This window comes from Pseudophryne corroboree, chromosome 4 (assembly GCF_028390025.1).
Source record: "Pseudophryne corroboree isolate aPseCor3 chromosome 4, aPseCor3.hap2, whole genome shotgun sequence".
Lineage (NCBI taxonomy): Eukaryota > Metazoa > Chordata > Amphibia > Anura > Myobatrachidae > Pseudophryne > Pseudophryne corroboree.
In genome coordinates, this window is record NC_086447.1 from 679,081,393 (window position 1) to 679,153,481 (window position 72,089).

The following is a 72,089-nucleotide window of genomic DNA, read 5'->3' on the forward strand; positions in this document are numbered from 1 at the left end:
AGCATAAAAAGAAACCTTTATGTGAACATAGGGAATTATCTAAAGGTCAGTTCATTGTGTGTGACCATATATTGGTTATATATCCGGAGATAGAGGAAACACTTTGGAAACGGTGGACAAAGATACCTTTCAATGCATATAGGGCATTTATTGAAGGTCAGTGCTTGACAGGTTATCTCTGCCCCTGATCCTCTACTCCGTATGAAGCAATAGGAAAGGAGGAGGAGTGTGTGACAAACCTATAAAGAAACCTTTTGGTGCATATAGGGCACTATTTTAAGGTTAGTGCCTAAAAAGGTGCCTGTATCTCATCATATATTGGTGGGAAGGATTGTCCCCCACTAACCTCATATTTTCCTTTCTTTGGGCATAACTTCTCTATTGGTGGAGTGAAGACACCCTAGGGTTGTGTGATCCTGAACCGACTTTGAATAGTCGCCACAAACAAGAGGAAGTACAATCTATGCTGACGGCGCTGTGGTTTTGTATCTTTGTTGTTTTTATCAAATTACCTAACTCTATCATTTGAATATTTTCCAATCCAGTGAATTAAGCCTAGACAGATGGTGTAATAATTAGCATTACTGCCTCAAAGTACTGGGGTCATGGGTTCAATTCCTACCATGGTCATAACTGTGTGGAGTTTATATATTCTCCCTGTACTTGTGTGGGTTTCCTCCCACAATCCAAAAATACTGGTAGGTTAATTGGCTCCCAACACATTTAACCCTAGCATTAATGTGTCTATGAGTACATGTGGTAGGGAATATAGATTGAAAGATCCACTGGGGTAGGGACTGATGTGAATGGGCAAATATTATCTGGAAAGTGCTGCAGAATATGTGTGTGCTATATAAATAACTGGTAATAAAAAATAAACTAAACTGTTTTCTGGAGATCCAAATAAGACTACGGGGCCAATTCAGTACTGATTGTAGAGGTGCAGAAATCGCTACTTGGCAAATTCTGCACTTCTGTGCATGCACGCTACTGCTGCCACTGCGACCCAAAACATGGTGGCCAGACGACTGCCTTCGCAGCTAGGCTGTGAAGGCAGGGGGCTACGTTTAGGATGCAAGCACAGCAATGTTTAGCAAAGTGCTCGCATTTCAGGTGGGGTGGCGGTAAGTGGGGCTGCCTTGCCCTGTGCTGGGTGGCCATCTGCTGAAAAAAGATTTTTACATTCTCCTCATTAAAGATACATTTTAACAGTGATGGTTTTTACCTATGGGCTGCAGCCTCCCCCCCCCCCCAGGTAAAAGTCGCCACATCACTCAGTGTTAGTAAAGCCAGATGCAGTCCGCGATTGCAATGGCTTCACTCAGTGGCGCACGCAGGGGGGGTTTCCGAGTACCTGGAAACCCCCCTGATGAGCCAACATTTTATTTTTGAGACGGAGACAGCAGTGTCTCCGTCTCAGTAAAAGCCGCGATCACGTACGCGATCGCAACAGCGGAGCTGCTCCAGCAGAGAGCTGTGTAGCTCTCTGCATAGAGAGTGTCACGGGAGGGGTGAGGGGGGGGAGCTGCAGGCTGTGCATGGTCAGCCATAGCAGCTACCTCCGAGGTCCACACAGTGCAGCCTGTCAGAGTCACACAATCAGCGGCGGCCGGAGGCAGTCACTGTCTGCTGCAGAGATGCAGGAGTCAGCACATCAAAGCTCCCTGGAAACAGCGAACGGAGGCAGTCACCATCAGTGGAGGAGCTGCAGGACCTTGGCAATGGTGGCAGGAAGGCAGATGTGAGCATGTATCTTTTTTTACAGTTTGTGAATACAGCTATACTACGTCCCTGATATGTACGTGTATAAACCTGCGGATTACAGTATCAATTATTTGAAAAGTCCTGGTCTAACCCTCCCCTTACCCTACCTAACCCTCCCTTTTACGTGCCTAACCCTAACCCTCCCCCCCCCAGCCTAACCTTAACCCCGCCTTCCCCCGGGTGGCACATAAACCTAACTCGCCCTCCCCGCACACCCTAAACAGTCTCCCCCCGGAGCCTAACTAACCCCCCCCCCCCTCATGGTGGTGCCTAACCCTAACCCCCTCTCCCCAAACCCTAAACCAAACCCCCCCCCCCACCCCCCACACCCTAACTCTAAGTCCTCTGGGGGTCAACTAAACCTAAACCCCCCTCCATCCCCGGTGTAATACCTACCCACCCCACTGTGTCGACAGTCGAGATACAGCGTCATGTCCTGGCCCCTTTTGGGATTCCGGTGCGGCATTCCGTTGTGTGTTGGGATTCTGGCGCATCCCATATAATATATATATATATCTAACTATCATACTGTATCCGGAAACCCCCCTTTAGAAATCCTGCGTTTGCCCCTGGCTTCACTGTGACTGGCAGTGAGTTCCTATAGGAAATCCTTCCTATCTGTCACAAACACTGCAGGCAGTCCCATTGGGAGATGTATCCTCCCTCTGGGACTGTCAGACCTGACTAAGATAAGCAGAGAGACGGCATCCAATAGGGAGCCACTGCCTGCCTGATCATCAGCCCTATCTGGCTTCTATGGGCTTCAGCCTATGTAGTCCATAGAAGCCTGGTTTAGTCGCACCGCTGCATCTGTGCATGTGCCAGTCCCTGTGCCTGCTATATCCATTGCGCAGGTGCTGGGACCCAGAGGCTGGCTGTCTCCTCCCTGGGCACAGAGGTAGCGGCAGACCCCTTACTACAATTAGGTAGGTTCCGCCTCTGGATTTTAGTCATGCAGAGAGCAGATTACGTAGTGGTTTACTTTCAACATGCACTGGGTTGAATTCTAACCAAGGTCTTATCTGCGTGATGTTTGTGTGCTCTTCTCATGCGTATGTGAGTTTCCTCTGGGAATTCTGTTTACCACACACATTAAAAAAAATATACTGTACTAGTAGATTAATTGGCTTCTGACAAAATATAACCCTAGGGTGTATATGTAACCATCTGATAGTGAACACATATTGTAAGCTTGATTAGCGAAGGGATTGATGGGAATAACTGAATATTCTCTGTCAAATTCTGCATAATAAGTGTGTAAATGAATGTCTAACCAATTTGTGTAGAATGAACAAACACAGTTCTTAAATTGGCCCTAGAGAGGAAACTTCACACTGGACTTCAAGCATCTTGGATTGTGTGCCATGGGGGTCATTCTGAGTTGTTCGCTTGTTGCCGATTTTCACTATAATGCGATTAGTCGCTTACTGCGCATGCACAAGGTTCGCAGAGCGCATGCGCTTAGTTATTTTACACAAAAGTTAGGTATTTTACTCACGGCATAACAAAGCTTTTTCATCGCTGTGCTGATCGTAGTGTGATTGACAGGAAGAGGGTGTTTCTGGGCGGAAACTGGCCGTTTTATGGGAGTGTGCGGAAAAACGCATGCGTTCGAGTTGCAAAATGCAGGAGTGGCTGGAGAAACGGGGGAGTGGCTGGGCAAATGCTGGGTGTGTTTGTGACGTCAAACCAGGAACGAAAAGGACTGAGCTGGTCGCAATGGCTGAGTAAGTCTGGAGCTACTCAGAAACTGCGGGGTAATCATTACGAGAAAATTAGCGAAGCTTTCATTCGCAATTCTGCTATGCTAAGATACACTCCCAATAGGCGGCGGCTTAGCATGTGCAATGCTGCTAAAAGCAGCTTGCGAGCGAACAACTCGGAATCACCCCCCATGTCCATTCTTCCTCCATACTCTGGGACATTGGTTTCCAAAAGAGATGCAAAATGTGCTCTCATCAGAAAAGAGGACGTTGCACCACTGAGCAACAGACCAGTTCTTTTTTTCTTTAGCCAGGGTAAGTCACTTCTGACATTGTTTGTTGTTCAGAAGCAGCTTGACAAGAGGAATACGACATTTGAAGCCCATGTCCAGGATCCGTCTGGATCCCCCACACTTTTGAATGGCCTTTTCCTGACAATCCTCTCCAGGCTGCGGTCATCCCTGCTGCTTGTGCATCTTTTTCTTCCACACTTTTCCCTTCCACATATCTTTCTATGAATGTGCTTTGATACAGCACTTTGAGAACATCCAACTTCTTTTGCAATTTCCTTTTGAGGCTTTCCCTCCTTGTGGAGGGTGTCAATGATGGTTGTCTGCACAACTGTCAGGTCAGCAGTCTTCCCCATGATTGTGAATTGTACTGAACCAGACTGAGAGACCATTTCAATGCTCAGGAAACCTATGCAGGTGGTTTAGATTAATTAGCTGATTAAGGTGTGACACTTTGAGCCTACAATATTGAACTTTTCACAATATTCTAATTTTCTGAGATTTTAGATTTGGGGTTTTCTTAAGCTGTAAGACACAATCATCAAAATTATAACAAATAAAGGCTTGAAATATTTCACCTTGCATGTAATGAGTCTATATAATATATTCGTTTCACCTTTTAAGTTGAATTACTGAAATAAATTAACTTTTGCGCAATATTCTAATTTTCTGAGTATCACTTGTACAAAATGCCCACTGTAGTTGTATCACTAATACACATAGGGCCTAATTCAGAGTTAATCGCAGCAACAAATTTGTTAGCAGTGGTGCAAAACCATGGGGGTCATTCCGAGTTGTTCGCTCGTTATTTTTTTCTCGCAACGGAGCGATTAGTCGCTAATGTGCATGCGCAATGTCCGCAGTGCGACTGCGCCAAGTAAATTTGCTATGCAGTTAGGTATTTTACTCACAGCATTATGAGATTTTTTCTTCGTTCTGGTGTTCGTAATGTGATTGACAGGAAGTGGGTGTTTCTGGGCGGAAATTGGCCGTTTTATGGGAGTGTGTGAAAAAACGCTACAGTTTCTGGGAAAAACGCGGGAGTGGCTGGAGAAACGGAGGAGTGTCTGAGCGAACGCTGGGTGTGTTTGTGACGTCAAACCAGGAACGACAAGCACTGAACTGATCGCACTGGAAGAGTAAGTCTCGAGCTACTCAGAAACTGCACAGAGAAGTCTTCTCACAATTTTGCGAATCTTTCGTTCGCAATTTTGATAAGCTAAGATTCACTCCCAGTAGGCGGCGGCGTAGCGTGTGCAATGCTGCTAAAAGCAGCTTGCGAGCGAACAACTCGGAATGAGGGCCCATGTGCACTGCAGGGAGGGCAGATATAACATGCAGAGAGAATTAGATTTGGGTGGGGTGTGTTCAAACGGAAATCTAAATTGCAGTGTAAAAATAAAGCAGCCAGTATTTACCCTGCACAGAAACAAAATAACCCACCCAAATCTAACTCTCTCTGCAAATGTTATATCTGCCCCACCCCCTGCAGTGCACATGGTTTTGCCCATATGCTAACAAATTTGCTGCTGCAATCAAATCTGTATTACCCCCATAATGCCCACAGCAGTATAGCCCCTTATACAATGCCCACAGTGGTAATGCCCCTTATGTAATGCCCAAAGTGGTAATGCCCCTTATGCAGTACCCATAGTTGTGGTGCCCCTTATGCCCCCAGTAAGGATGCACCTTATACAGTGCCCCCATCAGTAATGCCCCCAGTAGTAATGCCTCCTGTAGTAGTGCCCCCAGTAGTAATGCCCCCTGTAGTAGTGCCCCCAGAAGTAATGCCCCATGTAGTAGTGCCCCTAATAATGCCCACTGTAGTATTGCCCCAGTATTAATGCCCCTTTGATAGTGCACCATACACACAAAAAAAACATAATACTTACCTTAAGCCCTGCACCTGTGTCCGAATGCTGCCATCCATCTGCTCTGGCTGGCTGCTTCTCGGGAATATGGGAGAGACGTCATGACGTCTCTCTCTCATAGTGCACACTACGGGACTCAGGAGCCGGAGCTCAGGAGTGAGCTCCTGCCTCTAGCTTCCACTGTGGGAAAGGAGCAGGGTGCTCGCTGGTAAAAAAAAAATCTCAGTGAGTGCCCAGCATCTCCCTGGGTGCCGGGCAGACATTCTGGGTTAGGTGGGGCAGAAGTAGCGAAACTGGTTCCTTCTCCAAATGGAACTGACAGAATGCAGTTCCACCTTGTTCTGGCTCACTTTAACACCTGAACAAATGTACCAACCCCACCACTTAAGAACAACCCTCACTCATATCAAACTTTAACCATTCATATTGCGATATTAGACATTATTCTGTTAGTATTAAAAAGGTTTTGTATGACACAAGATATTATAGTGAATCATACATTATATATCATACATTATATCTGACCGTGAGGATCAGGAGTGGATCTGCCAGAGACATCTGAGTCAGTGGCCGATGGGCTCCAGCCATGAGAAGGGGGAACCTTTACTGTCCCAACCAGCTTACAGCCCAGGTCATTGGCAGTGACGGTGCTATTACACTAAGTATCATTCATCTAATGCTCTTGACAGTTGCAGCGACAGCCAGTGCTATAGGAACAAACACTTCTCCCTTCTCACCTTGCAAGTTCTGACTGCCAGCCAGTGCAGCTCCACCTCCTTCTACTATTATTACCTCCCCTACAAGCAAGGCAGGCAGAAGTTCCACCTCCCAAACAAGGAAGGAACAGCTGCTTGCAGTGAGAATGGCTGCGTGCTCACAGCATGGGGGTGTCTGGGGGCATATCCTTACTTCAAGGTGCCATCCTTATGATCAGAAAAAAGTACAGGAGAAGAAGGCAGCAGTGTCCTTGCAGAGGGTGATGCCAAGCACCCAGTGCTTATTTCTGCAGTGTAACATGGCCCAGTGTTGGACAGAGGAGTGAAGGAGCTGCCACAGTCCTCATTCAGTGACAACTGTCATTATGTGTGTCTGTGTAACTAAGTATGTGTCTGTGTATATATGTCTCTGAGTAATTCTATATGTGTGTGTATGTGTGTGTGTGTGTGTGTGTGTGTGTGTGTAACTAAGTATGTGTCTGTGTATATATGTCTCTGAGTAATTGTGTGTGTGTGTGTGTGTGTGTGTGTGTGTGCGTGTAACTAAGTATGTGTCTGTGTATATATGTCTCTGAGTAATTCTACGTGTGTGTGTGTGTGTGTGTGTGTGTGTGTGTGTGTGTGCAACTATATGTGTCTGTGTTACTTAGATTTATGTGTCTGTAACTCTGTATACAAGCTTGTGTAACTACTGTATATTTATATGTGTCTGTGTAAATATATATGTATATCTGTTTAACTTTATATGTATGTGTCTGTAACTACAGGTGGAACTCCCAGACGTAGAGTGGGTGGGTGTGTGGGCATGTTGTTCTGGCAGGCAATCCTCTCTGTATAATATGGAGGTCACTGAGATGCTCACTGCACTATATGGCAGTCACTGCAACACTCTGCATTACATAGGGGACACTGCGACACTCTCTGCGTTATATGGTAGGCACTGCAATTTTCTGCATTATAGAAACATAGAAACATAGAAACATAGAAACATAGAATTTGTCGGCAGATAAGAACCACTTGGCCCATCTAGTCTGCCCCCTTTTTTTTTTTTTTTTACATTATTTTTATCTCTAACCTTATTTGATCGTTATTTCTTTGTAAGGATATCCTTATGTCTATCCCATGCATGTTTAAATTGCTCTACTGTCTTAGCCTCTACCACCTCTGATGGGAGGCTATTCCACTTGTCCACTACCCTTTCTGTGAAATAATTTTTCCGCAAATTTCCCCTGAACCTCCCCCCCTCCAGCCTCAGTGGATGTCCTCGTGTCCTATTGCTTCTCTTCATTTGGAGAATGTTTCCTACCTGGACTTTGTTAAAACCCTTGATATATTTGAAAGTTTCTATCATGTCCCCCCTTTCCCTTCTCTGCTCCAAACTATACATATTGAGATTTCTTAGTCTTTCTGGGTATGTTTTATGATGTAGGCCATGCACCATTTTAGTTGCCCTCCTTTGTACAGTTTCTAATGTATTAATATACTTTTGAAGATATGGCCTCCAGAACTGAATACAGTATTCTAGATGAGGCCGTACCAATGACCTATACAGTGGCATTATTACTTCTTTCTTTCTGCTGTTGATTCCTCTCCCAATGCAGCCAAGCATCTGACTAGCCTTCCTCATTGCCTTGTTACATTGCTTACCTGCCTTTAAGTCATCTGAAATAGTGACTCCTAGATCCCTTTCCTCCTCAGTAGTTTCCAGTATAGTGTCATTAATACTATATTTAGCTTTAGGATTTTTGAGACCCAAGTGCATAATTTTGCATTTTTTGGCATTAAACTGTAATTGCCAGACTCTTGACCATTCCTCTAGTCTACCTAGATCCTCAATCATTTGTTTTACCCCACCTGGTGTGTCTACCCTGTTGCATACCTTTGTGTCATCTGCAAAAAGGCATGCTTTCCCTTTAATGCCATTTGCAATGTCACCAATAAACATATTAAAAAGCACTGGTCCAAGTACAGATCCCTGGGGTACTCCACTGGTAACATTTCCCTCCTGTGAATGCACTCCATTTACCACAACTCTCTGTTTTCTATCCTTCAACCAACATCTTATCCATTCAATAATCCTAATATCCAATCCCAAACTTTCAAGATTATTTAGCAGTCTGCGATGTGGAACAGTGTCAAAAGCCTTACTAAAGTCTAGATAAGCTATATCCATGGCTCCACCTTTATCCATCACTTTAGTCACACAATCAAAAAAGTCAATAAGATTTGTTTGACATGATCTCCCCCCAGTGAATCCATGCTGTTTGGGATCCTGTAAATTGCCGGATTTGAGATAATCTACAACTCTTTCTTTTAGGAGTGTTTCCATCAATTTCCCTACTACTGATGTAAGACTCACTGGTCTGTAGTTGTTTGCCTCTTCCTTGCTTCCACTTTTGTGCAGTGGGACTACGTTTGCTCTTTTCCAGTCCTCTGGAATTAGTCCTGTAGCTAATGACTGGTTGAATAATTCTGTCAATGGTGCTACCAGCACCTCTTAAAGTTCTTTTAGTATCCTTGGATGTATCCCATCTGGCCCCATAGATTTGTCCACTTTCAGCTTTGAGAGTTCTGTTAGGACCTTCTCCTCTGTAAATGTACTTGTTTCATTTTCCTGAATATCCCTGCAACTTAACTGTGGCCCCTTCCCCTCTCTTTCAGTAGTAAATACTGAGCAAAAATAATCATTAAGATGATCTGCTATTAAATTGTCTCCTTCAACAAAACTCCCAGTGTCCGTCTTTAGTTTATTAATTCCGCCTTTTGTTTTTCTCCTTTCGCTTATATACCTATAAAAAGTTTTGCCTCCTTTACCCACTGACTGGGCCATTTTCTCCTCAGCTTGTGCCTTTGCACATCTGATTACCTTCTTAGTCTCCTTCTGTCTAACTAGATATATCTCTTTGTCTTTATTATTTTGTGTCCGCTTATATTTCCTAAAAGCCATCTTTTTTGCTCTCACAATATTTGCTACTTCTTTTGCAAACCACACTGGCTTCCTTTTCCTTGTGTTTTTCCTAACAGTTTTGATACAAAGGTCTGTTGCCTTCAATATTGCACATTTTAATGTTTCCCACCTCTCCTGCACTGCTTCCAAGTTCCTCCACTCTGCCAAAGAATCGCTTACACATTTTCCCATCCCTACAAAATCAGCCTTCCTAAAATCCAACACCTTTGTTTTTGTATGGGACGAGTCAGTCTCTGTCTTAATGCTGAACCATACTGCTTGCTGATCACTGGATCCCAGGTTTTCACCCACTTTTACGTCCGATAATCTGTCTCCATTTGTAAGTATTAAGTCTAATATTGCGTCTTTCCGAGTGGGCTCCCTCAACAATTGGTGGAGGGATGCTCCCTGAAGGGAATTTAAAATGTTCCTACTTCTAGTGGAATTAGCAACAGACACCTCCCAGTTTACATCAGGAAGATTAAAGTCTCCCATGATTATTACCTCTCCTTTTAATGCCATTTTAGTTATGTCCTGCAATAGGTTCTTGTCGAGTTCCTCTTCCTGACCTAGTGGCCTGTATATGACGCCAATACTAATAATCAACTTTTCCCCTGTTTCTATGGTCACCCAAAGGGCCTCAGTTTTTTCTTCAATACTTTGTATTAATGTAGTATTTATGGTATTTTTTACATACATTGCTACCCCTCCTCCGATTTTTCCAATTCTGTCCTTCCTAAATAAAGTATATCCCGGTATAGCTATGTCCCAGTCATGATTTTCATTGTACCATGACTCTGTAATTGCCACAATGTCTAGATCATCCCTTGTCATTATTGCAGTTAGTTCTGGGATTTTATTTCCTAAGCTCCTAGCATTTCGGTGCTGCTCTGCCAAGCAGCCTTAGTTTTTAGTCTTAAATGTATAATATGTCTACTGTACAGTTGCATATGTGCAGTATGAACTCATATGTGTAATGTTTGTAATGTATGCAACGTTTTTCCTCCTTCATGTTGCTGCTTGGCGATGCATTGTACCACAAAGAATTCCTAGTGTACGTGAGTACACCTGGCCAATAAAGCTGATTCTGATTCTGATTCTGATTTGCACACATAGCTTTTAGAGTTTTGTTTATATGGTTTAGTATTATATGGTGGGCACTGATGGTCTCTGTATTATATGACACAAAAATGCTCTCCATATTGTCTGGTAGTTACAAGAATGCTTTAAGTGGTGTATGGCAGTCACAAATATTATTATTATTATTGGTTGGTGGTCATTAAATTGCTATCAGTGCTGCCTGGCGGTAACAAAATTGCAGTTAATATTGTCTGGTAGTCACTAAAATCCTCTCTGTAATCTCTGGTGGTCGCTAAAATGCCCTAATATCTGTCGGTCACAAAGATTACAGGTGGAATAAGTGATTTATACATTACTGTGCATTCGTCACTGTCTATTTTGTTCTGCACAATCGTCAGATTAACAGTCCAAATTCACATGGATCTGTACCCATGGCCGAACATGATACAAATAATTTTCATAGGACAGGGTCGTATCATTTGTTTTATGAGTTGGCATGGGGGAGGCAAAAACTATCTTGCTTCCGGGGCAAGTGGTATGAAATTATACCTCTGGTGAGGCTTAAATATTTCTGAAAAGTTTGGTGGGAATGGCAATCACTTTGGCCTTTCTGGGACAATATTGTGGCTACTTCTAGTGGGTGAAGAGGTTCCCTCCTCCCCCTCTTTCTGGCTCATAAAAAAGATCCTTAAAAAAGTTCCTCAATAGTGCCACGAAAGCTGGTGGTCCGCTACCCCGCCTACTATGAAGGAATGGTTCAATAGAATTGACATGTATATGTCTATGGGACATCTCAGGGTGACACTGGAGAGGTACCAGGAGTTTACCGCAATATGGTACCCTTGGTTGGATTTTAAGTCCTCACAATCATATTCACTGAATACAGCTTGAATTTGGGCCCGTATTCATATTCTTTACAGGTTGAACCCCTCTAGTTGCCTTTCAGGAAAGTGGGCAACTCTCCACAATTTTCTTTATTGGCACACCCATCTCTATTTATCCCACCCCTCCCCCCCATTTTCCTTAGTCTTCCTCCCCCCTGTTTTGTTTCTTCTCTTTTATGTAGATGGGTCCATGTTTATCTTGACCTTTAACAGGATTAACTGAGACTGGGCAGTCGGATTTAATCCCCTGCTGTAATGAATGAATCCCCTGGTGTATTGTTCTCTGTATTGTATTACAGCTGAGAACAATAGATAAAGGGTTTATGTTAATAGACCATGTTGTGCCTAGGCGCAGCAAACTAGCCAAGATAACTGTGGACCCATTTGTATGTTATTGTGTGCTATTGTTCTGGCAGATTCATCCATTTGGTTCTGCATTGTACTTGAACTATACTGGGTGATACTCATTGCACCAATTGCGTATGCATGATATAAATTTTTCTGCTCAGTATTAGTGGATTATGAACTTACTCCATATTAAGTTGTACTGCCAGCATTTTTTGTATGTCAAAAATCAATAAACATATATAAAAAAATATATATTTCTGAAAAGTCAAGACTGTACACTACTAGAAAGTGGACTATGTAAAATTATACTTGACACCTACCAAGTATCCGGCAAACTCAGACCCTATTACATACAGTATGCCCACATTTGTCAGACTTAGGAGTTAATTTTGCCTGGTAACAAAAATTGCAACTGAGCAAACCATGTTGTACATGTTGAGATTTTGTACCCAGTACCTAGATTTGATCCTTAGTCTAAATCAGCCCCTATATGTTATAAGGATAAAATAATAGCTAGTATATAAATTCTGTCTTGCAAATGTGAATTTAACCCCTATACAACAGTATTCTAGACAATAAGCATATTGTATTATATATAAAGTGCGGTTGTCGGGACAGAAACAATTAGAGCTATAATCATGGTCTCATATTGTAAGAACCTAGAATGACACAAATCAAAGCAAAGCCATCCCAGTTTGCAGCGATGATAAAATCTCTTTATTATCTGCATATTTCCTAAGATACATTCATTTTGAAAAAATATTATAATTTCCCAGTATCCACTTTATATATAAGTAATGCTGTCATCAGCAAAGATATACACAATTAAATTTTGGAATATTTATGCTGTAGATAAATTTTTACATTAAATAAATCTCTGCTTCCTATCTTCCTCTGGGCATATCTGAACCTTTTAAGATCCTCAGCTTTTTAAATTATAACATTAAAATGACAGATACATTCAGCCTCTTTATATATTATCAAAATATTTTTAAAACAAAATAAGGATTACATACAATTCATGAAAAGGTGCATTATTTATACTGGCCAGGTTCAACTATATAGGTTCCAAAGCTGACACATGTTTCATTATCTTTAAAGTGTAAGAATTATTTTGTAATCAAAATCCAATTTGATTCTATATAGGAGAATAGGAAAGCCACCCCATGGCACGATGGATCTCTCTAGGTAAGCATAATGTAAATTCAAGTGTCTTCAAATGGCTACAATGGGTGTTGCTGACCCTATTCTTTATTGGGTTTAATCCAATACACATATTTCTGGTTCCTCTTAACTTTTTCAGCCTACAAAGTGTAACACTGTCCTTTATCCATGTTCATCTTTCAAATGCGTTTATTGAAATAAAGTATTTGAAGCATATGAAATCACAGGCTTTCCATAAGGTTTTGCATATCTATGTACAGCTGTAGGTAGAGATCTCTAAAGTAATATTTACAGTGTAAACATCAACTGTTAAATATAAGAAACATATTTGTCACAATTTTCACCTCACAACAAATTTGTTTTGGTTTGAATACAGAATCTTTTTGAAATACTATGTCAAACTGAAAAATATAGTAAACTTGTTCTTTTCATTAAACAACCGAAAAATCTTCTTCAAAGGTTCTGCAAGAAAGAAAAAAAAGTTTGTTTTCAAACATGCATGTCCTAAAAATTTTTTAAAAAGATGAATTTCTATTCAGTTTTATCTATAATGCTTTAATTTGGAAGCATGTACAGACAACTAATCCCTCTATATAGAAAAACAATAATATCTCCGCTCTCTACCGACACTTGCAACTTACAGACATAGCAGTTTCTTGGCAAGCTGCAGGCCAATCAGAGCACCTATATTAAGAGCCCTGCCCTCACATTTAAATGTGAGTGGGTGCAGTGAAATCCAAGTTAACTTACACATACACCAAAAGCTGTTATATGCTGACCAATCAATCTATTGCAGAGAAAGAAACTTTACACACCAGTATTTGAGTAACAGTCTGTAATGGAATTGAAGGAAGGGGAAACATGGCCGCAGGATTCAGGTTCTCAGGGAGGGAGAGGTTAAGGTTATTCACTATGGGGAATGATAGAGAATGATAGCGGTTAGGTTTAGGCAGGGGTGGGCAATAAAGTGGCCCTTCAGCTGCTGTGGGACTAAAAATCAGGAAATGTGTCACAGCATGCTGTGATGTGTAGTTCAACATCAGTTGAAGCACTGCTTGTTGCCCATCCCTGGGTTAGGGGTTAGCAATAGTCACCACTGGATCTAACACAGTAACAGCCAGAAGTCTCCATCAGCTGACTGCTAGACCTGGAAGACACAGCTGGAGCTGGCGGACCTGCCAACCAGGTATGCCAACACTGACCACCAGCAATGTTTTGTCGAAATTCTTATCATGATGACATTTTATCAGTGTCAACATGAAGACTGTTTACGTGGTCAATGTTGACACTGCATGTTGATACTATGATTATGCCGACATTCTCAAGATGACATTATGAGTGTTGATAAAATATACTGAAACCTAATTAAGACTAACTTGACACTACTAACACTATCGGTAGGATGTAATGGAGTCCATGCCTTATTAGTGATTGCCCCTTTAAAAAAAGTCTGAGATCAGCTGGCAACCCGCACCTCCAGTGATCTCGGACTCCATTACATCCCACCTTATACATCTTTTTTGATCAGATAAAATATTTATGTGAGTGTATTAGTGACTGCAAATCCTTTCAATTGTGGGTGAATACAGCAGCCTTCCATGCTAATCATTTATATCACAGGATTTCAAATCCAAGTGAAAATAAAAATGTAAGATACATATATGCAGAGTGCTCTTATTTCAAATTAGATCTTTCAAAAATTTGATTCTACCACCTTGTGTAGACATTGTAGGAAGATATAACACTTGGAGGGTATTCAATTGCCAGCTAAAATCCCCACAACACGGAAAAGTCTATTCAATTACATAGCCTTTTTCCCATACTGAAAATCAGTATTCAGGTACAGAAACCACTGATTCCGCATAAACTGCAGAATCAAGGGTTTTTTCCTGCATGCAATGCCCTGATTTTGCCATGATCTGGAAGGTTCTGTCGAACAACAGACATTCATGTGTGAGGCTAATTGGATTGCTCCGGCATGGCAATTAGCTGCACGATAAACTCCACGGTTAATTTAATAACCTCTTAGATAGTATTTTTTACAGAGACTGCACCTGTAAAACTAAATTTGCTAGGTAGGTATTTCCATCGGACGAATATATGTTAAGGTCATTTGCTTATTAGACCTATTTGTAACTTAAAAAAATTTTTTTTTTTTTACTTTAATAGCATATACCAAACAAGTAGTTCTGCAGTAACCTAGTATACTGTTAAAACTGCTGCAGAGCCAGTAAGTGCATAAAATAAGTAAGCTGATCAAAACAGCATCCACTAAACTAAAGTACACTGCGAACAAGAAAAAAAAGAGATAAGCTGTAATTTTGAGGAAATGTCTGCAATAGCTAATAACATTTTCTATTTCACTGCATAGTAAATGAGTAGTAAGTATATAATATGAAAAATCTAGTTATCAGAACTATTAGATGTTTGTGAATCTAATGACCCAAGCATCGGGAGGCAGGTGTCTACCAACACCTTTACAGGGACAGCAAAATTAATGATATTTTTTAATAAAGACACATTTCTTAATAGAAATTACTGATATTCATAATATTGGTAGATCTTAAAATTATTGTTAAAATTAATGTTTGTATTTTAAAATCGACACAAGTTTATATATGGATTTATGGTTTATGGCAGTCTGTATTATAGGTGTCACTTTCAAGTAGCAGAATTGCTTTACACCTACTTTTACATACAGTATATATTTTCTTAGAATGTTGAAACATGCTTTTAAACTTTATTAGATTTAAGTTAATTATCTTTTAGACTAAAAATGTAGTTTCATTTGTTATATGCAATTCATTTTATGTACTATATTTGTTGGAATTCTGTTATTTGATTATTAATTCTATTCATTATCTCCACTAATATTAACAATTTAATTTACTTAAAAACTTTCATGCTTTTGTTAGTGCTTGGTTCTAATGTTCCTCTTATCTAATTTGTTTACAAATATTATTATTTTATTTGCAGCATTAACATATGTAGCATTTTAAAAAATGTTAACAAACACGCTAAATATAATCAAAATTCTGCATGACTTAGTTAAGCAAATACAGAATTCAACAGTATTTATATTATACATTTTAATATTAACGAACATGTGTAATTGTACAGTATAATTCCTTGAATTTGAAAATTTAAAATTTTTAAGAGAATTCTTTACTATCCGCAAGAAGCAAGAGGTTGAGCTGCTTCCAAATACTGTTTTAAATTGTACTATTTATATTGTTTTGTGAACATTAAAATTTTTTTAGTTTTATTTATTTTTTTATTACCATTGGCTTAGCATATTCCCTGACTAAGTTTCAGTAATCACCTCTATATCACCTAGGACACAGGTTGGTTATCAAACTCAGCCCTAAGGACCCCAAACAGTTCATGTTTTCCAGGTCTCCTCACAAAATCACAAGTGAAATACTGTAATTAACTCCACGTGTGGATCTTTTAAAATGTGTCAGTAACTAATGAATACACCTGTACACCTGCTTGGTGACCTTGAAAACATGATCTGTTTGAGGTCCCTGAGGACCAAGATTGAGAGCCACTGATCTAGAAGTGTGTTGTAAACAGGAGCAACAACAATAAACAGATTATTAAAAAAATATTATTTTGAGAAAGATAAAAGAATGTAATCAGTAAAAGTTGCCGTTAAATTATGTAAAAGTAATTTAATTAAAGTAGCCTGATGGTAGAAAATTATTTTCAATAGTAAGTGAATTTCAATCAAATAAATTCCATTCAGTGCATGAATGACATAAATGCAATATGCGTTATGTAAAACTATAAAACTGTAACCGTGAAATGTGGGTTCTAACAGGCATATCTAATATAAACAAAGATAATTTTACATTAAAAATCTGAAGATTACAGAAATCTGATTTGCAATGACTGACATACAGTACCAATGGTAGGTGGTTCAGCAACTCATCAATGGTGGCATCATCATAGTTTTCAGAAAATGGTGCTTGACTTAGATCAGCATCTTCTCGGAGGCTTGCAGGATTGATATCCTCTTGACTATAAAACATGAGTTGTTATTTCATCTCCATTGTCTTCTTTTTATACAAAAACAGCCAAGTTCTCATAATCAATGATGAAAGTGTACAAATAAATATTACAGTGGCTCCGCCAACTCATGTGCCTCTTTGTGTGAGCTGGAGACAGGAACATCAATCTGCAAGCTATAGTAGGTTATGTATCGCACAAATTAGCTAAAAGAACTTTACTTCCTTTAAACTTCTGTCTCACACATTTGTACATGAACAGATCACTCAATAGATAATGGATTTTAATAAAAGTGTGCCTGACATGTAAAGTTGAAATTTGCATGTTTTTTTTTTCCATTTCCCATATTTTGTAATTTGTGCTCTATGGATGGATACATGATGATTATAGTCTTTAGCTCTGAAAACAGGATAAAGTTAACAATTCTAAAATCCAGCTCATTATATCAGATTAAACTGAACATTTAAATGTTCAATTAATACTTTACTAATACTACTACTACTACTACCAGTGGCGACACAAGCCAGGTGCGGGGGGGTGCAGCCTGCACCCGGGTGTGACGCCTAGAAGGGATGACACCAATCTGTGGGCTCTTCCACAATGACAGGAGCCAGGTGCTGCAGTGTGAAATTCTGCTGCAGTACCCAGTTCTTGTCATAGAAGAGGAGCCGACAGCACTGCAAACAGTCTCTGGGGGAAGCCCAGTAAAGCCCTGCATCTCCGGAGATGCTGGCCACGCCCCCGGAGTGATGAACCATGTGGCCACTCCCTTTTTCTCTTGTGACCATGCCCCCTTTTGCTGCGAGCGTGCCTCCGGCACACTGCCATATTAAGGGTGCGCACCGGGTGTCACTACACCCGGTGACGCCTCTGACTACTACTACTACTAAAACTACTACAGTATGAACAACATGTTAGCATTTGTATGCCAAACTTATACATGGATCATTTAATTTATGGACTGTAGTGGAATCTAGTCCTATTTATTATTCACAAATTTATTTGGCTGATACAAGTTCTGTTTGGAACAGCTACAGGGAATATGTTCGATCTTATAATGTATGACTATGCATGTATTAGCTACAGTAGATCTTTTGAGCTATGTTTTTTGTTAAAACAGGTTAGAGGCATGAAGAGCCTATTAGGCTTTTTACATTTGTAGAATCTTAAATGTTATATGTATTTTTTCTTTATTTTTATATACAGGTATACCTACTGTATGCATATTTTTTTTACATAAGTATAGTATGCATATTTTCCCACAATTGAAATGATATTTTCATAAGTTATTTGAGAATTTATAGACAGTGATCGCTGATCTAAAATACTCAGCTAAAGGATAAAACAATGGACACTCACCACAAACAATATATCAACTCCAGGTGCAGAATAAATAGGTAATATAATAAAAAAAATAAACAGCACTCCAGGAGGTTGCAATAAAATTAGTTTATTTAGTTGCAAAAGCAACTAGTATGATTCTTTCTCATGTTATACATGACTCACTCAGCTAATAAATTTGCTGCGGAGACCGCAAATGTTGGTCTTGCAAGTGATTCACCAGTGCTTTGATACAGCCTCAAAATTGCCGAAATTGGGTTAACATAATGTATTGGTCATTAAACCTTTTAATCATTGAATCTATGACCACCATTTACTAAATGAGTGGCACTGGAGATTATTGTCATACACACTTGGTGTGTATTTTGCCAATTATGGTTATACACGTTGTAACATTTTGGCAAATATAAAATTTTTAGGCAATAATTGAGGTCACAGAGTGAATTTCAGAAAATGGACTATGTGTTGCTGAATTCCCTATTAGTTTGTTTCCATGACATCTTAAATCTAGGTGCTGAGGGGTATATTTTGCATTATTAATAATCTATTCTTCTCATAAACCATAGTTACAATATGTAAGAAAAATATGGCTGAGCAAGGAAAATAATAATTTTCTCCTGACAGACTGGCAGAAGCGCATTAAGGCCCAGGACAACAACACACCCTGCCCCTTCCATATAGTGGACCCACCCTACCTTCTGCCGGCAGTAGTATTTTCACTACCAAGATGGTACATGTGTAAAAGATTGCAAAGACTCTGGCACAGTGACAGAGACTCTACTAATACTGTACCTGCACCCAAAATATCATGATCCAGGAGCTCATATGCCCTGCACACCCTGTCCTTATTATAGATATGCCACTGCAGAGATGTACTATACTTTAAGTGTGTTTCTTAGGTTGCAATTTAGTAGTGTGTGTGTATGTCACCTTAAGGATGAAACAAATAAGATCAAAGTGGTTAGCTTAGGAATGCCTATACAAGGAATTGAGCCACTTATCACATGATATATGTATCACATGATACAGACCAATTCCTATATACAATATGAATGTATTTGTACTATTAAATAAACTATTGTATTATCTCATGGGCTATTGATATGGATAGCTGATGCATAATGTTGGTCATCCTATTAAGGATTGTAGAGGCTAAGACAATAGAGCAATTTAAACATGCTTGGGATAGGCATATGAATATCCTTACAAATAACTAAGGATCAAATAGGGTTGAGGTTACCAAAAGGTAAAAAAAAACAACAACTGCAGAATAGACGGGCCAAGTGGTTCTTATCTGCCGTCAAATTCTATGTTTCTATGTTTCCAAAGTTTATATGTTGATACTAAGCAATAAATCTGACCATTAGCAGACCTTGTATTACCACATTATAAGTGGCATTACACTTCACAAGTACAGTAGTTTTGATCACATGGGACACTTCAGGAAAAGGATAAGTATAATTTTTAATAATAATATACAAAAAGGTTTCCCTGGTTATTGTACAAATGTATTAAAATGGTGTAGAAGAAAATTATTGCACAGAACAATAGACAATTTATGTATAATGTGACTGTGATATTAGTATCCCACACTATGATTTTATTGACACAATTTTAATCTCTCTTTTTTAACACATTTCTTATGTTATTTTTATAATAGTAATGTTATAAAGATTCCAAATTTTAAACGAGATAAATAAAGTTTAAGAGTCGTGTAATTAGTAAAGGAATTGAGTGCTTCTTACAAGAGACAGTACTGTACTTACTTATGCATGTTTTCATTCTAGTTATCTTAATATCAGGTTTCTAGGAGTGCACACATCATAATACATTTGGAGCAGAATTTGTATTAGGACATTTATGTTCTTCTTAAGAAGTGAAGACTAATAGATCAAATTAGATTTGCATTTGAGTAATAAATATTTATAGTTATTCCATTGCAGACAAAATTTGGTTGTTGTATTCAGTTTATCAATAGAATTGGTTTAATGTATATTGACATCACAACATCTTGTGATGAGGTTGTATAACTGCGAAGTGTAAACATTGTCTACATACATTGGAAGTTGCCATTGTCTAAAACAAAATTCAGCCAAAAAGTTTACTAGGTACAAGTGACATCACAGTTGCTTAAAGCTAGTTATGTTTACACTATGTAAGGCTACACCCTTACTTCAGTGTTTCCATGACAGAATTGGTTAAAAAAAAGCTTCATGTAACAACTTCAATTTATAAATCTGGAAGCATTGTAGATTTATTGATATATGCTGGCAATACATGGTTGGTATTGAGTTGTTTTCAAAGCTTCTTATCATTAATCAATAATCATATATATTTTATGTACTACAATTAAGTATAATTGGTTATTCCCTGAAAATATGGTGTGTGAATAACTACAGTGCAGGAAATTCTCAATTATGCCTCATTCGGGACAACAACTGCTTCCAGATGCTCATCTTATCACTCACAAGTTTAGTAGTCAAGTAATGTACTACAATAGTGAGACTGAGAAACTGGGTGTGCATGGTGCTACAGATTCTTTTAAGATTAGCAGAATTAGCTACGTAAAACTCTGTCTTTTTAACTGTATTTATTAAGTAGCGACAGTTTCTGCAAGAAAATAGGTGTGTCCCTTTTTGACTGAACTAACATCTTTTTTAATAGATAATGGCCTTAAACCTAACAAGACAGAACGCAAAAAGAACACTTTAAACTTGCTGCAAATACAAAAAGTGGAGGAAAAATTATTCTCACAGCAGTCAATCCTGTTAACATATTTCTGATTTTATACTTAGAAGCAAATAAAGCTAAAACAGTTACAAACTTGAAGCAAAAAACACAAGTTGATAAAGGTAGTTTACATATGGAAATCCTCTACTAGAATATGTTTGTTATTGCGCATTCCAAAATATTTTTGTTGCAGTACAAAAATTAAAATCTCAAGTTTTTGTAAAGGATTTCATTTTAAGATTTATTTCATTAGATACAATATACAGCAATCATTTCACTTCTCTTAAAAGTATTCAAATTAATCCCAGATGATAATGACAATCATGATCAAGTAGCTGCACTTCTCCCTTTCCAATTTTCAGAGTTAGTGCCATTTTAATTAAAGTAATTCTGCTAGAGCATCAATACCTTCTCTTTCCAGGCATAACTGAGTTTAAGTACTTCTTTACTGCCATCTGCTTCCGATAACGACTGTAGTTATCAGTGAATACAGCATCAGAGTGACGTTTTACAGGGACTGGGTCTTCCACAACATTATTACTGATATAGAAAATAGAAAAATATTAAGAAGATAGTAAGTTTAGCATATAGATATATTTTGAAATGTGATGCAATAATTAAACACAGTAAAAGGCCAAAAATAGTCATAAAATGGAAATGGTAGAAGTCTATCACTTGCACTTAAATCTCCACATTGTGTACCCCATTGCTTTGCTCCCTAAGGTTTCTCTCCTTGTTCTACCATTTTCATTTAGAAAATAAGTTCTTGTGAGCAGGGCTCTCTCTCTCTCTTAATATTTTTTTTATAATAATAATAATAATAATAATAATAATTAATATTAGTATTATTAATAATAATAATAATACATTGAATAAAGCAAATATTATTATTATTATTATTATTATTAATAATAATAATAATAATAATACATTGAAGAATAAAGCAAATATTATTATTATTATTATTATTATTATTATCTATTACATGTTGTAAAACTGATAGTATATTGAAGTGACCAGCAAAACACTTTTTTGACTAGTCCTCTCAAAATAAGTGAGTGCTCAAACAAATGACAAAACAATTTTGATAAACAGCAACAAAGTTTATCACTAGTTATTCTACAAATGTTTAAACAAGAATTTTATGGTTGACTTACATCTGTTATCTTTATTTTGCAATTGTTAAGCATAAAATTGGTAAAATTATAGCCACACATATTTTTCTTAAAAAAAGTTTAAAAATACATTCCTATCTGATATAATTGTTTAAAATACGTAGTTTTAAAACTTATAATAAAAAACAGTGCTAAAAAGAATAAAAACAAACTCAACAAAGAAAATATTCCATCCTAATTTCAATCTCAAAAACTGAAATATTTGTGTGTGATTTTTTTATTTTATTTTTTGGTGGGGAGCCTAAATTTGATGTGATTTATGTTAGATCTAAATACTACTGTAGCTATTTTTTAATTAAAACTCTCATCATGCTCTGCCACCACCTTGCAGTTCATAAACACTTTTTTGTAATATTTTTCCCAGCCCTGGACTACATACTGTAGCGTATTGTTTACTGTCCCTTAATATTTTATCACTTATAATTTAAAATAGTCTATTATTCCAAACACATGCAATGATTGATGCTATCATCAAACATATGCTTACACCGAACATGTCATAACATTTGTTAATTACACAATTTAGTAAACACTGAAAATAACTAACAATGCCCATAATAATGACCATAACACCTTTAGAGACTTATCAAAAATTATCCAACTAAAACAATTGAATAATTTCCAGTGTGATAGGTCTCAATATGAACATGAACACTGTAACTATATTTGGCTAACCTAATCCTTTTGGAAGTACAGTAAATACATTATGTGGCTAAACTGGAATTTGATTCTGTTGTTTTGTGTTTGGACCTAGCTGAAGGAAAAGCACATGTGTGGCTTGCTTCACTTTAAATATTGTATGCAAATCCCATCTCACCTGACTCTTTTGCCAATTAAAGATTCTAAATATCTTCTTGCAGAAAGTTGACCCAGTAGCTTGCTGTATCCACTAGTGAAGAGACCATCGGCATGCCGAGTTGTTCTAGCATATAGAAAAACAAAATAAAAAGATATTACAATTACAATATGTTATTATTGAAATTATGAAAATAATACAGTACATGTTAAGATGATAGTGCCATTTTTCATCAGATTAATTGATCAGCATGTTTAGGAGTCATGTATTCTGCCCTAGCAACACTCTCCTGTTTAAATAGATTAGGAGTACACATCCCAGTGACTGTAGAACGATATAGTTGGTGATCACATCTAGTAAAGTAAAATAACAATAATTTAATTGTTTTCCTTATGGTTTTTTCCCCCAAAAGTTTTTAAACATGGGTTTCTGGATAATACATGCTACTCCAGTGGCGGATTGGCCAGAGGAGTCAACAGAATATTCCTGGTAGGCCGACATGTCTGTGGGGCCTGCTTTGGGTGCTGTCATGTGCCCTGCCCCTCCCCCCCACCACACACATATATGAAAGGCAGCCAACAGCTTTCAGTACACTGTCTGTTATTCCATCTCTGCAGTACAGCAACTCTGCCATCCAGTGATGCTGCCATGGCTACATGGTATGTTATACTTCTTGGGCTGCCCATGTCGGACACTTATACAAAATTCTACAGGGCCACTTTTAGATGCCAATCCGCCCATGGTCTGCAGCAAAAAACATAAGGAAAGCTGCAATTGTGTACAATCAGGCCCTATGAAGAGGGATTCACATCCTCTCAGTTGAGCCCACCCTCTCATCAGACTGCTTCCAGAAATATCCCTGGCTGGTTTTTCATCCTAAGCCACCCCTATACTATACCTATAGGTATATGCAGCACAATCACATAATGTAATACATGCATTTTATGGAACGTACAGTAGTCATGTGTGTTTAAAATGTGTGGCTTATTTCCTGTTTAATTACAACATGTTTCTTATTTACTACTAGTAAATAACTACTAGTAAATTACTGAATTATGAAATTAACACAGTGATATAATATTCTTCAACGTGAATGCAATACAGGGCAGGAATCCAAACATGTTTTTCTCAAAATGTTGATGATAAACAGCAAATAAAAATGAAGTACAATAAATATTAATGTAATTCCCAGGTGGGTTTATGCAGATGCAATGAATGTGAGCTCAGTGCCAGGTCTTCAGTATTAGTCTCCCTGATCACTGGTGATGCACTGGGGCTTCTGGAATGCTTACAGGACTTAAATGCCTGATCTGTTAGCATATTTACAAAGATACTGCCCAGTAAGATTCCATCACATTTGATGAATCTACCCTTTTTAGTATTATGGGATGTTGGATAAGCTATCTCCAGGGGCCCAGTTTAAGTGTTTGTAAACCTGGATGCCATTGCAATAGGTAAATACTCATGGAACTCAGGGACTAAATCATTAGCAGGAAACACATCATCTATTTCAGTTGCCCTCTTGCAATAAACTCTCTTGGTTGAATCCAAACTGGTAAAATATAAAGCAGATAGCAGCTAATATGGACAGCACTTAATTATGTTTCATTATGTATATCATATTGACTTTTTTTCTACTACTCACACATGTTTCTATTTCCTTTATTCCCTTTCTACAACCAAAACCAGGCTTCTAGATATTGAGTTCCAGTGATCATTTTATCATAATTAGCAGTAACCCCCAATTTTGCATTTACAGACTTGATAGACCCATATACAGTATGTTTACTTCCTATGTATTCCCCAGATTTGAATGTGCCCTACCATATCCTCCCCTATTTCTCACATCTCTAATTAATGCAATGTATTAATGTAAGTATAGGTAATGTTTATTATATGCTATTTATAACTATCAAGGCTACCTTCCGGGGTTTCTCCACTATAAATTTAGAACAAGTATATACTGTAATATTCAGTCCGTTATAAATTATAATAATAAATTAATGAAAACTTTTGTTCTTAATTTTCTTTTAACAAAACCAATATCATGTCGAAATATTCCTACTTTCCAGATCATGGCACATGTATTCCTATTTTTTATCCACATATTTATGAAATATTCTGTAATAATTATTTGTGCTCACATTTGAAGGAAACACTCATGCATCATGTATACTATTGTGGATCACAACAGATGGTAATATCCTTTTGGAGGCCACATGGAAAAATAAATAAAAAAACAGGTATGCTCCTTTTGCTGTGAATTCAGCTCAAGATAGCATTCATATCAAGTCCTGTCCTGTGTATTGATTCAAATTGCAATAAAATTAGTGGATTATTTTTCCTCAATGATCCAGGAAATACCATGAGGACTGTACCTAAGGGATGACTGAATTATCAAAGTCTTATGCATAAATGTAGCCCTTTTTGTATTCCTAATTATCTCTCTCACACAGGGTGGGATGTTACGAACTCTGAGTCCAGCGGCTGTGCTGGATACTGGCCAAACTCATGGTTTAGCCTTGTACGTGATTGCCCCTTTAAAAAAATGTCCGCTTTCAGCTGGCATCCCGCACAGCTGCCGGACTTGGAGTTCTTTACCTCCCACCCAATATTGCATATTACATGTGTGAGTTTCTAATTGGAGAACTTATTTAAAGTTTTTTACATCTATATATTTTTTTAAAATATTTTATTGTTTGCAATGCACTTTCAAATTTATTTGAACTTGGGACTAGAACAAATAAGGAAATAAGATAACTACAATCAAAGACACCCTCAAAAATTGTTTGTTGATAAATTATTAAGACAAAGTAAGACTCATGTTACTGTTAAATTTGTACATCACACTTAAATGGTGCTGTGGATAAGAACTGAATATTATAAACTGGTATGTATCCGCATATATAATCAATCCAGAATAAGATCAGGCTTTTAACATGCATAAACTTGGATACTCACAGAGTTCAATAGGTTTTAAATATACAGTTCACTTTATCCACACACTGCACCTTCTAAAGCAGCTACAGTACAGGCATAAGGCAATATTTACAGTCTGCACTTCTCTTTAGAAAGTAATGCCATATAAAGCATTGGGTGCTTATGAGCCAATGGGGTTCATTCCGAGTTGATCGCTAGCTACTTTTTGCAGCGCTGCGATCAGATAGTCACCGCCTATAGGGTAGAGTATTTTCGCTTTGAAAGTGTGCGAACGCCTGTGCAGCTGAGCTCTGCAAAAACATTTTGTGCAGTTTCTGAGTAGTTCTGAACTTTCTCAGCCCTTGCGATCACTTCAGCATGTCTGGTACCGGAATTGACGTCAGACACCGCCCTGCAAACGCTTGGACACGCTTGCATTTTCTCAAACACGCCCAGAAAATGGTCAGTTGAAACCCATAAACGCCTTTTTCCTGTCAATCTCCTTGCGATCGGCTGTGCGAGTGGATTCTTCGTTAAACTCATTGCTCAGCAATGATCCGCTTTGTACCCGTACAACGCGTCTGCGCATTGCGGTGCATGTGCAGTAGCGACCTGATTGCCGCGCTACAAAAAACGGCAGCGTGCGAACAGGTCGGAATGAACCACAATGATCCTTTATTAGAAATGTTTTTTTATGCTTTGATCATTCACTTTACGTCCCTGAACAATCATGTGATGACTTTTCTGTTAATTATTCCAAAATGAGATATATACTACTTAATACATTAGAACAATCATTCTTTATTGCTAATTAATATGAAAATAAAAATGTTGACATTCAGTTTTCCCACCTGATACGCAGTGGTTAAAGTGGGACAGAACGGGGCGGAACTGCGTTCTGTCACCTCTAATTGCAGTCTGCCCAGCACACTAAGCATCAGGTACCAGCAGCATTGTAAAGATGGCAGCGGCCGCCAGCCAATCCCAGCTCATGGACCAGCTGCATTGCTAGCAAAAAGAAGGGGCAGCTATTTCAAAATGTGACATGAGCCAATCACGGCTCGCGGACCACCAACCAATGAGAAGCTGCCAAGTGGCAGCTTCTCATTAGTTGGCAGTTCACAAACCGTGATTTGTGCGCAGTCGGTGCCAGTTTCAAAGTGCGGCCCCTTCTTTTGAATAACAGCTGGTTCGTGAGTCCTTTCTGGCACCTGCTGCCAGCTTTACTACGCTGCAGCCATGACCCGATGCTCCAGGACACAGGGGGTGAGATGGGGGGAGGGGGGTTGTAAAAGAAGCAGGGGGTGAGATGGGGATGAGAGAAGCAGGTGGTGAGATGAGCAGAGGGTGAGATGGAGTGAGAGAAGCAGGGGGTGAGATGGGGAGGGGGTAAAAGAAGCAGGGGTGAGATGGGCGAGTGAGATGAGCAGGGGGTGAGATGAGCAGAGGGTGAAAGGAGCAGGGAGTGAGATAAGCAGAGGGTGAGATGGAGTGAGAGGACCAGGGGGTAAGATGGGGAGGGGGTGAAAAAAGCAGGGAGTGAGAAGGGGGAGTGAGAGGAGCAGGGAGTGAGATAGGGGAGTGAGTGAGAGGTGCACGGTGTGAGATGGAAGAGTTGGGGGTGCAGGGGGTGAGATGGGAGAGTGAGAGGTGCAGGGGGTGAGATGAGGGAGTGAGAGGAACAGGCGGTGTTATGGGAGAGTAAGAGGTGCCAGGGTGAGATGGGGGAGTGAGAGGAACAGGGGGTGAGATGGGAAGGGAGTGAGAAGAGCAAGGAGTGAGATGGGGGAGTGAGAGGTGCAGGGGGTGAGATGGGGGAGTGAGAGGCGCCAGGGTGAGATGGGGGAGTGAGAGGAACAGGGGATGAGATGGGTAAGTAAGAGGCGCCAGGGTGAGATGGGGGAGTGAGAGGAACAGGGGGTGAGATGAGGCAGAACTAACAGGTGCAGTGGGTGAGATGGGGGAGTGAGGCACAGGGAGTGAGAGGTGTACCATGTAGGGGGTAAGTAAAGAAGATAAAGGTTCAGATGATCAGACACAAAGGAGATCATATAGGGAGTAAGGGATACCTAGGATGAATATATGGACACATGAGGAGAGTGACATACAAAGGAAACAAGAAAGCAGAAAGGACACATAGAAGACATAAGAGAGGTGAGCAAAGGTTTCAACATATACTGCTATATTGTGAATCAAATCTAAAATTAGGAGGGGGCACTGCTTTGGGCATTGTGTTTGTAAGTGGCTCTCCTATTGTGGGCATTGTGTGTGTAAAGGGCACTAGTATGTGGGGCAGGCAATGTGAATAAGATTGTGCTACTGTGAGGCATTATTTTGAATTGGGGGCACTTTTGTGTGACCACGCCCTTCCTTGTGAGTCCACACCCCTTTTGCAGTGAACGGCGCTAAGCGGGAGGGGTCGTGGGGGAGATGAGTTCCCCCACCTCTCCATGACCACTTTAAGCCCTGCGCAAGAGGCATGCATAAATTAATATATATACTGTATAATTTATGCCATGTGAGGATTATTACTGCTTCAGAAATAAAGCATGAGTATTAGATGAGATAAAACCTAAACTCACCCTAGAAGCACAAATGAAAAGAATGCACCTTTCCTACTTTCGACACATTATGTAGAGGATCCCTAGAGAAAGACATTATGCTTAGAAAAATTGAAGGCCAATGAAAAAGGGAAAGACCAGCAGTGAGATGGTTTGATCAAAATTTGTTCATGGCAACTAAACATAGGCTCACTACAAGTTAGCAAGGACTTGATGGCACTTAACTACACACATATATATGTATGTGTGTATACAGTATATATATATATATATATATATATAGTGAACTATGATATACCGGCGCTCGGGATCCCGGTTGCCAGAATGCCGGCCGCAGGGCTAGCACAAAAGAGCCCCTTGCCTCTCCAAGAGGGAGAATAGTTGTCGGTATCCCGGCGGTCGGTATCCCGGCGGTCGGTATCCCGGCGATCGGTATCCCAGCGGTCGGTATCCCTGCGGTCAGGATCCCGGCGCCGTTATACAGAGCGTCGGTATGCCGACAGCCGTATATATCGACTGCCTCATATATATATATATATATTAGTGCAACGAAGTGCCGCGCCACTTATGATACTATTACTCTAATTGCAAACTGAATAACACTCCCAATTATCTGGGCGTCAGCTGTCCCCTAAATAAACAGCAATGGTGTATTACTGCAGAGAAACAATTGGGAATACCGAATAGGGGTTCAAGCGACCAACGGGGTTGTATTTCTAGGTTTATCAATTCTATCACCACACTATATATATAATAAAAATATTTTATTTTTACAACACTATAAAAATAACAAGAATAGTTAAAAAATGAATATAAATATAGACATAAAAACCAATGTACACTATAGGGGAATGTGTTTAAAGTACAAATTGCAAAGTGCATAGATAGCTCCAATTAAGTAATTAAAGCTTAGGAATCTTAACTGGTTTAGTAGGAGGTCTTTAGGGAAAGGCCCAATATATATAAGATCTGTGCCATTTTTGCAGTGGTGCGGAAAAATGACAAAGTTTGGGCTGTGGAGGCGGGAGTTATTTCTTTAGATATGGTATTATAACAGTCTATCATATAATATGTAAAACTATTCATATTGAGAAATATAGGAAAGAAAAGTGCAGTACTTTATATTTAACTCCATATCTTAACCATATCTTCATTATAATCTACCTGCCTTGTTCTGTTTGCTGTTACATACACACACACAACCAGAAAAGAAGGATCTATACTAAATATATTGATAAAGCCATATCTATATACAGTATAATGCTTTGAAAGAAGCAAACCAACAAGAAAAGCCAGAACCTTGCTAAATATATTGAAAGGTTACATTTTTATGGCTGCCTGACTGTAATTAAAGGTACCAATTGAGTGAGTCTGGCAGAGGGGAGAATTGATATACAAACAGAATTTTACTGACTCATACCCTTTTCATACTGAGCTGAGAACCTGGGTTATTTGCTGATGCAAGCCGGCGCTACCTGGTTCCCAGCTCTGTGTGAAAAGGGCAATCTGGATCATGCTGCACGATTTGTGCGTCCGTGTCTGCTACACGGGTCACTACCTGAAAGGCACAGGTCCAATCCGGGTTGGCTGCAGTATGTCAGGCATGACCTAGATGATTTGACACGGGTCATGCCTAAAAGGCTGCTTATTGGCGCATTCAGGAGAATTTGGAGACATTATCTCCAAATGTGTTGTGTGAGCGCCAATAACCAAGGAATAACATGGGTTCCAGCACTGGTGTTAAAGGGTAAGTACATCCAAAGCCCCAGCTCCAACCCATGTTCAGTATCCTGAGTCAGACATGTGTCGAAGCAGGGGCTTCTGTCTGAAAGGAGTATTAGGAGCAGATTCGTCAAAGTTTGGAGAGAGATAAAGTGAGTAGAGATAAAGTACCAACCAATCAGTTCCTAAGTGTCATTTTACAGGCTGTGGGCCAGATGTACTAAGCCTTGAAAAGTGATAAATATCACGGTGATAAAGTACCAGCCAATCGGCTCCTAACTGTCATTTTTCAAACACAGCCAGTGACATGGTAGTTAGGAGCTGATTGGCTGGCAGTTTATCACTGTGAAATGTATCACTTTTCAGGCTTAGTACATCTCCCCCTGTGTATGAAAAATGACAGTTAGGAGCTGATTGGGTACTCCTTTGTCTCCCTCCTCTTTATCTCTCTCCAAGCTTTGATAAATCTGCTCCTTGGGAATTTGAAAAAGTGACCTTGCCAAAAACATATTATATTTTATTTTATTATACTTTTATTTTGGGTAGCCTCGTACAGTCAGTAGCAGCCAGAGTAATAACTGCTGGCTACTTACAGTAGGTTCTTTTTTAATTAGCTTTGCAGCTTTTTTCTACTCGCTTCTTCTTTAAAATGATGTCCCAGACAAACTAACCAGGATCAATTCTCCATCTCCTCATTAGAGATGTGTGGTTCGGTTCTCTAGAAATCAGAACCCATCTGAATTTTGTGCATCCAAACTGAACCAAAACCTGGTTATCTCTCTCCCGATAGATCCAATCTGAAGAAAGTACCATGGTTCAGAATTTGGATTTTAAATGCGAATTTCAGATTTTGGATTGCAAAAATGACATGATTTTAGTTGCTTTAGACCAGTGATTTTCAACCTTTTTTTACATGCAGCACACCGATCAATCTTTTAAAATTTCCAAGACACACCACCAGATCCCCACAGAAAAACAAACAAAAACACACATACATTGGCCTACACAGAAAAAACAATAACATTGCTCCCCACATAAATCATGTTGCTCCCCACATGAATTATTCACATTGTTACCCCCATAAATCCATAAATCTTTATTCTCCTCACATAAATCCTATTGTTCCCCACAGGAGAAATAAAATAACAAATATTAGCCCCTACCGGTCAGCTCTCCTCCTCCCTGTTCCTCAGTGGCGGGAGTTGTTCATAGTGGAGTGCTGCGAATACTGAGCAGCGGTCGGTCGGGTAGGTGTGGTTGTGGGTGGGCAAGGAAAGCTGTGTATGCATACGGGAGTTGGAAGATCTGTATGCAGGCGGGTGGGCTGGCTAGGTGGTGAGACACGGCGGCCGTGACCTATGATATCACACCGCCGTGTCTTCAAGGCATAGGTCACGGCCAGAGCACGACTGATCCTCTAAGAAGAGCCCAGGCCAACAGTTCACTCTGAAGGTGCAGGAAGCTGCTCTGGCTCCGCGGCACACCTTGCAACTGGTCGCGGCACACTAGTGTGCCACGGCACACTGGTTGACAAAGCCTGCTTTAGACGGTTCCAGAATGCCATTCCAGATGACGTTATTTCTGAGTATTCTGGCTGAGTTTTGGTTTTGCCAAAAATGCCATCGTGTTGTGGTTTTCGATCAATTTTTTGGGGTTTCAAAAAAGTATGAAAACAGATAAAATCACATAATTTGGTTCCCGCAGTATTATTAACCTCAAGAACATTAATGTCCAGTAATTTCCAGTCAGTTTTGACCAGCTAACATAGGCCAAAGGCTAGCTGGCTGAATGAATGAAGCAACAGGGCAGTGACACAAATACACATCAGTTATATCTGTTTCAAAGTTTAGCGAAATAGCAATGTATTAGCAATAACCAATTGAACCAACTTGTAAGTACTTTCAATAGAAAACACTCCAACACAGAAATTTACTTAGAATCATATGTGGCATATCATTGCTCAAAAGTAGTAGTAGTTTACAAACAGAAAAAATAAATAAAGCAAATGTAAAATAGCAACAGCAGACGTGGATGACCCCAAGTGCACATGCCTAATCTCAGTGCTTAATCCCCCTTGGGGGCCCTGGGCTACTGATGACTGACACTCTGTGCCCATGTAATCCCAATCAATCAGCCTTTTTACTGAGCGGCTCACCAAACTTTCTCCAACCATAAAACAGCATATAGTGCCTGTGGGATACAGTACAGCGTACAGAGTGAAATACTTTGGGATACCCAGTGAAATAATGAGCAGGTAACAGTGCTGGATACACAGTGCGGGTTGGATACAGTGCGGGTCAATACAGTGCGGATCGGATACAGTGCAAGTTACAATGCATGTTGGATACACTGCTGGTTACATTGCAGGTCGGCTACAGTGCGGGTTGGATACAGTGTAGGTTGGATACAGTGCAGGTTGAGCAGGTTGGCTATAGTGCAGGTTACAGTGTGAGTCGGATACAGTGCATGTCAGATACAGTGTGGGTTATAGTGTGGGTCAGATTCAGTGCAGGTCAGATACAGTGCAGGTTACAGTGTGAGTCGGATACAGTGCAGGTCAGATACAGTGCGAGTTACAGTGTGAGTTGGATACAGTGCAGGTCAGATACAGTGTGGGTTACAGTGTGGGTCGGATTCACTGCGGGCGGATACAATGCAGTTTACAGTGTGGGTTGGATACAGTTTGTGTTGGGTCAGATACAATTCAGATTACAGTGCGGGTTGGATACAGTGTGGGTCAGATAAGTGCAGGTTTCAGTGCAGGTGAGATATAGTGCAGGTCAGACACAGTGCATATTGGAAACAGGTCTGAGACACACCAGACTACTTAATACAGTATGCAGCTGAACACAGGTGTATTACCAACTGTCACAATTTAAAGATCCACACATGACTTGGAAATCATGAACTCTCTGGGGTACTGAAGACCAAGTTTGAGAATCACTGCATTAATGAGATTATGTTACATTAGAATCTGTTCTCAACCTTCAGTTCATTTACAGTAATTGAAATACATTCTACAGAAATGCACTCTCAAGTACATTTGGGGTCATTCTGAGTTGATCGTATCTGTGCTAAATTTAGCACAGCTACGATCTGGCACTCAGACATGTGGGGGACGCCCAACACAGGTCTAGTCCGCCCCGCATGTCAGTGCCTGCACCCCCCCACCCCCCCGCAGAAGTGCAAAAGCATCGCACAGCAGCAATGCTTTTGCATTTCAGGAGTACCTGCCGGCCAGCGCAGCTCTTGCGGCTGACCGGGAGAACCTCTTCGCTGCCTGGGTCATGCGCAGTACTGACCCGATCGCACCGCTGCGATAAACTGAAGCGTGCAATCAGGTCAGAGGGACCCCCATTGTCTGGCCAAAATATTAGGGTGGCTGAAACTGAGGAATATGTGCTGTTGTAAGGAGTATGGTGTAGTAGACAGTCTAAGTAAGAGAAGGAAAGCAAAGGACTGAAGAAACAAACAACAAGGGTGACACAATTGTGGTAGATAGTGAGCATGGCTTAAGATGAGAGATGGCTGGATTTGATGAAGAGTGGGTCTTAAGAGCCTGTTTGAAGTTTTGTAGAGAGGTGGAAAGTCTGATGGGGAGATGTAGAGCATTCAAGAGATAGGGAGCAGTACATACAACATTTTGGAGGCAAGAATGGTAGGAAGTAATCAGTTGAGAAGAGAGGTGGCATGCATTTGTGGAGCAAAGAGGATGGGTAGGAATGTCAAGAGAGATAAGGTCAGAGATGTAAATGGTAGAGGAATGGGTGAGTGCCTTACAAGTGAGTGTGAAAAATTTTAACTGGTTTCTGAAAGGGATGGGGAGCCAGAGTAGCCTTTTAGAGTGGGGAGGCGGAAGTAGCATGTGTGGAGAGGAAGATGAGCCAGGAAGCAGCACTGAGGATAAATTGGAGTGGAGAAAGGCATCTGTGAGGGAGGCCAGATACAGTAGGAGGAGATTACAGTAGTCCAATCTGGAGATGACCAGTGAGTATATGAGGGTCTTAGAAGCATCCATAGTGAGAAAGTGTCTGATCCTGATAATATTATTGAGTTGGAAATATCAGTACACATTGCTTTACATTGGTATTATTCACCAAATATCAAATATCAATATGTGTTCAACTTTGCTTAGAAAAACTAAAATTTCAAGTGTGACCAAGTCACAGATTTTAACATTAACCAAATTTGTTTTACTTTTACATATAAATTGTAGCCAAAACTTTGCTTGAAAAAATATAATAAAAATAAGTGTGCTCTTTTAGATAAAATATTTTAGCATTTTTTTTAAATAAATCATGTACTGTATCAGTGAAAGTAGGTTATTGTAAGATGGTAATATACAAAAATACCATTTACAATTACAGTAGTTAAAAACTATCACCTATTAAGGCAACTGCAAATACTGCAGAACTGCTTGTTAACTAATACTTTTACAAGTGAACTAAAGTACTGTATCATGTGATGTATTTGTAGATGTTTATACCATCAGATATGCATCTTTAAATATATGAATATCAGTAAATGAAATATACATTTCAGGTTGCTAGCTTACCTGCCAACACCTCGGGTCATGTCCAGAAAAAACTTGTCATTCTCTGGTAATGTGTTCTGCAAAATATCTGTGTCTTGTTTTAATGATCCCTGTGTTTGATCTGGTTCATTTGCTCCCTCAAATGGCAATCTGCTTCCTAGCCTAGGAAGAAACAAAAAATGTAACCTGAATTTCTTTAACAACTTCTAATTCAAAGCTAACAAAAATGCAGTGTGTCTGCAGTTTAATGACCTTAGTAAATAATCTGTACAAATATGATCTGTAGTGTAAAATTTGGATTTTATATCACCCCATTAATAATGACATCTTATACCAGTTTCCACCTGTGTTTCAATCGAGCAGCATAATAAAGTAGAATCAGCATACAGAAAATTATTTTTGCATAAACAATCAAATGTTACATTCGCAAACATTCTATCTGTGATATACAACAAACTTCCTAGTATTTTTCTATAATTAATGATTTCAGCGTCTACTTTGACACATGCAATACATTATAATATTTGCTGGCTGTTAAAGGTACTCACTGGTGCTAATGCATCATTCAATTTAAATATACTACTATTGTTTTTACTACGAACTGTTCTTTGGTTCTTTCTCAAGGCTAATCATAATACATTTATGAGACAATATCATAGCCATTCTAATAAATCTGATGTATAACAAATGTACAGCTCTAGCTACTGTTATGCTGCCATTGAGAATAAACAGAACTTATTCACTGTGGGCTTTCATTTTGAAGAAACAAAGTTAAAAGTTATATTTTTGGTGGTTGGTGGGAATTGGATTACATTGTGAGTGTTCTGCTTAACGTGATAGTCTTGTAGACTTCTATTTGGGCTTCCTGATTCCAGACTCTTAATAACTGCATAAATAATAACATTTCCACATGTATACAGTAAGCAGAAACTTCCAAACTATTTATACCAAAACAGGCTTGCACATAATCAATATTTTAACAACATATTTTGGATGCTAATTGTCTTCAACATTGGTGATTAACGAATCACCAATATTAAGTCATGCAATGAGATCCCCTAATACAATTCGATAAAATAACTAATAAGTTACCAAAATTAAATGGTTATTGATTGTCATGCAAAACTGATTAAACACCATAAACCAGAGGTTCTCAAACAGGGTCCTCAAGGCACCCCAATGGTCCAGGTTCTAAGATTATCCATGCTTGACCACAGGTGACTTAATTAGCACCTCAGTCATTTTGAATTAACCATCTGTGCTGAGTGGGAATAGTCCCTTCTAGTCGGCATGCCGACTGTGGGTATTTTCATTGTTCGGGATGCAGGGGGGAGGTTATGTGACTGTTAGTTATGTGACCATCGGTCACATAACCACATCCCGTGCTGACCCATGGATATACCTAAAACTTGGACCATTGGGGTGCCTCGAGGACTGTGTTTTAGAAACTCTGCCATAAACTCATGTAAATTTAAAATGGAAACAAAAAAGCACAACAGAAATATTAAATGTAAATGAATAGGCTAACATTTATATAGTGATATAATGTGTACTATTTCAAAGTCTTAGAGTTGTGGATCAAGGTTAAACTGGATTATATTTTGTGAAATATTTCTCAGAAAAAACATTCCTCTTTATTGTATTTGCTTAATGCATAGGTAGTAGTGCGCTTGGCAGAACATTTCTATCTCTTCACTGAAGCATATGCCATGAAACCAGGAAATAGGGATATAAAGATTTTTTTTTTTTTAACAGGGCCGTAACTAGGGTAGTACAGAGGGTGCTTGGCCTAAAGCACATTTGCCCTGTGGGCCCACACGTTCGCATCCACCATCAATCACCCTAGCATGCGCCACTGTTACTGAGTACCTGGTGAAACCCAGAATGGGAAAAAAAGAGAAAGCACACCCCCTTTTACACGTCAGAGCAGTGGCAGGAGCAGTGCCCTATTAGAAATCTCTCTTCTCGTAACCAGTGGAGAGCTGCATAATGTCTCTATACCATCCTAGCATTCATCGGGACTGACCAAGCTGGGGAAGTGACTGAGGGGTCTACCTACTAAACCTTGACTGGAGATAAAGTGGACTGACATAAAGTACCAATCAACCAGCTCCCGTCATTTTTTAAACCCAGCCTGTTATTTGGCAATTAGATGCTGATTGGCTGGTACTTTATCTCCGTCCAAAGCATAGAAAATTTACCCCTGACAAAGCAGCAGGAGCACTGGTAAGACAGCCGTACGAACCTGCTACACTAAGTACAGATACCTGACATTGGGCTATAAACTGCTACACTAAGTACAGAAACCTGACATTGGGCTATAAATAGCGCTGCCTGCAGACACCCCCCCCCCCTATTCTATTGAAAGAAAATGTTATCCCTGCACTGATCAGTGACCACAGCACACAGTGAAGTAATGAAAAGAGTTAGAACTACGTTTTACAAAACTGCAACTTAGTATCTAGTATTGTTACACACTACAAGCAGTCTGAAGACTCACAAGCAAGCACCTAAATAAGCGGTGTGGTCTAAAAATTAACACTGCTAATAATAATAATAATAATAATAATAATTATTATTATTATTATTATTAACAATTTCTTATATAGTGCAGCAAATTCCATTGTGCTTTACAACTGGACACAATGATAAGACAAAACTGGGTAATAACAAACAGTCATAGAGGTAGGAGGGCCCTGCTCGCAAGCTTACAATCTATGGGGAAATGGGCATTGATTCACAAGGATAGGTGCTATCTATTGTATAATTGTCCACCAGATTGTAAAGGTTCTTGGTGGGCTGCATGATGTCACATCACAGGAGTGATGAACCAGGGTCAGGAGGAAGGGAGAGTGAAGAAAGAAAATACAGTATGTGGCAGATATGTGTGGACTGTACAGTGGTGATATAATTGGAGAAGAAAGCTTATAAAGGTAATGTGAGTGGTTCTGGAAGTTGATAGGATTGTCTGAATAGGTGAGTTTCAGGGAATGCTTGAAGGTTTGGAGACTAGAGGAGAGACTTATTGTACGTAGTAGAGCATTCCATAGAGTGGGTGCAGCCCGAAGAAAGTCCTGCAATCGTGCATGGGAGCAAGTAATGAGTGTGGATGAGAGACCAGAGGCGTAACTATGGTAGGGCGAATGGGGCACGTGCCCTGGGCGCCTTGGCAGGCCCAGGAGAGGGGGGTGCCGCCAGCAGCCAGGGCATCATGCCCCACTCGCCCCCGTCATGCCGAAATGTGAGGGGAGGAGAGTGCAGCGTCTCTCCCTCCCCTCACCGCCGCTGCCAGCACTAGCAGTGCTGCCAGCAGGGCTGCGTGTGTCTGGTCTCCGGCGGCATTAGCCAATCAGAGCTTGCGGACCGGCTCCTGATTGGCTGCCGGTCCACGAGCTCTGATTGGCTAGCGGACCGGTGCCACATAGCCACCGCCGGAGACCTGGAGCGGTGAGGGGCAGGAGAGGCGCTGCGCTCTCCTCCCCTTACATAGCAGAGTGAAAGCGCCGCAGCGGTGAGTGACTGACGGGGGGGAGAGAGAGAGGAGAGTCTTGTGTAACTGGCACTGTGGGGCATGTATCTGGCACTATGGGGCATGTATCTGGCACTGTGGGGCATGTATCTGTCACTGTGGGGCAATGTAACTGGTACTGTGGGGCAATGTAACTGGCACTGTGGGGCATGTATCCGGCACTGTGGGGCATTGTAACTGCCACTGTGGGGCATGTATCTGGAACAGTGGGGCATTGTATCTGGCACTGTGGGGCATGTAACTGGCACTGTGGGGCATGTATATGGCACTGTGGGGCATGTAACTGGCACTGTGGGGCATGTATCTGGCACTGTGGGGCAATGTAACTGGCACTGTGGGTCAATGTAACTGGCACTGTGGGGCATGTATCCGGCACTGTGGGGCAATGTAACTGGCACTGTGGGGCAATTTAACTGGCACTGTGGGGCATGTATCCGGCACTGTTGGGCATGTATCTGGCACTGTGGGGCATGTATCTGCCACTGTGGGGCATTGTATCTGGCACTGTGGGGCATGTAACTGGCACTGTGGGACAATGTAACTGGCACTGTGGGCCATTTTCAGTGGCCACACTCCTTCTGGGCGTGGCCATGCCCATTTTTTCACCGCACGCGCATTCGGCGCACGCACATGCTTCTTTTGGTGTGTGTTTTTTTGGGGGGCCGCCATTTTCCATCTTGCCCTGGGCTCCAAAAACCCTAGTTACACCTCTGTGAGAGACGTAGATCTTTTGAAGAGCGATGGGGCTGGGTTGGGAGATATTTTGAGAGAAGCGAAGAGATGTACAGTATGTTGGTGTAGTATGGTTAATAGCCTTGTGTGTGAATAAAAGTATAGAAGAGCATATAATTAGAGCATACTGTTAAAAGTGTATAATGAAACACCTTATACTGAGATTTGATCAGCTGATTTTTTTAATGTACCATAACTCTACACTACATACGCGCCAGGGTCACAATTATACATATAGCTGCTGTGTACTGCCTGCTGCAATGTATAATAGTAGCGATATACCCGGTTCCTTTTCTGCCAGGCACACGTCTACCATTACATATTGCAGCAGGCAATACTGCAGCTGCTTGCCCGTGTGCCCTGTCTGCAATGTGGAGGAATGAGGAGGGGCTTTACTGTAATGTTTATTAGGGGATCTACTGTTGTGCAAAGTGTATATGGGGCTCTGCTATCTGGTGTGCGATGTATTGTGAACAATAGACACCACTGTGCGGTATAATGTGAATTGGTGCTATTCTGTGGCCACACCCATTTCCTAAGAAGTCACAACTGTTGTGAATATTGGGTGGGCGGGTACCAATTATCTTTCTGGCACAGGGCACCAAAATGTCTACTTATGGCACTATATTCCATATACGGTAAGTACCTTTGATTATTTGGGTACAGTGGGGGTAATTCCAAGTTGATCGCAGCAGGCTTTTTGATAGCAATTGGGCAAAACCATGTGCACTGCAGGGGAGGCAAATATAACATGTGCAGAAAGAGTTAGATTTGGGTGGGGTGTGTTCAATCTGCAATCTAATTTGCAGTGTAAAAATAAAGCAGCCAGTATTTACCCTGCACAGAAACAAAATATCCCACCCAAATCTAACTCTTTCTGCACATGTTATATCTGCCTCCCCTGCAGTGCACATGGTTTTGCCCAACTGCTATCAAAAATCCTGCTGCGATCAACTTGGAATTACCCCCAGTGTTGTAAAAAAAACTCCAATTTATCAGTCTGCATCAATATATTCTTTATGAATTGTGAACCATTATTTTTCATTAATGTTTGTTTACATGTAAGTATCCTTAATGCACTGTGGAGGTCTGAAGGTGTAGAACAGTTTTTAAATGAATATATTATATTCAGGTACACATGCATTAAATCTTTAAGAGTGATAAAGTGGAGAGAGATCAAGTACCAACCATTCAGCATCTAATTGTCATTTTTTGAAATGCAGACTATATGGCAGTTAGAAGCTGATTTGTTGGTAATTTATCTTTCTCCAGTTTATCTCTCTCCCAGGTTTGACTATATTTTATTGGGCACCAACCTTACCGCTTGATTTACATAAACTCACTTCTGCAACATACAGGTTTTTATTCACTGGTGTATCAACACTGCACATGAGTAGGCCTGGTCTTACCTCAAGTTTATTTAAGCTCATTACTGTAGTTGTGCAGTACCCCTGCAACACATTTGCATCATGGACTTATTATTCTATTAGTAATGTTTTCCAGCATAAGTCTTGGACTTAATTTGCAATTAAAAGTGTGTCCCCATATTAGAATTTAATTCTTTAAGCGTTTTAATTTAATAATCCCCATTTGAATTCAACAAAATCTGTGATGTACATGTTAAGCTCATGCTTGTGCCCTGTAAGATTTTTGCACCATATTTACAGTACAGTATATCCTACAGTATATCTGAACCTTCTCAAAGTGAAACCTCCACAACAACAAAAATTTGAATTGAATAATAGAATAAATATGCACAATAAAATGAAATGTAAATCTTTAGTATGATATAATCACTCTACGTATGTAGCCAATTATTCTGCAAACCTTACATATGGATTGGCTGCACTACTTGTTTTACAGTGACATAAAATAGGTTTTCCCAAATTTCTTTCTCTTCATTTATAGCTAATACTGTACCACCAAATGCTCTCTGAGGGGGAAATTTACTAAGCTCCCGATTTTGACCGAGATGCCGTTTTTTCATCAAAGTGTCATCTCGGTAATTTACTAAACACTAATCACGGCAGAGATGAGGGCATTCGTAATTTTTTGCAAGTCCAAGTAAAAAATTACGAATGAATACACCATCGGTCAAAACGCGGCTGTTTAAGTATGAATCTCGGTCATTTACTAAGAAGTGCAAAGCAAAAAACAAACAAACACTGCCGTGAAAAATTACAACTCGTAAAAAAGTGCTAAAAAAAAACAGACCTTTTTTTTTTATTCGTGATTGGATAGGCATGCACGGATCCATGAGATCCGTGCATGTATATCAGTGGGAAGGGGTGGGAAAGTGCTTATTTTTAAAAAAAAAATTGCGTGGGGTCCCCCCTCCTAAGCATAACCAGCCTCGGGCTCTTTGAGCCGATCCTGGTTGCAGAAATATGGGAAAAAAAATGACAGGGGTTCCCCCATATTTAAGCAACCAGCATCGGGCTCTGCGCCTGGTCCTGGTCCCAAAAATACGGGGGACAAAAAGAGTAGGGGTCCCCCGTATTTTTAAAACCAGCACCGGGCTCCTCTAGCTGGACAGATAATGCCACAGCCGGGGGTCACTTTTATATAGTGCCCTGCGGCCGTGGCATCAAAAATCCAACTAGTCACTCCTGGCCGGAGTACCCTGGGGGAGTGGGGACCCCTTCAATCAAGGGGTCCCCCCCCCAGCCACCCAAGGGCCAGGGGTGAAGCCCGAGGCTGTCCCCCCCCATCCAATGGGCTGCGGATGGGGAGGCTGATAGCCTTTGTTGTAAAAGAAAAGATATTGTTTTTAGTAGCAGTACTACAAGGCCCAGCAAGCCTCCCCCGCATGCTGGTACTTGGAGAACCACAAGTATCAGCATGCGACGGAAAAACGGGCCCGCTGGTACCTGTAGTACTACTACTAAAAAAATACCCAAAAAAAGACAAGACACACACACCGTGAAAGTATAATTTTATTACATACATACACACATACATACATACTTACCTTATGTTCCCACGCAGGTCGGTCCTCTTCTCCAGTAGAATCCAAGGGGTACCTGTTGAAGAAATTATACTCACGAGATCCAGGGGTCCAGGCTCCTCGGGAAATCCAGGGGTAATCCACGTACTTGAAAAAAATAACAAAACGGTGTCCCGACCACGAACTGAAAGGGGACCCATGTTTGCACATGGGTCACCTTTCCACGAATGCCAGAAACCCACTTTGACTTCTGTCTAAGTGGGTTTCTTCAGCCAATCAGGGAGCGCCACGTTGTAGCACTCTCCTGATCAGCTGTGTGCTCCTGTCCTCACTGACAGGCAGCACACGGCAGTGTTACAATGTAGCGCCTATGCGCTACATTGTAACCAATGCTGGGAACTTTCTGCCCTGCGGTTGACCTAAAGTGACGTCACAGCTGAGCAAGAAAGTTCCCAGCATTGGTTACAATGGAGCGCATAGGCGCTACATTGTAACACTGCCGTGTGCCGCCTGTCAGTTAGGACAGGAGCACACAGCCGATCAGGAGAGTGCTACAACGTGGCACTCCCTGATTGGCTGAAGAAACCCACTTAGACATCAGTCAGAGTGGGTTTCTGGCAGTCGGGAAAAGGGGATCCATGTGCAAACATGGGTCCCCTTTTAGTGCGTGGCTCGAGTGTCCGTTTTGTTATTTTTTTTCAAGTACGTGGATTACACCTGGATTCCCCGAGGACCCTGGACCCCTGGATCTCGTGAGTATAATTTCTTCAACAGGTACCCCTTGGATTCTACTGGAGAAGAGGACCGACCTGCGTGGGAACATAAGGTAAGTATGTATGTATGTGTGTATGTATGTAATAAAATTATACTTTCACGGTGTGTGTGTCTTGTGTTTTTTTGGGTATTTTTTTAGTAGTAGTACTACAGGTACCAGCGGGCCCGTTTTTCCGCCGCATGCTGGTACTTGTGGTTCTCCAAGTACCAGCATGCGGGGGAGGCTTGCTGGGACTTGTAGTACTGCTACTAAAAACAATATCTTTTCTTTTACAACAAAGGCTATCAGCCCCCCCATCCGCAGCCCATTGGATGGGGGGGGACAGCCTCGGGCTTCACCCCTGGCCCTTGGGTGGCTGGGGGGGGGGACCCCTTGATTGAAGGGGTCCCCACTCCCCCAGGGTACCCCGGCCAGGGGTGACTAGTTGGATTTTTGATGCCACGGCCGCAGGGCACTATATAAAAGTGACCCCCGGCTGTGGCATTATCTGTCCAGCTAGTGGAGCCCGGTGCTGGTTTTAAAAATACGGGGGACCCCTACTCTTTTTGTCCCCCGTATTTTTGGAACCAGGACCAGGCGCAGAGCCCGATGCTGGTTGCTTAAATATGGGGGAACCCCTGTCAATTTTTTTCCCATATTTCGGCAACCAGGATCGGCTCAAAGAGCCCGAGGCTGGTTATGCTTAGGAGGGGGGACCCCACGCAATTTTTTTTTTAAATTTTACAGTGTTTAATTTAAAAAAAAAAAAAATAGAACCCCAGCACGGATCACACAGATCCGGCCGAGATTAATTGTAAAAAAGTGGGCAGTGTTTTGCTAATCACTGCCGTAAAAAACACAAAAAAACACGAATGACATCGACATCGGAAGAAAAGAAAAACCCGAATACGACAGCTTAGTAAATCCATCGTAACAAATTCAAAAAGTTGCAGTTTTACACTTTCGATGTCATTCGTGATTGAACTTTGACCTGAAACGGGAAAATACGAATCTTAGTAAATTTACCCCTGAGTGTCTGGTTTTACTTTTACTAGCATTAAATTACTTTTTTTTTTATCTTCAAAGACGCTAAAGAATAAGAATATTAATCTAATGCAGACATATATTTGATCTATTATATCTTAATGTTTCCCACAAATCTTTTATTGCATAAATATTTATACATGACAAAAAACTACTGTATGTACAGATGCAGCGCGTTCATCGTTACTACATCTGCGCTAAACGTGCACTTCAGCGGCTAGGCACGTCTGCGCCTAGCCATGCTGAGCGACAACAATTGCCGCTCCCAATCACGCAAATGGGGCACGTGTGCGTCTAAGACATGCGTGTGCCCCAGATGTGCATGTGGTCGCACTTAACAAGGCGCGATTGTGGCTGACTGCGCCGCATGTGTCCCACTGACGGTGCCGCCTCAGTCCCGCTGACGGCGCTGCCTGTGTCCCACTGAAGGCACTGCCTGAGTCCCGCTGGTGGCGCCACCTGTCTCCCATCACCCACCGCTGCCGCTGCTGCTGTGAAGGACCCAGGAGCTAGCCTGACGGCAACGCTGTAATAACTGTCTGCATCTGCTAATTGGCCCAGTCCTGAACTCCGGCTCAGCCCCCCTGCAATTCAGGAGAGACGTGATGGAGTCAGATGTCTCTCCCGCCTCACACAGAGACTCTCCCACACTGCCCTGTGCCCTGCCCTACCGCTGCACAACGAGCGAGGAGCTGATAGTTGAAGGAGGAGGATATCCTCATTTTCCTCCTTCTGTTTAGTAAATTACGAAATTATGTTTTCTAAAGAGAAAAAATACATCCATTTGAATGGGGACTCTATCTGCCATAATGTGTAAAATATGGATGCTGTCTGCCATAATGTGTAAAAAGGGGACGCTGTCTGCCGTAATGTGTAAAAAGGGGATGCTGTCTGCTGTCATGTGTAAAAAGGGGACGCTGTCTATTGTAATGTGTAAAAAGGTAGACTCTGTCTGCCGTAATGTGTAAAATATGGACGCTGTCTGCCGTAATGTGTAAAAAGGGGGACTCTGTCTGCCGTAATATGTAAAATATGGACGCTGCCTGCCATAATATGTAAAAAGGGGACTCGGTCTACTGTAATGTGTAAAAAGGTGGACTGTCTGCCATAATGTGTAAAAAGGGGACTCTGTCTGCCGTAATGTGTAAAAAGGTAGACTCTGTCTGCCATAATGTGTATAATATGGATGCTGTCTGCCGTAATGTGTAAAAAGGAGGACTCTCTCTGCCGTAATATGTAAAATATGGACGCTGTCTGCTGTCATGTGTAAAAAGGGAACGCTGTCTGCCATAATGTGTAAAAAGGGGACTCTGCCGTAATGTGTAAAAAGGGGGACTGTCTACTATGTGTAAAAAGGGGACTCTGTCTGCCATAATGTGTAAAAAGGGGACGCTGTCTATCGTAATGTGTAAAAAGGTAGACTCTGTCTGCCGTAATGTGTAAAATATGGACGCTGTCTGCCGTAATGTGTAAAAGGGGACTCTGTCTGTCTGGGGGTCATTACGACCTGATTGCATGCTAGGTTTTTTCGCTTCGCTTGTGATCAGGTCAGAACTGCACATGTGTATGCACCGCAATGTGCAGGCATGTCGTATGGGTACAAAGCGGGTCATTGCTGTGCGATAGATTTATTGAAGAATCCATTTGCAAAGCTGATCGCAAGGAGATTGACAGGAAGAGGGCGTTTATGGCTGACAACTGACCGTTTTCTGGGAGTGTTTGGAAAAACGCAGGCATGTCCATGCGTTCGCTGGGAGGGTTCCTGACGTCAATTCTGGTCATGGACAGGCTGAAGTGATCGCAGTGGCTGAGTAAGTTCTGGGCTACTCAGAAACTGCAGAAATCTTTTTTTACCGCTCGGCTGCACATGCAAATACACTCCCCTATAGGCGGCGACTATCTGATCGCAGCGCTGCAAAAAATAGCTAGCGTGCGATCAGGTCGGAATGACCCCCTCTGTCTGCCATAATGTGTAAAAAGGGGGACTGTCTGCCGTAACGTGTAAAAAAGGGAACTCTGTCTGCCATGATGTGTAAATAGGGGGACTGTCTGCCGTAATGTGTAAAAAGGGGGACTCTGCCGTAATCTGTAAAAAGGGGGACTGTCTGTTGTAATGTGTAAAAAGGGGACGCTATCTGCCGTAATGTGTAAAAAGGGGACACTGTCTGCCATAATGTGTAAAAAGTGGACGCTGTCTGCCTTAATGTGTAAAAAGGGGATGCTGTCTGCCGTAATGTGTAAAAAGGTAGATTCTGTCTGCCGTAATGTGTAAAAGGGGCTCTACCTGGTGTAGTGGCGCTACTGTATGGCGTAATTTGAATAATGGAGACTGCTGTGCACCGTTATATGAAATGGTATAATTTTGTGGCCACACCCCTTCCCCATGAAGCTACATCCCTATATTTTGGACGCCCGCCTACGGCATGCACTGCCCCTGTTTTACATAGGGGGGGGCGCCAATGCCGTTTCTTGCACACATCGCTAAAATGTCTAGTTACGGCACTGGTTTCTCTGAACACTAGAAAAAACTTGAGCTTACTGCTCTCAACAGCACCAATACCCACTTCCCAACTCCTCAGGAAGGAAGAGTCTTATAAGTTACGGCACTGGTTTCTCGGAACCCTAGTAAAAACTTGAGCTTACTGCTCTCAACACCACCAATACCCACTTCCCAACTCCTCAGGGAGGAAGAGTCTTATAAGTTTCACAGCCGCAGTTACATTAAGTACAACTGTGTGACTCAGCAGTGCACCCCAGATCCCAGCATCCTAGGCAGTTAATTAAAGCTGCCTAATGGTAGAGCTGGCCCTGATCCTATACTTGAAACAGAACCCTGTAATTGGTAACATCTGATCTTCACATGATATATGCCATACCTGCTTTAACTACAAATTACTCGGTACTATCTATTCTCTTCTAACATTTCAGCAGAGCACAGGATACAGTATATAACCATGGAATATATCCCTTAAATTAGTATCTGATCAATGGGACTTTAATCAGTAATTACTATATATACTCTATATAACTGATATATTATAGCATAATGAAAATAAATAATATCTGCATGGTAAAAAAAAGCAAAAAAAAAACAATTTAAGTTTTCTATAGACCTTGATTTACTTTTAAAGCCTACAATTGCTAAATTAATTTCAAATTAAAAAATAAAAATATGTTTTTGTGGTATACCACGGCATAAACATTGTCCCAGTAAATTAATGGTTATGTGTAATATAGATTGATAGGACATAGATAGATAGATAGATAGATAGATAGATAGATAGATAGATAGATAGATAGATAGATAGATAGATAGATAGATCCAAATAAATATAATAAAATAAGTTTTCAACTGGAAAGCCATAAACTGTAATAATGCTCTACGATATGATACTTATTGTGCTTGAGCACACTAAAATATTTTTATACTTTTTTTTTCTCTTTCCTAGTGTAACCAATGAGAATCTGTAAATTTAATAGCATAAATTGGATAATAAAGGCAATAATGCCTAAAAATTACATAAATGTGCTAATCCTCACTAATCCCTTTCCTGTGCAACAGACCCCTACCATGAACTGTTCAGTACTCATCCTTATTGTACTTCTCCTCCTCCACCAAGCAGCTTCAGGGTTCCTTTGTAATCCTGCCCACTGACAATAAAAGGGCTGACGAACAACAGGTAGCGCTATAGAATGTTGCATTCTACCCGATGAAACTGCAGTAATAACCATTGGGCATTATCTCTCCAACAAATACAGTAGGTCCATAACGTTCTACCATGGGGATCAGGAAAGAGCACTGTTATGACTATATTTGGATTCTATGTAAGGATTCAAGAAAACAAAGGGATGAAGTCCCAGAGCTTTACTATCTCATTATTAAATCATCTGTACAGACATTATCATTAAAGTAATAACATGCATTTTTTTTTTATTAGAGAACACTGTTTTTGCAAACATATCACTTATTGATGTGTAATGTTTTAATACAGTAAAAGAAAAAGTTCTCTTTACCTACACATTGCAGTATGTTTGCAAACAGTAATCAATAATTGCTCTACTTTCATACAGTACTGTATATCACTGGAATGGTAGATGAAACAATCCTTATGACAGTAAATGTAGCATGCAAACAGTATAACAGTAAGCTGTCACCAACAAGCTCGTAAAAGAATTTGGCTAAGAATATAAAAAAAGACTCCTTACCTACTGTTAGAATAAGTCCCTAAAGGAGGTAACGCCTGTGCTCGGAGGTAGAAAACACTGAATAAGGTAAAAGACACCATAAGGTGAAAGATGCTTCTATGTTCCATAACGTCAACCCTGTAGAAAAAGAAAATGTTTGTCACTTGGAATTTCAGGGTTATACAGTATGTTGCATTATATGTTAATGTCCTGTATATTACATGTTCCACCTCAGTATTGTATTGTTAGTGATTGTATACCTATTCTGCCTTAATTAATGCATTTACAATAATATAAGCAAATGTAATAGCAATGATTAGAGTATCAATTCTTATTTATTATTGTGATTTATTATGTGTTAATGACAGAGGGATCTATTTACTAAGCCTTGGATGGAGATAAAGTGGATGGAGATAAATGACCAGCCAATCAGTTCCTACTGCCATGTTACAGGCTGGGTTTGAAAAATGACAGTTAGGAGCCAATTGGCTGGTACTTTATCTCTGTCCGCTTTATCTCCATCCAAGGCTTAGTAAATAGACCCGTAAATCAGTTGTCAACACAAGAATGTTCTGTAGTACACCGTGTACGTACAATGAAGAATCATATGCTTTAGTATAGTGAACATAACCATTTAACTACTAATTGTTTGTATAATAGAGAACTTAATTGAATACTCAATAATTAAGTTTCTGTATCTTAACAAAATTGTAAATTCAAATATTAGAAAATAATTTGACTGAAACGTGGAATGAAATATACTTTATTTAAACACATTATTTATCACTATTTGGCATGCTCTATTTTCAATATTTGCACTACTGTACATTTAAATTACTTCAGTGGATAAAGTAGTACCTTCACCACAGTAACACATGCCTATACATAAATGGATGCACATTAGCTTTTAAACTTTTTAAACAAGTCATTTATTTTTGCTGTATACAAAATTGTCAGCAAGTATTGTACAGTGTGCCTTTGTGTACCTCATGCTTATATCTATCTATCTATCCATCATAAACTAATGTATCTACAGTAAGTACTGCTTATCTTTCAGTCTTTCTCTATAGAGAGAGAGAGAGAGAGAGAGAGAGAGAGAGAGTGTGTGTGTGTGTGTGTGTGTGTGTGTGTGTGTGTGTGTGTGTGTGTGTGTGTGTGTGTGTTATCTACATCTGCTGTTGTTGTTAAACTTAAACTTACTAAACTTAAGTAATGTGGTTTAAGAATAACGGATCAAATGGGTAAAATCAATACTGCTATGAATGGATATTTACAATCTACTTCGTCTCTGTGTAGTATAGCTTTTAATTTAAAATGTAGTTTTCTATCTACTTACGTAGAATAACGCTCCCTTTTCCTTGCAGTACAGTATTTCCTTTTCCCCAAGAAGAGCAGGCACTTTCAGAACTTCCCAGAAGCACAAGCCGGGCAGAGTCGCTGTCTATTGTCCTGAAACTCTCAGCAAAGTCTTCTGTGACAGGCGTGTTGCTGGTGAAGTTAACTGATCTTTCACTGCTGTTCTGACACTGCAAGCCTTGTACTTGTCAGCGAGCCTCGGCTCCTCTCATTTAATGCTCTCAGGCTGAGACATGCTCCTATAAAAACAACTGGGAGATAAGGGCTGGTCAAGAAGATTAACTCGAGTGGCTTCTGTGAAGACGTCACTCCAGATCCCACGGGGATACACTAAAAAGTCGTCATCACCTCCTTGTTTAAGACTACAGATGAAGTATCTGTGTGATCAATGGATTCCATAATACATGACTGTGTACTGGTTAATTTACTTAGGTAATGAATGATTGCACATCTACAAGTCATTAACATCGCTACATTAGTATCGGGACAATGTAACAATGATGATATTATAGCTGTATTAAAGTAACAAATGAACATAGTCTGGCTTTTCTGTAGGTGTTTGTGTACAATATGTATGCTTCACATCTTGTACGTAGTGTATATTAGTATTACTGTACAATTTTACGTCACAGTACCCTATGCTGTAGTTAATTATACACATCCCCAATGTAGGTTTATATTAATTACCAGGGTATGGGTGAGAGCAGATTGATTTATCGATTCCATTTGATTTATAGGTTTAATGAAACATGCAGATTTATCTGACGCAAATACTTTGCTCTCACGAACCTTTATAGTACTAGTAATTCTACTTATTTATTTTTTTATCATCTACAGAGAGAACTGGATAAAATAGCGTGATCAAAAACTTTAAAATAATTGTATTTCTTCACTTTGAGGGGGGGGGGGGTGAGGGATCTATATGATTGGAACTGAAGAGTTCTTTTAATAGACTTTTGCAGTAGGCTAGTCACTTATAGCATCTCCAGACTAACTACTGGTGGCTATTAGTAACTTTTTCTAAGTTTAGCTTTCTGGACGTTGTAAAAAGAAAAAAAAGAAAAAACTGTGTTTGCATTCATCTTATTAAGGTTCCAGTCTCATCTGATGTTTGATGTCATGAAGTTCAAACGTCTGCTAGTAGCCCACAGTTACCCGGCTAATGACCATGCCCTGCCACTCTTGCATTGTTTTACATAATTTGTACGTCTTCAGATCATGCTGCCTTATGTTAAAAACGTCTATCGAATATTCTGCAATTTCTACTCTTCCCTTCTAATCAAATTGTGCCAAAATTAAACGAATTAAATTAAAACTGCCTGGAAATTTGTTTATCTGCTGACAGCTTTAACTGAAACCAGAGTTCCTGCTATGGCTTAATTCCAGGAAATTTCATCCCTTACCTAATGACTCAAGGACGATACATACAATACACATCTCTGTTCTGGGCAGAAATCAGGCTCACCTTTTGCCCTTCCCTTGTGACTGTTTTCAAAACTAGAAAAGTGCAATAAGGAATGCAGTAAATAAAAGCAGGTTTACTTGAGAGCTTGTGTGTAAAGTCATCTTTTAGTTACATTGTAAAAACTATACCAATGCGATAAAACCCATTATTTTGGAAACGTTATTTAACATTGGTAAGTGAAATGAGAGCGCCCTCTGGAGGCCCGGTCTTCTTTGCACATCATTTAAGCAGTTTATTTCTAGTGTTAGCACTCCACTAAGTACTGTACATGAGATTACAATTTACCTACAGATCATAAAGTAAACTTTTGATATGTTTACAAACGGATTACAGGTACAGAGCATTTCCCTGCAACCTCTTTAACTGTAATGTCACTGTCTAAAATGTTATACTTTATTTCACGGCCTAAAGGGTTAATTGTAATGCACTGCATATAGAGCCTGCACATTTTTTTGGGACAATTATATGGTTATCTAAAATTGTACTGTATCGCGTATTTGGCCACAATTTATATTTGAAGGACTAGTTTGAAAAAGTAAATATTATAACTTCACTTAAATCTTTTTGCTTCATATTTTCTTTTATTTCTACATTATCATTTTCAATACTTTCAAGACCTGTTATATTATTTGCTTCAATATACCATAATAGAATCACTTATGGGGTATATTCAGTTAGCCACGATAAAACATTTTTTGACAGTGACTGTCATTAATGTGCCTGTCATCTTTTAGACTGTAAGCTCACAAGAGCAGGGCCTCCTCTCCTCATGTACCTTTCCTTTTCTAACTTACACTATCTTATACTCCATACTCCCTCTGATGGCACCTAACCCCGGGTTTTCTATACTTGCCCTCTATTGTCTTGAACTGTAAGTACTGTCTTTTGTTTGCTCATTTGTTTATGTACTGTGTAATGGGCGCTGCGGATCCCTTGTGGTGCCATATAAATAAAGGATAATAATAATAATAATAATAATTATGCCTAATTTTCACTTAACATGGCCATGCCTGCTCCCGATTCTCACGCAATTCAATTGTAATACCTTCTTGCACAGTTACTTGGGCTGTTAAAAGAAATGTACAAAAATGCATACGTGTATTGAGAAAATGGGGAAATCAGCCCGCACCCCAGCCTGCACTCTAAAAAAGTGCAAATAAGTATTGGCTAACAGTATAGATGTCTATTATATTCCTTTCACACCTAAATCCCGGGTCTGATCTGAGTAAAATGAACACGTTTTCAATCCGTGTTACAACTGCTCAAAACCCCTTTCTCACCATAGGTGTGCGCAGGGGGGGTGCCTGGTGCGCACAGGCACCCCCTAATAGCTGGCACCCCGATCTCACATGCCTGATGCAGTGATTGCAGAGCAGACTGATTACTGTCCCCTCTGCGCTGCACCCTGTCAGGACTGCATTACTGACCGGATGCCTTGGTTAATCAAGGGTGCCACTGCCACCGGCTGTCAAACTCCCGGCTCCACCTCCATGTACAAAAACAGCGTGATGTGATTACATCATGCTGCTCGCACGCCCACCCGCCACATGCCCACCTCTCTCCTTCTATGCTATGCCAACGCCAGCCACAGATGAGGATCAGCATGCAGCCAGCATTCCTCTTAGGAAGACAAATTCAATACTGGCAGGCGGTCGGCAGCAACATTGACACGTCACTCGTTTTTCCAGCAGCAGCAGTACTAGTCTGCAACTGTCAGTGTCAGTGAGTGACTGACTTGTAAGTAAGCTGCTGCAGCTTGCAGGGGAAAGAGAGGGGGAGCCAGACCAGGCTGAGGAGGAGCAGTGTAATTGCAGAGAGTGCCATCAGGGGTGTTTGTTTGGTGCACACCACAACATCTGACAATGTATCTGCTTTATTAGGATTGGTACAAAGGTGGATATTTTATATTGCCTTGACCGTCAATAGATGGTTCTAGACACACCCAAAAGGCGGTGCTAGACACACCCTCCGACGGTGCATCCTCTAATAAAATGTGCTGCGCACACCTATGTTTCTCACCACATGTTGGACCCAATTTATCCCTGGGTTGTCGCTTTCACCCTGCACTGGTGTCTACCCTACATAGCACTTCCTTGGGGTGGGCCAGTGCATCCACAGCAGCTGGGTAGCACCGTTCACAGTGTAGCTTATATAGGTCGGTACTGGGAATGACCTTGGTCTTAACCAGGGTCAAAGTATCATGACCATTGTTGACCGTTTCACACCAAGCAAGGACTCGGGTTGCCCTGGTAACATCCTGGGTCAGACCCTCAGTGTGAAAGGGTGTATTAAGGGCCAAACAGAAAATATTTGGAGCCCTTAAAATGTTTCAAATGGCTGATTTTTGCATTTTTTAATAACAGTTAAAAAATTATAGAAAGTGTTTTTTTCCTGCCAATAAATGCTCTAGAAATAATCTGCATTGCTAAAAATGACAGTAAAGTCAGTTTTGTGTCATTTTAAGTATGTTTTAAAAATCTGTTAAAAATATCCCTTTTAACTCTCACCTGCAATCTTAAAAACTCCTGTCCCATTGACCCATTGACACACCTGTCCCTAGGACTGCAGCGCCCCCCAGGTAAAATTCGTCACCTCAGATCAGTGTCAGTGAAGCCAGATGCAGTCTGTGACTGTACTGGCTTTACTGTGACTGGCAGTGACGTCCTATTGGAAGTCCTTTTTGTCAGGCACAGACACACAAGGCAGTCCCATTGGGAGGTGTTTCCTCCCTCTGAGACTGCCAGACCAGGCTGCAATATGCTTCTATGGTCAATAGAAGCCAGGTGTTTGTGCATGCACAGTCGCACAACAACATCTGGGCATGTACCAGATCCGGCACCGCCATATCAATTGCTATGTACCAGGAACAGGCTGACAGGGCTCGGCTCTCCTCATCTCCTGGCAGCAGCATCCCCCTACTAATTGTAAGTAGGAGCCGCCGCTGATTGGGATTGTATATCTAATTTCTTTTTGTGGCAGCATCACATTATATCTATTTTCTGCACATGCATGACAGAAAAGCAAATATAAAAGAAGCTACCTTAACAGGTGTGATACAGGGGACTGGCATTTAGGTTGCTGGTGGTCAAAAGGCCGATACCAGCATCCTGACGGTGAAAATCCCAACAGAGGTCAAGTAAGTATACTTACCCCCCACCCCCTAACCCTCCCTTCAAGCTGACTAACCCTAACCGTCCCAGGTGGTGCCTAACCCTACGTCCCCTCCCCGCAGCCTTTCCTAATCCTCCCTGGTGGTGCTTAACCCTAACCCCCCTCCCCCAAGCCTAACCCTAACCCCCCCCATCCGCAGCCTAATCGTATCCTCCTTGGTGGTGCCTGAACCTAAACCCCCCCCCCCGCCTAACCCTAAAGGTGTGTACACACGGTGAGATATTTTCTTTCGATTTTGACTATATAGCCAAAATCTCAAGAAAAGTTAGTGCAGATCGCAAGGTGAAAGTCACCTTGCGATCCCAATTTGATCCTGATGCGCGGTCCCGCCACGTCGGCATCGCAAGAAAAGATAGACTGTGCAGGCAAGTTAATCCTTGCTAGATCGGTGTACTGTCTAGTTCATCTCACATGGTCAATGACATCTCACATAAGCCAAAATCTCACATAAGCCAAAATCGTATGCACACATACTCCATATCTCAAGAAAAGTTAGTCAAAATCTGTCCTATCTGGGCTCTGGTGAGTTCAAGGGAAATAGCAAGTGAAAATTGGGCATAGCAAGGATCTTACCGTGTGTACACACCTTGGCATACGTACGGTTGAAATGTTGGCTGTTGGAATTTGGTGTTGGCATTTACGAGTGTTTTCGGGATTCTGGTGTCTGCATTCTGGGTGCGTGTCGGGATTCCGGTGCCAGGATTTCGACTGCCGGCATCCCGACTGCCTGCATCCTGACTGCGTCCGACCTAAGCAGAAATTGACTTTAAAATATAAAGGGAATTAGTTGAACCTACATCAGTAAGTGTAAATGGTCCCACATTGCAAAAAACACAATTTTAAAATATATTTATAGATATGAGCAGGATAAGATCAGAGCTCTATGCCACAACATGCAGACCCCTCCCACAAACTGTGACATCATAACATCACACCACAACTAGGAAGCAGAGGACTACCTTAGGATGCCCTGGATAGCTCTATAGGTTGTAGGGTCTATGTCTGAAATGTCCCTTGGGTGGTTCTGCAGCAGTGCTACTGGCTGCAGGGTGCCATTTCATGCACCCTGTATGCCAAATGCAGGTGCCTTGGGACAGCAAGGGTGATGCCCACAGATTCCTGCATATTGGGTGACAGCACCACTCACAGACCCCCTAGTTACGGCCCTTTGGCTTGGATTCATAGTCATCATTATAATCATGGCACACTTGCATCAGCCTAGTCCTGTTGCAAATTATATGCCTGAAAACTTGTATAATTATGCTTCTGTCCAGCTCTGCTTAGCCCAAAGTTCAGGTTGGGTATGCGTAACCGGTCACCATACCAAGGCTGGAATCCCTGGTTTGCAGATGGCCAGCAGGGGGGGGTGAGCGGAACAAGGCCCCTTGTGGACTCGCTTTGCTCACGATGCTGCGGGCTCGGTGGGGAGCTGCGCTCATCACAGGGTAATATTCCCACTCTATGGGTGTTGTAGACACCAATGTATGGGAATAGTCCCTGTTAGTCGGCATACCAACTGGCAGGACTGTAAGGGGCGGGATTCCAGCATTGGTGTTGTGACTGGCGATCTCCTGACCACCGGTCACGTAACTGCCTCCCCACAGTTCTATGGCCTATGGAAGAGCAACATGTTACAGCCCAGTTACACCCCATCAGACACAAATGGAGATGCTATAGAAAGGCATATCTATTCATTGTCCATTTTGGGTCTTGGAGCTTGCACAATGCAAAAATATGCGCTCAATTATCAAACATAAATTTAGCGCTGTGTCATCCACAATAATATAGGACCAGCCATAAACATAGTGCTCTCTGGTACACTTCTCTGAAATAAGCATCCAGCCAATAGAAATATACTGTAGTACTAGACAGACATTTTGTTATTTTGACTATCATTTATATGACTGGGCAGCATGGTGGCACAATGGTTGACATACAGTGCTGGTGTTGAGGGTTTGATTTCAACCAAGGTCTTATCTGTTTGGTGCTTGTATGTTTGTATGGATTTCCTCCCACACTCATATACATACCTCCTACATATACAGACACAGGACAAATGACTTATAACAACATAAACCCTAGTGTGTGTATATACAATATATGGTAGTAAATATACTGTAGATTAGAAGCTCTACTGGGTCACTGAGTTATTCCATTTAAAGTGCTGCATAATACTGTATGTAGGTGATATACAAAAAACTGTAAATATAGATTTTGGCACCATGGGCAAGAGAGAGTTTTAGCGCCCCCACCCATTATACAGTATATTTTATGTCCATCACCCCCCACACATTACATATTTTATGCTCATCACCCCTTATATACTGTATTTTATGCCCATCAACTCCATCACCACTTATATATTTTATGCCCATCTACCCCCACACCTTACATTTTTTTGCCCATGATGGTCCATCAAAATGACAAGTTTGATACAGGTTTTCTGTTTCTGTCTAGGCCATGTTTGTCTAACACATGTGGGTGCTAGGAAAGACCTTCTGTGTTCTCCTGTTTGTATCCCCCTGTGTTATCTTGAAGGCCTGGTCTGGTCGACGCCTGTGGGTTCTAGGGCAGACTATGTTGCCCAGTTTGTCCTTCCCCTATGGTACTCCCATAAACCAGCAGGGTTTTCAGTTAGGCTGTAATGACACCGATCACCTTATTGTTTGAATATGCATGGCTAAAAATCAGGGTCTGAGGCCAAAAGTGCTACTAATTACTTTACCTTAAATGGCTATTGTGACACCGTTTTGTTGTTGTCTGTACTGTCAATGTCTTAACATTATCCATTTTTGTCTATAATGGAAGTCATCCAGTTTCCAATCCAGGACTGTGTACAACATTGGTGGTGGCCTGAAGGTGACAGCATGTGGGGCAAAGTAAGCGCAGACTGCACTGCACTACACACCGACCTCCACACACCCTTCTAACACACAGGTAGTGCAAGTATTGATGAGAAGGCAACACCCTTCCTTGCTGTTGGATACCAACATTTCTGGAGGAACACAAATTAATACAGGGGTGCCTTGCAAATCATGAAACATGTCACAATTAGATGCTAATAGGAATTAACAACTTGCCTTTGGGAAGCCTACTGAATGCTGCTGCTTTGACCTCAGACTTGTCCAATAATTCAACAGATGACTGCTCCCAGAATCACACCAGGAAATATGATGGCTTCATTCAGTAAAGAAACGCAGGGAGACTGTCTTAGTGTTGATAGAATAGGAAGGCACCTGCTATGCCTGCCAAGAGATCTGCATACTAACCAACTAAATATACTGCAAGATTCTGCAGTATATATTAAGATAGGGAATCTGGGCCCCTCAAGAAGATGCCTCCACTCAGTGAGGGTAATGATGATTGCTAGAAACTTCTGGTGTCCAATGTCATAGTTCACATAAGTGGGAGTGAACTTCTTTGATAAAAAGGCGCAGGGATTAAGAATGTCATTATCATCAGTTTGGGAGAGTATGGCCATTGCTCTACTCACAAATGTGTCAACTTTGAATGTATAGAACTGACTGAGATCAGTGTGGATGGTATTTGAGATGGAAATATAGGGTTTCAAGGTGTCAAAAGCCTGTTGCACATTTGCAGAAACTCCTCATGAGGCAAACCCAAATTGCCCTAAATTGGTTGGGACAGAAATTTTATTTATCTGGTAACAGGTCGGGTAGGATGCTATCCCGTAAGCTTCATGTTCTCCAGGTCAGGAACAGAATTAAACATTTAATTTCCCCTCAAGGCACTAAGGTGGCCAATCTGTTCGTCAAAGCTAATCAATTTGCTACTTACTATACAAATTTATATAATTTATCTTAGGATCCCCACACCTTTCAGCCCACTCTGGATACTATTAATTCCTTTTTGACTGATAATAAACTTCCCTCACTTAGTGAGGAACAATTAGTGTTGTTAAATGCTTTGTAGTCCTCTCAAGAGGTGGAACTGGTGATTAAATCACTTCCACGTGGCAAAGCTCCAGGACCAGATGGCTTCATATCTCTCTTACTGACCATCTTTCCTCTACCCTGTCATCAATATTTAATGAAGTGTCTACTCTTGGGGCTTTCCCAAAAGAAATGCTGGAAGCCCAGGTAATCATGTTGCCCAAATCAGGTAAAAACCCAGCACACTGCGAAAATTATTGGCCTATTGCACTCCTGAACAGTTGGCCCTGCCGGATCTTGTTTTATATCAAGAGGCTTGTGTGTTAGCACAACTTAAATATTGGTTTGGAGGGCCTTCTCTTGCAAGCTGGGTACCTATTGAAATAGCAGGGAGTCCATATTTCCCTCTTGAAGACCTTCACAAAATACCATTGAGCCTAAGACATTCGTCCTTGACACTTCTCCCGTCTGTTAAATCGTCTTTGCAGGTTTGGGATAGATTGGTGGGATGCCTTCCAGGACATCTATTTTCCTACTGTGCTTTATCATTACGCTCTGTAGCAAAATCAATCCCCAACCTTAATCTCTCCATCTGGTATGCTTGTAACCTAAATCTTTTGGAAGTTCTTTTAGATCGTGATGTTATACTTACCTTTTTGTTGCTACAAACACATTACAATTTTCCCAACAGGGAATTTTTTAATTACCTCCAGGTACTATATTGGTTTAAAAGCTTGCCTAGATCTTTGGAGAACCCAGGACCTTTATCTGAGGCCATCATGGCATGCTTAGCACTATATAACTCCAATAAAGATATCTCTTTTTGGTATTAAACTCTTTGAAACCTGATTACCTCTGCAAAATCCAGGGTGCAATTGAAATGGGAGGTGGATGTGGGGATCCCGCTGTCTGAAGGTCAGTGGGAACGGATATTCATTTAATCCTATCGCATGTCAAGATGTCTGATTCACACAGAGATGCATATTAAACTCTTGTACAGATTATATCTAACGCCTGATAGAATACACAATTTTTTGGCCCTCCTGTTCTAAATTCTGCTGGTGGAATTGTGGGGAGGTGGGTCATACTTTTAATTTTCTTTGGACTTGCCCCTCTATTCAAAGTTTTTGGTCAGAAATTTTCCAGCTAATTGATAAGGTGTTGAATCTGTCATCAATCCCTTCTCTGTCCTCAGCTTTATTACATATTTTTCCTGCCGAAGTATTACCACACCATAAATATCTGTTGGGACATCTATGCATAGCTGCTGGGGATGCATTAGCTCAAAGTTGGAAACAACCATCCCCCCCCTGCCTTCTCCTTTCTCTGGTTGTTAAAAACATTCAATTCCATTACACTATGGAAACTGAATTCATTCCGTATTCATCTCTGGCATCATCTCTTATGGTGAAATGGATGGCTTGGCACGAATATGTGTCGGATGGTAATGGTGCCCCACCCCCATCTTAACTGTCCTTGAATTTTTTCTTTTCCTTCTTTTTGTAATTTACCGATCTCATGGGTTTATTGACTACTATCTTGTACTATAGAGTGATTGATGACTATCTGTGATACTTTATTCTGTGATTGTAATCGCTTTGATTATTAGTACTAATTCAGATCTGATCGCAGCAGAAAATTTGTTAGCTAATGGGCAAAACCATGTACACTGCAGGTGGGGCAGATATAACATGTGCAGAGAGAGTTAGATTTGGGTGGGTTATTTTGTTTCTGTGCAGGGTAAATACTGGCTGCTTTATTTTTACACTGCAATTTAGATTTCAGTTTGAACACACCACACCCAAATCTAACTCTCTCTGCACATGTTATATCTGACTGCCTCCCCTGCAGTGCGAGTGGGTCCCTACTGTGCATGCGCTGGTGCTGCAGTGCGCCGGCGCATTGCAGATGGCCGATGGTCGTAGCAGGGATGCGATCACCTCTGCCTGATTGACAGGCAGAGGCGATCACTGAGTGGGCGGAACGGCGGCGTTTGGCCGCTGTTTCGTGGGTGCGGTCCGGCCAACGCAGGCATGGTCTGACCGAACGGGGTGCGGGTAGCTGTGGCTGCGTGACGTCACACGCAGCCGCTGTGGGCCGGGGAGCGAAGAGCAGCTCCCGGACAGCACACTAAAGCTGCGCTGGCCGGGAGCTAATCTTGAAGTGCAAAGGCATCGCCGCTGTGTGATGCTTTTGCACTTCTGCGGGGGTGGGCCGGAATGACATGCGGGGCGGACTAGCTCTGTGCTGGGCATCCCACCGCATGTTGGGGAAGATGATCGTAGCTGTGCTAAATTTAGCACAGCTACGATCAACTCGGAATGACCCCCCTGGTTTTGGCCATTAGCTAACAAATTTGATGCTGCGATCAGATCTGAATTAGGCCCATTGTCTTTGTTATATTTGTATGTTTGATTTGTCTGGAATGTTTGTCTGGGTGTAGTATGGCTGACCGGCGGTCTCCTGACCGCCGGTCAGCTTACCGACGCCGGGATCCTCCCCTTTTTCTTTTCCATATCCAGTCCCCAATGAAAAAATTAGTATTTTGTGCAATATTATTGATGAATAAAAAGCCTATTGCACCTGGAGATCTTGGTTAGTTTGGTCATTGGGGGTCATTCCGAATTGTTCGCTCGCTAGCAGTTTTTTGCAGTCGTGGCAAAAAAAGTTTGCCACCGCTCTGCGATCCTTTCGTTCGCACATCTGCTAAGCTAAAATACACTCCCAGTGGGCGGCGGCATAGCGTTTGCACGGCTGCTAAAAACTGCTAGCGAGCGATCAACTCGGAATGACCACCAATACCCCATAATGACAATGTAAATGTGTTTTTTTTTAGATTTTTGCTAATTTATTAAAAATATAAAAGTACGAAATCACATGTACATAAGCATTCACAGCCTTTGCTCAATACTTTGTTGATGCACCTTTAGCATCAATTACAGCCTCAAGTATTTTTGAATACTGCCACAAGCTTGGCACACCTATCTTTGGGCAGTTTTGCCCATTTTGCCCTCTTTGCAGCACCTCTCAAGCTCCATCAGGTTGAATGGGAAGCGTTGATGCACAGACATTTTCAGATCTCTCCAGAGATGTTCAATTGGATTCATGTCTGGGCTCTGGCTGGGCCACTCAAGGACATTCACAGAGTTGTCCTGAAGCCACTTCTTTGATATCTTGGCTGTGTGCTTAGGGTCGTTGTCCTGCTGAAAGATGAACCGTCGCCCCAGTCTGAGGCCAAGAGTGCTCTGGAGCAGGTTTTTATCCAGAATGTTTCTGTACATTGCTGCATTCTTTTTTCCCTGTATCCTAACTAGTCTCCCATTTCCTGCTGCTAAAAAAAAATCCCCACAGCATGATGCTGCCACCACCATGCTTCACTGTAGGGATGGTATTGGCCTGATCATGGTGGTCATTCCGAGTTGTGTGCTCGTTGCCGATTTTCTCTATATTGCGATTAATCACTTACTGCGCATGCGCAAGGTTCGCAGAGCGCATGCGCTTAGTTATTTTACACAAAAGTAAGGTATTTTACTCACGGAATAACAAGGATTTTTCATCGTTCTGGTGATCGGAGTGTGATTGACAGGAAGTGGGTGTTTCTGGGCGGAAACTGGCCGTTTTCTGGGCGTGTGCGAAAAAACGCTGGCGTTTCTGGGAAAAACGCGGGAGTGTCTGCAGAAACGGGGGAGTGTCTGGGCGAACGCTTGGTGTGTTTGTGATGTCAAACCAGGAACGAAACTGACTGAACTGATCGCAATGGCTGAGTAAGTCTGGAGCTACTCAGAAACTGCTAAGAATTTTCTATTCGCAATTCTGCTAATCTTTCGTTCGCAATGCTGCTAAGCTAAGATACACTCCCAGAGGGTGGCGGCTTAGCGTGTGCAATGCTGCTAAAAGCAGCTAGCGAGCGAACAACTCGGAATGAGGGCCCATGAGCGGTGCCTTGTTTCCTCTAAACATGACACCTGGCATTCATGCCAAAGAGTTCAATCTTTGTCTCATCAGACCAGAGAATTTAGTTTTTTATGGTCTGAGAGTCCTTCAGGTGCATTTTGGCAAACTCCAGGAAGGCTGCCATGTGCTTTTTACTAAGGAGTGGCTTCCGTCTGGTCACTCTACCATACAGGCCTGATTGGTGGATTGCTGCAGAGAGAGTTGTCCTTCTGGAATGTTCTCCTCTCTCTACAGAGGAATGCTGCAGCTCTGACACAGGGGGTAATTCAGATCTGATCACAGCAGCAAATTTGTTAGCAGTTGGGCAAAACCATGGGGGAAATTCCAAGTTGATCGCAGCAGGATATTTGATAGCAATTGGGCAAAACCATGTGCACTGCAGGGGGGGCAGATATAACATTTGCAGAGAGAGTTAGATTTGGGTGGGTTATTTTGTTTCTGTGCAGGGTAAATACTGGCTGCTTTATTTTTACACTGCAAATTAGATTGCAGATTGAACACACCCCACCCAAATCTAACTCTCTCTGCACATGTTATATCTGCCTCCCCTGCAGTGCATATGGTTTTGCCCAATTGCTAACAAAAATCCTGCTGCGATCAACTTGGAATTACCCCCCATGTGCACTATAGGTGTGGCAGATATAACATTTGCAGAGAGAGTTAGATTTGGGTGGGTTATTTTGTTTCTGTGCAGTGAAAATACTGGCTGCTTTATTTTTACACAGTATTTAGATTTCAGTTTGAACATACCCCACCCAAATCTAACTCTCTATGCACATGTTATATCTGCGCCCCCTGCAGTGCACATGGCTTTGCCCAACTGCTAACAAATTTGCTGCTGCTATCAACTCTGAATTAGGCCCACAGTGACCATCAGGTTCTTGGTCACCTCCCTGACTAGGGCCCTTCTCCCCCGATCGCTCAGTTTAGTCGGCCGTCCAGCTCTATGAAGAGTCCTGGTGGTTCTGAACGTCTTCTATTTATGGATGATGGAGGTCACTGTGCTCATTGGGACCTTCAAAGCAGCAGATATTTTTCTGTACCCCTCAGAAAATTTGTGCCTCGAGACAATCCTGTCTCAGAGGTCTGCAGACAATTCCTTTGACTTCATGCTTGGTTTGTGCTAACACATGCACTGTGAAATGTGGGACCTTATATAGACAGGTGTGTGCCTTTCCAAATCATGTCAAATCAACTGAATTTACCACAGGTGGACTCCAATTAAGATGTAGGAACATCTCAAGGATGATCAGTGGAAACAGGATGCACCTGAGTTCAATTTTGAGCTTCATGGCAAAGGCTGTGAATACTTATGTACATGTGATTTCTTAGTTTTTTATTTTTAATAAATTTGCAAAAAACTTTTTTCATGTTGTCATTATGGGGTTTTGTGTTTAGAATTTTGAGGAAAAAAATAATTTATTCCATTTTGGAATAAGGCTGTAACATAACAAGAAAAAGTGAAGCGCTGTGAATACTTTCTGGATGCACTGTATGAGATAATCTCTGGTGATTAATGTTACCCTGACTTGCGTCTTAGAGGAAAGTACCATGGCAGAAGGTGCCCTCTGCCATGCTTAGAATATCTGTGTCCATTGACCATCTGGAACAGACCAGAGCATCTGCAACAGAATACTCTCTCGTTACATATTTTTGCAAATCCCAAGATGCATCACTCCATGACAGAACAAATAAATCAGATGCAAGTCCAAAGGAAATGACATGGCATCCACCAGACACATCTGTAGATCCCTTGTCCTAGAGCAGAAGTGCTCCACCTTGTGGTTCGACTGAGATGCCATCATGTTATCATTTGATTTCCCAATGGTTTACCAGCTGTTGAAAGACCTCTGGATTGAAGGACTGCTTTCCAAGTGGAACTTGCGTCCAAGTTTTCCACCCTGGAAATTAAAACTGTTGAGATGGTTGGAACATTGTGGTGCATTTCATCATTTGAGTACAAAGGTTAGCTGCATGCCCATCATGCTGACTGCTTCTCTAACTCTGCCTCCCACTCATGGAGTGGTGTTTTGCTGCATCTGTAAACTTTAAAGAAAAATATGGTTCGCCTCTCCTTTTCGGAGCATCGTAGTTACGCCAGTCATACACATCTGTAAATATGGCAGAAAAAAATATTTTAAGTATAGATTTTATATAAAACTATATATAAAATGTATATGTAGCTCAGAGAATAAAACTTCTGCACTTACAGTTTATAGCTGTATTTTTATCAGGCAAGAAAAGGGGTTTGCTTTTAGACTGAGATGACTAATGTGCCAAGAGAAGCTCTAAGTGTATGTGAAAATAAATGAAAAATGGATATGTTTGTTAGTGTAAGCAAGTTCTACATCTCCATATTACAGCTGTACCTTAACAGGCATTAACTACTTAATATAATTACTTTTAACACTAAAATGAAACACTGGCAACAGTTTGATCTAATTTATGTACACCACTCAGACAATATGAATAAAACAAAAGTTTTTCAGACAATTTAAGCTGCAGATTAAATTGGTAATATGTTAATAGTTTATCATTTATCCTCCTCTCCCTCTCAATTCCACAACATTTGTCCAATATGCATCTGATCTTCTGTAATTTACATTGGTAAGTGCCACTACTAAACTTGTACAGTATTGTATGTTAACTAGAATACAAGTGTTAAATGGCTAAATGTTTCCCTATGCAGAGAAATAGTACTGTATAGTATGTTATTGCAATAGCACTATGATTTTTATTTCATTCAATTAAAAAAAACCTTTAATTTGTTTCTTGATGAATATATAAAACCAGCCAACTAAAGTTTGTGGTATTTAGGCCCTCATTCCGAGTTGTTCGCTCGGTAATTTTCTTCGCATCGCAGCGATTTTCCGCTAATTGCGCATGCGCAATGTTTGCACTGCGACTGCGCCAAGTAAATTTGCTAAGAAGTTTGGTATTTTACTCACGGCATTACAAGGTTTTTTCTTCGTTCTGGTGATCGTAATGTGATTGACAGGAAGTGGGTGTTTCTGGGCGGAAACTTGCGGTTTTATGGGAGTGTGTGAAAAAATGCTACCGTTTCTGAGAAAAACGCGGGAGTGGCTGGAGAAACGGGGGAGTGCCTGGGCGAACGCTGGGTGTGTTTGTGACGTCAAACCAGGAACGAAACTGACTGAACTGATCGCAGTGGCAGAGTTAGTGTCGAGCTACTCAGAAACTGCTTAGAAATTTCTAATCGCAATTTTGAGAATCTTTCGTTCACAATTTTGCTAAGCTAAGATTCACTCCCAGTAGGCGGCGGCTTAGCGTGTGCAATGCTGCTAAAAGCAGCTTGTGAGCGAACAACTCGGAATGAGGGCCTTATTACACTGTTTGAGCAAACTTTGCTCTATATCCTATTACAAGGAACCCAGCTAGATAAAATATGTGGTACAGAGTTTATAATAACAATATTATTCTTATTATATAGATTTAAATTACAATATAAAAGTGAATAATTATTGATTTAATTCCAAATGTCACAATTTCATTTCCATTTTCATGGTTTTAAATAAATTCAACAAGAATCAAAGTTTTTAAATTAATGCATTAAATATAAGACCTTATAAGATATGTTATTGAAGTTAGTAGCAGTACAAAGAAGCATGAATAGCTGCAGCCTTATAGCAAATAACATAAAAATATAGCAAACAGTGTCCTCCTCACAAACTTATGCTTTTTGTACTTTATGGCGCACCTTAGACACTCCACCACGGGAAGCAGTTCCCGGACGTTTATACTTTTCCCTACATTTTGATAAGGAATCGCTCTCATTTCCTCTATCTCCTCCTGGCTGGTTGGTGACATGGCCTTTACCATTTTTACTTTTAACAATAGGAGTGCTCACTGGTTTTGCATCAGACATTCCATACTTTCGGAGTATTGCCTCAATGTATGTCTGTTGATCAATTGTAACAGTCCCATCTTTCAGGTTTTGTACAATCCTCATGTTTAACAAATTATTTGCAGGGCCTAGATCCTTTAGCTTGAATCTTTGTTTCAGCTGATGTTTTACACGAGTAATGTGCTCTTCTTGACCTGCTAGCAATAGCTCATCTACATATACAACTATGATGAACAACTTTTCTTCTATGGTTTTGTAATATAAGCAGTGATCAGTCTCTGACCTAACAAAGTTTTAGCAGCACAGCATAAAGCTTTACATACCAACAATGACCACTTTGCTTTAGGCTGTATAAAGATTTCTTTAAGAGGCAAACTTTTCCCTCTTGGAACATACTCTCATCATAAAGCTCAGGTGGTTCCATATAAATCTCAATATCTCTCCAATTAGGAATGCAGAATCAAAGTCTAGCTGGTATAACAATAAATCATGAAGTGTAGCAATAGCAATAGCTAACCTCAAGGTGCTGTACCTTGCAACAGGTGAAAAAATCTCTCTGTAGTCGATCCCGGATTTCTGTGTGTATCCTTTAGCAACAAGGCTGGCTTTATAACGAGCAATGGTCCCATCCACATTCAGTTCTTTACAAAAGACCCACTTCTTCTTGATTGTCTTATGGTTACTCGGCCTGTCAACTACAGTCCATATACTATTATCATCTAGAGCTGACAGCTCTGTATTCATTGCTGATTTTCATTCTTTCCAGTTGCTACTTGACTTTGCTTCCTGTATATTTTGGGGTTCACAGTAAGCTATGTTTGTATATTCCTCACTGTATCTCTTGGATGGAACACCTTTATTGCTCTACATGGAACTCCTGTTTCCTGATTGGGTGTCCACATTAACAATTTCAGGTTCAGGCATGCTTTCTGCTGCCTGTATATCCAATGATACATATTGTTGCTGTGGTTCTTGTCCCACTGTTCCAATTAGTGGATCTGTCTCATGGAACATCACATCTCTAGAATTTAGAAGATGTTTATTTGTAATGTCCCAAAGTCTGTATCCTTTGCTTTCCTCACAGAATCCGAGCATGATACATTCCATTGATTTTTTATCTAATTTTCGTCTTTTCTCCTTAGGTATATGTGCATAAGTTTTACAACCGAAGACACGGAAATGATTGACTGTTGACTTTTTCCTTAACCACACCTTCAGTCGCGTTTTACCTTTTGCAGCTACTGTGGGTGCACGGTTTTTATGGTATACTGCAGTAGACACTGTTTCCCCAAAAAATCTTTTCTCCAGACCTGCATCAGTCAACATACAGTAATCCCTGCTCTCTCAACAATTGTATGGTTTGCTCGCTCATTCACACCATTTTGTTCTGGCGTGTAGGCAATTGTTAGTTGATGCTGTATGCCATATTTTGTCAGGAACACAGCTAAAACTCTGTTATTATACTCTCCGCCATTGTCGGATCCCAAGACTTTTAATTTCAGACCCGTCTGAGTCTCCACCAGGCTCTTGTATTCCATAAGTTTACTGACAACTTCACTTTTAGCTTTAATAAAATATACATGTGTCATCCTTGTGCATCATCAGTAAATGTCATAAAGTATCTGTAGCCACTAATTGATTCCATCTCTATTGGACCACACACATCAGTATGCACTAGAGCTAGTGGTATTTCTGCTCTACTAACCGACTTTGGGAATGGGGTGCGAGTCTGTATTTCCTTTTTTACAACTCTCACACACAGGTCTCCCAGTATTACTCACAGTGATTCCAGTTGCCATTCCATCGAGTAGTTTCTGGACGTTGTCATATCCCAAATGACCCAGGTGTCTGTGCTACAGCTCCATTGACTGGTTTGAATCAGAGGCCGCCATTAAAGAACACTCCTCTGTGTCTAGGACATACAGTTGTTTGCACTGGGTTGCTGAAGCAATTGCAGTCCCATTCTCATTTTGCACCATACATTTGCCCTTTGCAAACTGGACTCTGTAACCCTTTCTCTCCAGGATGCTTATAGCAATAAGATTGCTCCCCAAATCTGGCACGAACAAGACGTCTTGGATGTTTGTAATACCAGTTTCACCTTTAATTCTCAGATGCACTGTGATTGTCCCAAATTTTGAAGCAGTAAGGACTTTGTTTCCAATCCCTCTTACTGTAATGGGTTCACATGCTGTCAGTGAATTGAACCACTCTTGAGTATAACTGAAATGCCTAGTGGCCCTCTAGTTCATGTACCAGCAATTCGTTTTGTGACTATCTGCTATATTCAGTGCTGACTCATTTGGTTTGTCACGATTTTTCTGCGTACCACTGCAATTTCTGCAATCTGAGGCCTTCTGCCCCATTTTTTGACATACAAATCACTTAAACTTGAGCTTTTTGGACTTAGTACCTTTTGTGAGTTAGGCAGAACCCTCAGCATTTGTCTAAACAGGAATACGTACTTGGAACTGTAGTAGCTTGGCTCTTACAACTTCTGTTGTCAGCTTGGTATCATTAGCTACTACCAGGAAATCGAACTCTGGTGTCAGATATTGTAACATCGCCATCGCCACTTCCTCATCATCCACCTGTGCTTCCACAGATGCCAACTGGTGAGCTATTGACAATATTTTATCAATGTAATCATTCATGTCTTTACAGGCACTTAACTTTGTCCCGTACAGCATACACGTCAAGTTTATTCTTCTCATCAGACCTTTGACTTCATATGCCATTTGCAGAGCTGTCCACATATCTTTGGCTGACACTTTCCCGCTGATAATGGAGTAGACATGTTGTTCCATGGCCAAGCCTATCGTCCCAATGGCTCTATCCACTTCAACAGGGTTTGGATCTGCTCCTGGCTCAATTGTGACTTTCCACAACTTTTCCCGCTTAAGCTGCATTTCCATGGCAAATTTCCATGTTCTGTAATTTTCTGAGCCTTTTAGTTTTGTGAAGTTCACACTGTTCCTTGTACTGTACATTCTTTCTTGTGGTTAATAAAATATTCCTTTTGTAATCGGCTGCCCTTTTATTTCTGTGTACCTCCATTTTAGATTGCCTTTCCAACCTGTGGTCCTGGGCCCATGACCTGTTGGCAGAGTGTTGCAGTGTTGAAGAGGTGTTAGTCCACACAACGGCACTTAACCATATTGTTGGTTTATTCAGAGAACAGAAGGTAACAGTTCGATATACACATAAGAGGTTCTGCAGCAGCAGGAACTTACATCAAGGTGACAGGGTGAAACAGTGGTTACACAGCAGCTATAACTATACAGGGTGCAGCTGCGTTCAGACAAGGTCTCACTACGCAGGAGACTATAAGCTGCACATCCATGCAGTTAGACTCTCCTAGGAAGAACTTGGAAGAAGTGTGCAGTCCTCCCCGGACAGTATCATCAGGCACCTCCTCCCACATGTACTAACACCAGGAGGAAAACACTAGAGTAGGGGAGCTGGCTCTAGAGCTGGGACATAGTCAGATCACTCAGTACTCTCCTCTCCAACACAAATGACCTGGAACCTCTTGTGTTTATTGCAGATATTGGACACAGATCAAATGCCAACATGGCTGTCATGGCTTGGGTGATCCACTGTGCAATAGGATGATGGCTGTCATATCTGCTTCCCCATTTAAATAATTGTTTGCCAGACAACTAATGGAAACTAGGTTTAGCCTGGTTCCCATTCTGAGATTATAATAAAACAGTAGTTGTGTTAGCACCTAGAGACTTTCCTTAGAATTTGAATCCTGTACAGGTTTGAGATTGTATTTAATCCAATGATACAGGAGTACTTAATGCTGTTGCTTAGAGTAAGGACGATGGAGTGTGGAGGAAAGAACAGTGGCAGCCTTATAGAAACCATTTAGTTTGAAAGTCCATATTGAGGCCTTTTGAGTATAAGGTCTCTAGGTCAAATATGGTATGCATCTCTGTCCTGGCTAATCTCTCCATAGTATTATTCTTTCTCCAGTTATTGGGGAATAACTGTATCCCACAAAATGAAACTACAGTAGATCCTTAATGTTACAATAATATTCCTTTTTAAAGTGAGCTGACACTCCATGGGTGGCCAGTCCTTTCTTAATGTTGTACAGATGTTTGCTCATCCATCATTTTAGTTTACGGGTAGGTCTCCCCACTTGCAGCTGCATTCTAGCAGGGACACTATGTTTTTGCTGTCACAATTATTGACATCCTTAATTTCAAATTATTTTTTGTTGCTCGTGGAACCATATTTAGTAATGGTGGAAGTGTTACTTTTGAAATTCCTGCATCTGGCATGAACCACATCTGAAGAAACCTTTAGAATTGATGTGTTTACTCCTATGTGGGTAATCTATTGCACTTTTTTACTATTTTCTTCCTTATGTTTTTGGCTTTGCAGTATACAAACTGGGTTTTCCTTCAAAGATAGTTCTGATCACTGGCTCTTGAAGTACAGTAGTAGTCCCCAATGTTTTTTTTTTTATTTGTTCGAAGTCTCTATACTGGTTGCTGCATTTTGTTATGAATGTGACATCCACATTTTTCTCATTCCTCTCTTTAATCTTCGTATTGGAGTTGGTGGGTAATATCATCAATTCCCTATCTGTTTCCCCATATTTATTATACAGGTCTGTTAGCTTCTTGTGATCTTTCATTGTTGTGCCCTGTGTGTGGTAGTCCTCCAATTTAGAACAATTGTTCCTGATTCTGTAAAATTGACTGGTTCTGGTATGAATGGTCGACAATGTTAAGGTCGACCGGCATTAGGTCGACCACTATTGGTCGACACTGACATGTTCGACATGAACAAATGGTTGACACAAGAAAATGGTCGACACGTGAAATGTTGACACATGAAAAGGTCGACATGGATTTTTTAACAGTTTTTTTGCGTCATTTTTTCCTTAACATGACCAGGAACCCCAATTAGTGTACCGTGTGCCCTTGCATGGCTTGCTTTGCTTGCCATGCTGGGGGCAAGGTGCCTCGCTCTGCTACCGCTGCGCTCGGCACATGTTACTATTTCCCACTCTGTCCAAGATGCAGATAGTCTACAGTATATTCTCTTAAATCCTCTGGTCTGCTGATTTAGATTCACCCGCACGCTCTTTAAGCATTGTACTTGCTAGGTATTCTTAAAAACCATACTTACTTTAAGCACTGTACTTGCTATTTACACCACATGTAAAAGGTATTCTTTTATACCCAGTATAGAGACTTATCCCCTTGTTTTTATACATGTTAATCCCATCGAGTGGGTTATTTTAGACAGGTCAAATGGATGTTATTAGCACATTCTATGTTCATTAGTTTTTATGTGTTATTTTCTTTTATGTTTTTATTACATTTTGTCACTGATAATGGTTTCCTAATGTGTTTGTATACAGTTTTGTCACTAATACCTTCCCCGGGCCCTGGAATGGCACTTTTGGGTGCCTGGAATGCACAGCAGGACCTTTTTACACCTAGAGAAATGCATACGACGTCTGCCCATATGTGGAACGCACATATGTGCCAATATGTGCCCATATGTGGAACGCACAGCCATTTTCACTTCCGCCAGGCTACACAATATTTACTTCATATGTATAGGAAGTCTGGAGTCACTTCTGCCAGAAGCCACATGCGTTCCACATCATATGAGTAAAATGCTTGGCGCGATTTCAGATTTATAGACATGGACTTTTACTTGGAACAAGCATGATCACTCTATAGAGGGTGTTGTGGTAATCTGTGTACCTACAGTTTCAGGAAGTACTACACTATTGGTTATTTTTCCACCTCTCTCTCCCTGTTTCTGAGGGTACCAAACAAAGAAGTCACCATCAAAGGGCCCACAACCACCATACACAAAGTCTAAAGATAGCTTTATGAGAGAAAATAAACATACTCGCACGTGAGTATGGTACAAACACCTTGAAAGAAGATATGCACAGTAAAACCCACATAACTACCACTATTTTTGGAAGATATTCATTTTGACACAATATATGACTGGCTTTTTTTTCCTCGATTTTCATTTGAGGGATAACGGATCATGGACCACCATTCGGTAGAGGACCACTTACGTATTTTAAATCCTTTGGAAGGATTGGGTACAAGAAAGTTACTCCCATTAGTGACAGTGATCAATTTGCATGGATGGACTACATCTTTCATGTGACACTTTTTGAACGGTGACTGTGAAAGGTAAAATTTTCAGTCTTTCTTTTACAATACAGGACTAATCACCTATCAGTCCTACATGGCATCACACTGGCTTTATAAACGATTTATATATATATATATATATATATATATATATGTAATTGTGCATTACATTTCTATGACCTTTTAAGGGGAACCTACTGTAGGTGTAGAAGTTTCTTGTTGAGTCACATTATTATGACCACCTCCTACATTTTACATTGGCAGCGCGCAGCCCATGACGTAGGTCACATGTCATGCGCTGGCTCGGTGGGTAAATAAGGTGTGTGATAGGCTGTCTGAACACATATTAATTGTTGCTATCATGGGTAAAAGGAGTGATTTGTCCGAGTTGCAAAAAGGGATGATTATCGGCTTTCGGGCCAAGGGTGGCAGTATTCCTGAAACAGCGCAGTTTGTGAACTGTTCATGTGCTGCTTTGGTGAAGGTATAACT

General features: G+C 40.9%; 1 protein-coding gene across 1 annotated transcript; it reads right to left on the reverse strand.

The window, feature by feature from the left end:
* Positions 1 to 12,928: 12,928 nt before the first annotated feature.
* VIP (vasoactive intestinal peptide) lies at positions 12,929 to 49,354 on the reverse strand. The gene is made up of 7 exons (XM_063919774.1): positions 49,084 to 49,354; positions 47,769 to 47,885; positions 34,578 to 34,718; positions 22,842 to 22,946; positions 21,258 to 21,389; positions 16,676 to 16,790; positions 12,929 to 13,229 (listed from the first exon to the last, which is right to left on the reverse strand). The coding sequence occupies exons 2-7, from the start codon at positions 47,873 to 47,875 to the stop codon at positions 13,221 to 13,223; spliced, it is 609 nt and encodes a 202-aa protein (XP_063775844.1). The 5' UTR covers positions 47,876 to 47,885; positions 49,084 to 49,354; the 3' UTR covers positions 12,929 to 13,220.
* Positions 49,355 to 72,089: the final 22,735 nt, after the last annotated feature.

Excerpts from the sequence above, each read along its gene's own strand:
- VIP (XM_063919774.1), bottom strand. The coding sequence starts at position 47,875 with ATGGAACATAGAAGCATCTTTCACCTTATGGTGTCTTTTACCTTATTC. Across the intron at positions 34,719-47,768 it reads GGGACTTATTCTAACAGTAG|GCTAGGAAGCAGATTGCCAT; the intron begins GTAAGGAGTCTT and ends GTTTCTTCCTAG. Across the intron at positions 22,947-34,577 it reads ATGACCCGAGGTGTTGGCAG|AACAACTCGGCATGCCGATG; the intron begins GTAAGCTAGCAA and ends TCTATATGCTAG.